The 70,521-nt window shown below is 44.4% G+C and overlaps 1 protein-coding gene across 1 annotated transcript; it reads left to right on the top strand.

Moving 5' to 3' along the window:
• The first annotated feature begins 19,372 nt into the window (after nt 1-19,372).
• On the top strand, nt 19,373-52,949 carry LOC139383586 (transmembrane protein 260). The gene is given in 22 exon segments (XM_071128158.1): nt 19,373-19,463; nt 26,514-26,545; nt 28,288-28,320; nt 28,322-28,418; nt 28,421-28,445; nt 43,679-43,716; nt 43,719-43,849; nt 44,504-44,767; nt 44,884-44,893; nt 44,896-44,917; nt 46,059-46,145; nt 47,735-47,820; nt 47,930-48,082; nt 48,085-48,130; nt 49,241-49,366; nt 49,368-49,392; nt 49,540-49,679; nt 50,673-50,843; nt 51,712-51,740; nt 51,743-51,761; nt 52,058-52,625; nt 52,728-52,949. Coding segments are annotated over 22 exon segments (2,415 nt in total).
• Nucleotides 52,950-70,521: the final 17,572 nt, after the last annotated feature.

Below are 70,521 nucleotides of genomic sequence, written 5' to 3'. Positions count from 1 at the left end.
AGTGTAAAGGAAGGGTATCTTACACTAGTATTCCCCCCACGGTGCCCAGTTAGTGCTGACAGTACGCAGATAAAGACCCTGCTCTGGAACAGCTGTAATGTAGCACAAACATTCCTCCCTGAATACTTGGGAGGCATAGCTGTGGGAAGTAAGGGTGCTGAAGGTGCTGTAGCACCCCCTGAAAAATCAGAATGCAACAAAAAACTAACAAAATGTCTCACTAAAGTAGTGCACTGGGCCTTTACCAGTCCTGTGATAGTGGACCGATGTAGCACCTCTCCGAAAGAAATGCAGCACCCCATCCCCAAACATCTTCCTGCTGCAATGGTGGAGGGGTCCTGTTGTTCACTCTACGACCTGTTCAGTGCATTTTGTCTCTGAACTCTAACCAGGTCATAGCCTGCACTGATGCTCCCAAAGCCTATTTTCAAAAATAAAACATTTGTTTAAAACAATGTTGCTTGTCTTTGTTTGGTTTCAGTTCTGTGTAGGATCTCACTACACTTTAGTCTTTCTGTTCTCCAGGGGAGAGCTCAGACACAGTCTAGTCTGGCTGACACCAAACTCCAAAACTTCCTTTGCTGTGTACCACGTGAGTTGCATCAGCCAAACTAGACGCAAGCAGTCCCCAACTACCACAAATTATGCAGTCGCGATTCCCACATTTGGGAAATTCGCAGGGGGGGCTGCATTGTAGGAAGGCAATGGCCGAGCTTCATTGGATCTCCCCTGCCAGGTAAGTATACATTAGTATTCCTACAACAGTATGAGCCAACTGATAATCATGTGTAAAGGTTATTGGATGCCCATTGCCTATATCTATGATCAAAATCACTTCAATTGTAAAAGGTAAGGCTCACATTTAGGCTACTAAAGCCTTTTTGAAAGATAATACTCAGGAACACATGTAAGTTAAGACAGGCTTTGCAGAATGGTGACCATGTTAAAACACTGTGGGAAGAAGATTCCAGTCCTGGTTGACAGCAGTCCCAAGCAGGCTGGGATTCTCTGGCTCCCCCACAGGATAACAGGCATTACTGCATCTCACGGAGGCTTTCTTCATAGTTGCTGACATGTTGCATCATTCCCAATCTTCATACAAGCATATGTAAATAAAGTTGGCTCTATAAAAGTTACAATTTTAGATAAGATGGAGAAAAGATTGCAGCTTTCTTTGTACATGTCATATCTCATCAGCGACAGCCCACTCTTTATTTTACCATACAGAACACATCAGCAACATTTCTTGATACTATCGTTGTTTCAAAATGGTTATAGCAAGTTAGTGTAGGCCTGAATAATAGGAACATTTCCTGACCCTTTGTTTCCTCTGTTTGTGCAGGTCACCTTACCAACCACTAGAGGGCACTGTTCCCTCAACTATGGACATGGCGCTACCCAGTGTCATGTAAGGAGCGAATGATGTCCAAGGGAACTATTGGACCCACAACTCATTGCAGCAGTGGATGACACAGATAAAAGAGAAGAAATACATTACAACAAATTATAAATAATATTTATGACAGACGGCACATCAAGATTGTATATAGATGTCATCCTTTTTCCTAAATTGACGATATTAATATGTGAAAAGTACAGTCACATGGGCGGGGAAGATAATGTATAATTCCTTGGCATTCCTCATGTTGCAATTTATAGAAGCTAGCTATACCAGTGCAAATCATGGATCCAAGTCATGTCATTGAGTTTTCTTGACATTGTAGAATAATTGTATTCATGTAGAAACATTGTACAATGACGGTGACATTTTCCCTCAAACACATTTAACTTGCTCCCTCTCTAAACTAAGGGCGCATGAAAGGATTTAAATACATAACATGTCATTTAGTCAGTTTGAGGAGGAGGATAGAGCAGTGGGATGCCATGCCTCCTAATTAACATTACTCCTGTGGATGTGAGGGGGTTCGTGTGTTTGCACCCTCGCCTGTTTTTCTGAATGACAGAGGAGACACTGAAGGTGACAGAATGCTAATTTGGGAGATCACTGGTTGGCTTTCCTGCTTTAAGCGGGGCAGGGTTATGCAAATGAACGAGACTTAAACAGTGACAGTTTCTAAATGTGAATGAGCTGTTTTATATAGACTTTATTACACATTTGCTATTGGTAAAATTTTATCAGCCCTTGACATAGGAAAGAAAATATGTCGAAAACGAGCAGTGAATTAGAACTGCCCTTAATTCATATAGTCCATTTTAACAATAACTTCATGAATTCAAGTGCATATTAACATTATAGATTAAAGCAGCACATTGAAGGGATCAGGCATGACTAAAGCATGAAATTAGCTTCCAGTTTTTTTGCCATTTGCCAAGGAAGTATTCCTTTTTTGTGTACACTAAATGTCTCTACCATGTATCCACCTAAACAGTATTGCTTTAGTCTTAAGCTAGTAACACAGCAGAAGTTTGGGTGGGAGTGATGATACAATGTTGAAGCATTAACTATCAAGATGGACATAACCCATTAGTAGACTGACAGCCGCTTTGGTCTCTGGAAGTGTGGAGCTTAGTGCCTCTGTGCTGTAGAGGCTTCGCAGTTTGTGTGGTGTTGCTGAGCGGTACGTCAAGAGTACACCACAAACAGAAAGCTAGACCAATACAATGTGTGTGATTATTTCAGCCCACTGACAGACTCAGTCAGGATGCCTGTCTTCACAAGAGGCCCGTACCTGCAGGATCAAAGACGGAGGCAGGATATGTCACATCCTATCAGCCAGAGATTCAGGCGCCCACAAAAGGAGAGATGCAGGCACCCAAGGAAGCAGATTGAAACCAGAACAGACAACCGAGTCTGTGTCCTCTCCCTTCTGATAACCTTGACTACATCACTCCTCCCTTTCATGTTGTACTAAAGCATCTTTTGAAGTGATCAGGTGAACAGTGTTTGATGAGTAGGGATACATGTGTGTTTTAACAGCTGTTAGACAGGTGCTTAGATGGGAAGCTGGCAGTGGGTGAGGATGGTGGGGCAGTTTTAAGAGGAGATCAGAAGATGTCAACCTCTGAATGGTGGATAAATTATATTGGGAAGACAGCCTGGTCTTATGGACTAAACGTAACATTAGTAAATGTAAATCCGAGACACTCAAATTTGCAGGATATGTTACGTTTGGTATGGTTACATTAGACAGAAGGTTACTAAAGGCAAAAATGAAAGTAGGGTGGGTGGTCGGGGTGGAGGTGTTGGCGTATAACGTGAACGTGGAACGTCTAGCATAACCAAAGGTTGCTGGTTCAAATCTCATCACGGACAACTTTGCAACTACTTACTACTTTTTAGCTACCTTGCTACTACTTAGCATGTTAGCTACATGTATGCCTAAACTTAACCTCTAGCCTAGCTAATGTTAGCCACTTAGCTAACGTTGGTGTTAGCTACCTAGCAACCTAGCTAACGTTAGACACAACCAATTGGAATCCATAACAGACGGTACAATTCAAAGGTTTGGACACATACATTGTAGAATAATAGTGAAGACATCAAAACTATGAAATTACACATATGGATTCATGTAGTAACCAAAAAAGTGTTAAACAAATCAAAATATATTTTATATTTGAGTTTCTTCAAAGTAGCCACCCTTTGCCTTGATGACAGCTTGTACACTCTTGGCATTATGTCAACCAGCTTCATGAATGCATTTCAATTAACAGGTGTGCCTGGTTAAAAGTAAATTTGTGGAATTACTTTCCTTCTTAATGTGTTTGACTCAATCAGTTGTTGTGACAAGTTAGGTGTGTTATACAGAAGATAGCCCTATTTGGTAAATACCAAGTCTATATTATGGCAAGAATAGCTCAAATAAGCAAAGAGAAACAACAGTCCAACAACTTAAGACATGAAGGTCAGTCAATCCGGAACATTTGAAGAACTTTGAAAGTTTCTTCAAGTGCCGTCGCAAAAACTATCAAGCACTATGATGAAACTGTCTCTCATGAGGACCGCCACAAGAAAGGAAGACCCAGAGTTACCTCTGCTGCAGAGGATAAGTTCATTAAAGTGAACTGCATCTCAGAGCGCAGCCCAAAAAAATGCTTCACATAGTTCAAGTAACAGACACATCTCAACATCAACTGTTCAGAGGAGACTACGTGAATCAGGCCTTCATGGTCGAATTGCTGCAAAGAAACCACTACTAAAGGACACCAATAATAAGAAGAGACTTGATTGGGCCAAGAAACATGAGCAATGGACATTAGACCGGTGGAAATCTGTCCTTTGGTCTGATGAGTCCAAATTGAATGAGTAGGTTTGTCCAAACTTTTGACTGGTACTGTATATGTTTTGCAAATTCGTAACATGTTGTACAAATTGCAAGTCGTAACATACTATTCAAACTGTAATTTGTAACGTATAATAAATGGATGATGGACAGTCACAAATGAATACACACCATATCAAACTTAAATTATCACACTAATTGGGAGTGTCCTGGATTTACATTTACTATGTTACATCTACCCCTGAGTCCAGGTTGGGGAAGAGAGTGGGGATATCATGAATTATAATTTGCAGTCCATTACAAAACCACAAAAATTAAATCATTATACATCTTACAGAAAGTGTGAGTCTAAATAAAATGTCTGTTGATGCCACATAGGCCTACATATTTAGATAAGTAAAAAATATAAAAGAATAAGATGATAATGGTGGATAATAATCAAATAGTAGGGGAGAGTGTTATAAATGCTAGGCCTTAGTCTACTTGAAAACGGTTTAGATTAGATGGCCATGGGGTATGTATGGTGAGCAGCAGAGTATAATGCAATGTCGCCATGCAGCTATGTTGTCTTGTAAACCTTATTATCCTTGCTGGAGACGCCATCTCACTTGCTGTGTCTGAATGGTGTAACCACCCTCATGTCTCTTTGTCTCCTGATCTATTTTCTGTCCAAGACCCGGTGAACTGGCATGCGAAATGCCACAGGTGGCTAGAGGCTGCACGCCAAGCTATCAATAGGACACCTTAGCCAGCGAGTTGGAGGCTGTGATATTTACCTCTCCCAGCATGCTGCCGAGGCAAATGATATGCAGATCATCGTCTGTAAATAAGAGATAGGGTTCTCCCCCCTCGCTTAAAAAAAATGAAGTAACAACACACGCACACCAACTCACGCACAAACACAACAAGACGAACGTTTGTTTCCCTGCTTTTTAATTGAGTAAATTTGGCAGTCGTTTTAATCTCCTGGCAAATTGAACCGGTAGGGGATCGTGGCAAGCGTTGGATGAATGCTATTAATTCTTCGCTATATCCGTGTTGCGCAATTAGTCACTGTTTGCTGCGGAAAACGTCTCATTAATTATCATCACCCGGTATTCAACCAAAGTTATATTTACCTCGAAATACGCACCAGTCAGCAGCCAGTCAGCCCAGCAGCCGTCCACGCTTCCCGGGGCCCCTTGGTTGAGCACCTCTGCAAATAAGAGAGGGGTAGAATTAAATTCCTGAACTCCCAACCTCTATTTTCCTTGATATATGTAACAGTAGGATCCCAGCGTCTCAAAAAAATATGCATAGCCTACTCTAGGTCTAGTTTGAATATTACATATGACATTATTGCTCTAGGATTGTAGTGTTTTTTAATAAACTATATGTTTTTAAAACACTATATGTGACCCGTTACTGGGTGATTTTTACTTCAGTCATTTTCTATTAAGGTATCTTTACTCAAGTATGAAAATTTAGTACTTTTTCCAACACTGGATGTGGATGGGGGTTACAGCATTTCTTTCACATAGTGGTCATCAATTTAGACAAGTGTGTCTGGGTAAGAGTCATCTAATATTTATAACATATTTTTATCTGGACACTTTCTGTTTACCTGGAATTTTTCCTTATTGTAAGCTACTACCACTTTTAGTCTTAATCGATACTACATTACTCACTGTTTAGCACATGACCTCACATGTGAATCCTTAAAGAGATGGGTGGGGCTGGCTTAAGAGGGTGTGAACAATGCTGAATGGGTGTAGACAAAGGAGAGCTCTCCAGTGGCTACCAAAACATTCAAAGGCCCTTTTCTCAAAATTAAGTTTACAAGCTGATCAACTTTCAAAGCAGAATTACTTTCCCATTTTTCCTCAAATGCAGTGCATGGTATACCATTTTGTAGCTCTGAGTATCAACCTTCTACCAATTAAAAAAAAAAAAAATCTAATTGTCCTACATAAGACCGAATCCAGGTGGGGAGTCACATATATAAAAAAGTATGTGGACACCCCTTGATATTAGTGGATTCGGCTATTTCAGCCACACCCATGCTGACAGGCATATAAATCGAGCACACAGCCATGCAATCTCCATAGACACACATTGGCAGTAGAATGGGGCTTTACTAAAGAGTTCAGTGACTTTCAACGTGGCACTGTCAATAGGATGCCACCTTTCCAACAACTCCATTCATCAAATGTCTGCCCTGCTAGAGCTGCGCTGGTCAACTGTAAGTGCTGGTATTGTGAAGTGACAACGTCTAAGAGCAACAACGGCTCAGCCACTAAGTGGTAGGCCACACAAGCACAAAGAACGAGACTGCTGAGTGCTGAAGCGTGTAGCGCGTAAAAATCATCTGTCCTCTGTTGGGGCTGTTTTTCATGGTTCGGGCTAGGCCCCTTAGTTCCAGTGAAGAGACATCTTAACACTAGAGCATACAATGTTGGAAGCACAGAATCATATAGAATGTCTATATGATTCTGTGCTTCCAACTTTGTGGCAATAGTTTGGGTAAGGCCCTTTCCTGTTTCAGCATGACAATGCCCCTGTGCACAAAGCAAGGTCCATACAGAAATGGTTTGTTGAGATCAATGTGTAAGAACTTGACTGTCCTGCGCAGAGCCCTGACCTCAACCCCCTCGAAGACATTTGGGATGAATTGGAACACCGACTGCGAGCCAGGTCTAATCGGCCAACATCAGTGCCCAACCTCACTAATGCTCTTGTGGCTGAATGGAAGCAAGTCCCCACAGCAATGCTCCAACATCTAGTGGAAAGCCTGAAGAGTGGAGGCTATTATAGCAAAGGGTGGACCAATTCTGTATTAATGCCCATGATTTTGGAATGAGATGTTTTGGTCATGTAGTGTAGGGCTCCCGAGTGGCACAGCTGTCTAAGGCATTGCATCTCAGTGCTAGGGGTGTCACTACAGACACCCTGGTTTGATTCCAGGCTGTATCACAACCGTCCGTGATTGGGAGTCCCATAGGGCGGCGCACAATTGGTGTCGTCCGGGTTTGGCCGGTGTTGTAAATAATAATTTGTTCTCAACTGACTTGCCTCGTTAAATAAATAACATTTGTCATTAAAATTGTCCCCACTCTCCCCTATACAGCATATGCCTATTGGAAGGCAAAACAGACCCAACCTCATTAAAAAGACCTTGACTATGACTGTAACGGCGGTTTGAAGAAGAGGACCAAAGTCAAATCAAATCAAATTTATTTGTCACATACACATGGTTAGCAGATGTTAATGCGAGTGTAGCGAAATGCTTGTGCTTCTAGTTCCGACAATGCAGTAATAACCAATGAGTAATCTAACCTAACAATTCCAAAACTACTACCTTATACACACAAGTGTAAAGGGATAAAGAATATGTACATAAATATATGAATGAGTGATGGTACAGAACTAAAATTATATTAAGTAGTATTGTATAAAGGGACTAGTGATATATTTTACATCAATTCCCATTATTAAAGTGGCTGGAGTTGAGTCAGTGTGTTGGCAGCAGCCACTCAATGTTAGTGGTGGCTGTTTAACAGTCTGATGGCCTTGAGATAGAAGCTGTTTTTCAGTCTCTCGGTCCCTGCTTTGATGCACCTGTACTGACCTCGCCTTCTGGATGATAGCGGGGTGAACAGGCTGTGGCTCGGGTGGTTGTTGTCCTTGATGATCTTTATGGCCTTCCTGTGACATCGGGTGGTGTAGGTGTCCTGGAGGGCAGGTAGTTTGCTCCCGGTGATGCGTTGTGCAGACCTCACTACCCTCTGGAGAGCCTTACGGTTGTGGGCGGAGCAGTTGCCGTACCAGGCTGTGATACAGCCCGACAGGATGCTCTCGATTGTACATCTGTAGAAGTTTGTGAATGCTTTTGGTGACAAACCAAATTTCTTCAGCCTCCAGAGGTTGAAGAGGCGCTGCTGCGCCTTCTTCACGATGCTGTCTGTGTGGGTGGACCAATTCAGTTTGTCCGTGATGTGTACGCCGAGGAACTTAAAACTTGCTACCCTCTCCACTACTGTCCCATCGATGTGGATATGGGGGTGTTCCCTCTGCTGTTTCCTGAAGTCCACAATCATCTCCTTTGTTTTGTTGACGTTGAGTGTGAGGTTATTTTCCTGACACCACACTCCAAGGGCCCTCACCTCCTCCCTGTAGGCCGTCTCGTCGCTGTTGGTAATCAAGCCTACCACTGTAGTGTCGTCCGCAAACTTGATGATTGAGTTGGAGGCGTGCGTGGCCACGCAGTCGTGAGTGAACAGGGAGTACAGGAGAGGGCTCAGAACGCACCCTTGTGGGGCCCCAGTGTTGAGGATCAGCGGGGTGGAGATGTTGTTACCTACCCTCACCACCTGGGGGCGGCCCGTCAGGAAGTCCAGTACCCAGTTGCACAGGGCGGGGTCGAGACCCAGGGTCTCGAGCTTGATGACAAGTTTGGAGGGTACTATGGTGTTAAATGCTGAGCTGTAGTCGATGAACAGCATTCTCACATAGCTATTCCTCTTGTCCAGATGGGTTAGGGCAGTGTGCAGCGTGGTAAGTGTTAATGATTTATTAATAGAACACTGAATAACAAAGAGAACGAACAAAACCAAAAAAGTTCTGTCTGGTGCAGACACAAAAACAGAAAACTACCCACAAAACACATGTGGGAAAAGGCTACCTAAGTATGGTTCTCAATCAGAGACAACGATAGACAGCTGCCTCAGATTGAGAACCACACCCGGCAAAACACACAGAAATAGAAAACACAAAACACAGAATGCCCACCCCAACTCACGCCCTGACCAAACCAAAATAGACATAAAAAGGATCTCTAAGGTCAGGGCATGACATTACATCCCCCCTCCCCCCCAAAGGTGCGGACTCCGGCCGCAAAACCTAAACCTATAGGGAAGGGTCTGGGTGTGCATCTATCCGCGGTGTCGGCTCTGGTGCGGGACGTGGACCCCGCTCCACCTTAGGCTTGGCCCACTTAGGTGGCGCCTCTGGAGCGGGGACCCTCGCTGCCGACCCCGGACTGGGGACCCTCGCAGCGGGCCCCAGAAAGGAGGGAGACTCTGGCAGCTCCGGACAGGAGGGAGACTCTGGCAGCTCCGGACAGGCACAGGACTCACCAGGCTGGGGAGACATTCAGACGGCCTCCTCCTTGGCCGAGGCACCGGACACACTGGGCCGTGGAGGCACACTGGCGGTCTCAAGCGCAGAGCCGGCCCCACCCGTTCTGGCTGGATGCCAGCTTCCACCCGGCAAATGCGGGACGCTGGCACCGAGCACACCGGCCTGTGAATGCTCGGCCGAGACAGTGCGCATTACGCCATAGCACGGGGTCTGACCAGTCACATGTTCGCCCCGGTAAGCACAGGGAGTAGGCTCAGGTCTCCAACCTGACTCCGCCACACTCCCCGTGTCCCCCCCCCCAAAAAAATTGTTTTTGGGGCTGCCTCTCTGGCTTCCTTGTCAGCCGTGTTCCCTCATACCGCTGGTTCCTTTCTCCTGGCTGCCTCCACCTGTTCCCATGGGAGGCGATCCCTTCCAGCCAGGATCTCCTCCCATGTGTAGGATCTCTTGCCGTCCAGAATGTCCTCCCATGTCCAGTCCTCTCTTCCACGCTGCTTGGTCCTTTGGTTGTGGGTAGTTCTGTAACGGCTGTTTGAAGAAGTGGACCAAAGCGCCGCGTGGTAAGTGTTCATGATTTATTAATAGAACTGAACACTGAATAACAAAGAGAACGAACAAAAAACGAAACAGTTCTGTCTGGTGCAGACACAAAAACAGAAAACAACTACCCACAAAACACCGGTGGGAAAAGGCTACCTAAGTATGGTTCCCAATCAGAGACAACGATAGACAGCTGCCTCAGATTGAGAACCACACCCGGCCAAACACACAGAAATAGAAAACATAGAACACAAAACATAGAATGCCCACCCCAACTCACACCCTGACCAAACCAAAATAGACATAAACATAAAAACATAAAAAGGATCTCTAAGGTCAGGGCGTGACAATTACCTTTTCGCTGTTATTTTGCATAGGCCTACTCTGAATGTGCATCTTTGTCATCAACTCAATTTGTTTGGGGGCAGATGGCCTTTATTCTTCTGATTTTACCCCCCCACACCCCCCACCCCCACCCTTCTTTCTTTTCTCTGTCACTCCCACCTTCTTCAATTTCCTATTTTGTGGCAGCTGTGGCACATAGTCTACTCATCCCAACAAGGAGACAAATTACTTTAATTACATAGCAATTGCAGAGTTGTGTGTTAATTAAATCTTTATCAGTTTAAGTAAGTGGATTGCTCCCACATGGAAGTCATGCTGTGACGTTCAGTCTCTCTCTCCCTCCTGTTATTTCTAAATTCTCCACACCACAGTCCTAGACTATCTTATTTCCTTTATTCTCATACTCTCAGCCCTGTTCTCTCTCTCTCTCTCTCTCCTCACCCTTCTCTCCCTCTCCCTGTCTAAATGCATTGTGTAGTAGGATTAGTGCCATTTTGGAGGGGTAGTTTGGACCAACTCTGTCAGTAGCCAGCTGCTTTTCTGAAATGCCACAACAAACATGATAGAAACCAAAGTAAGGGAGTGGCCTTCACTGCAAACTGAGATACAAGATTTATCTTCAGGTTCCTGTTGTTTTGCAAAATTGAATCCTCACATTTTAATTGGTCCCCATTAAGTGTACTGCTTTGGGCGATTGGAACAAGGGCTCACTTTGTTGTCCTCTGTTCTCCCAACCCCATTGTGTTCTATTGTGCAAAATGATGATTATCATTTGTCTTATCCTTTCCATCTTGCGGTCTAGTCTTGCGGTCTAGTTTAGAAACATTTTGTAAACCACATGGTGCAAAGGTAAAACAGCTAGCTTTAGTTTACAACATCCTTGTCATTCAGTTGATACACAAGTATGTTGGGACGTATGTTGGGACCCGTGTGTATTTGTGACCCCTGTCAACAGACTTAGATTGAGAGTGGTACCTAATTTGCTTTTTGGAATCACAACAGGATCTGTGAGAATACTTACATCTGAAATGGCTTTGCCACCTGCAGTGTTTAGACCACCTACCAGAACGCACAAAGAAAGACTCAGTATACAGTAGACCTGGGCCTAACTATCACCTCTGGACATAGAAGATGAGTTTCTCTATTGTAGCGATACATCCCTGTGTAGCTTTTGTATGAGGCCGACTTTCTGCTTGTTTGCATTTGATCTCCATGGATAAACACAGTGTCTGAATCCTGGCAGTATATGAATCTCTGGATCTATATGGATAAACATCGTGTCTGAATCCTGGCAGTATATGAATCTCTGGATCTATATGGATAAACACCGTGTCTGAATCCTGGCAGTATATGAATCTCTGGATCTCTATGGATATACACCGTGTCTGAATCCTGGCAGTATATGAATCTCTGGATCTATATGGATATACACTGTGTCTGAATCCTGGCAGCATATGGATCTCTATGGATAAACACCGTGTCTGAATCCTGGCAGTATATGAATCTCTGGATCTATATGGATATACACTGTGTCTGAATCCTGGCAGCATATGGATCTCTATGGATATACACCGTGTCTGAATCCTGGCAGTATAGGAATCTCTGGATCTCTATGGATATACACTGTGACTGAATCCTGGTAGCATATGAATCTCTGGATCTCTATGGATATACACTGTGTCTGAATCCTGGCAGTAGGCGAGTACTTGTAGACAGTATCACTTAGTCTGTGTGTGCAACTGTTTGGTGGGAGGATGAACAATTTTATTAGGACTGTGAAGCATATTTCACAGAGGCTTTAGTGGATTACACAGGGTTTGCAGGATGCTTAAGGTAAGATTAAAACAGATGTATAGTAAATCACAGTAAGAGGAGGGAAGTCTGATCAAATAGATCTCTTTGAGTAGCCATTTGTCTGCATTGGTGTGTAGTATATAAGCTCTGTATGGGTATTTGACAATGTAAGACATATACACTACCGTTCAAAAGTTTGGGGTCACTTAGAAATGTCCTTGGTTTTAAAAGAAAAGCTTTTTTGGTCCATTAAAATAACATAAAATTGATCATAAATGCAGTGTAGTGTCACGATCATCTGAATGAATGGACCAATAAATATGAAACTCACCAAAAACAATACAGAAGAAAACGAAACGTGACGTTCTGGGCTGCTCACAGGCAGCTACACAAAAACAAGATCACAGTGGGAAAAGGCTGCCTAAATATGATCCCCAATCAGAGACAACGATAGACAGCTGCCTCTGATTGGGAACCATACCAGGCCAACATATAAATTGAAAAAACTAGACTACCCACCCTAGTCACACCCTGACCTAACCAAAATAGAGAATTAAAAAGGATCTCTAAGGTCAGGGCGTGACATGTAGACATTGTAAATGTTGTAAATGACTGTTGTAGCTGGAAACGGCATATATTTTATGGAATATCTACATAGGCGTACAGAGGCCCATTATCAGCAACCATCACTCCTGTGTTCCAATGGCACGTTGTGTTTAGCTAATCCAAGTTTATCATTTTAAAGGCTAATTTGATCATTAGAAAACCCTTTGCAATTATGTTAGCACAGCTGAAAACTGTGCCTTCTTTAGACTAGTTTAGTATCTGGAGCATCAGCATTGGTGGGTTCGATTATAGGCTCAAAATGGCCGGAAACAAAGAACTCTCTTTTGAAACTTGTCAGTCTATTCTTGTTCTGGGAAATTAAGGCTATTCCATGCGAGAAATTTCCAAGAAACTGAAGATCTCGTACAATGCTGTGTACTACTCCCTTCACAGAACAGCAGAAACGGTCCCTAACCAGAATAGAAAGAGGAGTGGGAGGCCCCGTTGCACAACTGGGCAAGAGGACAAGTACATGGGAGTGTCTAACTTGAGAAACAGACTCCTCAAGTCCTCAACTGGCAGCTTCATTAAATAGTACCTGCAAAACACCAGTCTCAATGTCAACAGTGAAGAGGCGACTCCGGGATGCTGGCCCTCTAGGCAGAGTTGCAAAGAAAAAACCATATCTCAGACTGGCCAATAAAAAGAAAAGACTAAGATGGGCAAAAGAACACAGACACTGGACAGAGGAACTCTGCCTAGAAGACCACCATCCCGGAGTCGCCTCTTCACTGTTGACGTTGAGACTGGTGTTTTGCGGGTACTATTTAATGAAGCTGCCTTTTGAGGACTTGTGAGGCGTCTGTTTCTCAAACAAGACACTCTAATGTACTTTTCTTTCAAAAACAAGGACATTTCTAAGTGACCCCAAACTTTTGAACAGTAGTGTACATTGTGGATATTAATGATGGGCTGCACTCTGACAAGGGCGGGGAGAGCACCAGTGTCATCAGATTGTCCTGAATGCATACCTTTGCATAGAAAATATTCCTCCAAGAATTGGAAAAACAACATGACCAAGTACTCATGCAATACTATCAAGAGTGCTCTTTCCCATTTTCAACATATGGGTCTTTGTCACATAGAGGTCATTGATTATTCCTTCCTAGTGAGACTTTAGCGCAGCTTACAATGTGCCCAATGAACATACTGTACAGGAGAATAGTGCTATAACAAGTTAGACAAAAAAAATCTGAATTATAGTTCAGATGCCAGGCAAATGCATTGCATTTTCAGCAAGTGTTGGGGATGCTGGGGATGAGTTCTCTATGTCACTAATGTGGCCTGCCAGCCTGCCACATACTGTACAGACATGCCTCTGTACTTTGTACACGCAGTCGAATTTGTAGCTACACTAACAGCCTAGCATGGTCTGTATACAAAATATAAATGCAACATGAGACAAATAGAGGTGAATAGTTGTGGTGTGGTGGGCAAATTTGGATTTCCTAGCCAAGAGAGACATTTCAAATAACGAATGAAACATGTTTCAAGCTAGAAAATGGGAAAATACAGAGTAGCAGCAGTTCTGTATTGTCCAACGATCCCCTTGGAGAATTCCTCTGTTGACAACCCTGTTGTTTGGAAGATCACTGGAATCTGTGTGTATTTTAATTACACCACCATTCATCTGTGCATCTATACAGTCTGCCGTAAATCCCCCTTTTCTATGTGCTGGGATTTGTGAGGGTAATGGAACGGGGAGTTTAGAAGGAATGCTTCCTGGTGTGCCTGAACGAAGCCCCCCCCCACCCTCTCTCATATCCCTCTGCCAGCGCTGCAGCCCAGCGGATAACCAAGCGTGGATTAAGAGTGACATCACATTGAAGAGATAGCTGAGCTGAGAGTGAAGAAGTGTGTGTGTGTGTGTGTGTGTGTGTGTGTGTGTGTGTGTGTGTGTGTGTGTGTGTGTGTGTGTGTGTGTGTGTGTGTGTGTGTGTGTGTGTGTGTGTGTGTGTGTTTAAGACTGATTAGACAGAACCATCTCTGAGTTCTTTAGGTGCTGACACCACTCCACCTCGCCAAGGGCTCAATTTACTGAGGGATCAGACTCATTTATGATAGTCATGGGATTATTAGCAGTTCAATAGGGCAATTTATTTATTAGGGTAACCCTTCAGCTTTGGAAGGCGGACACTTGTGAGACATTTAAGGATGCATGGACACCTAATTTCAGAATCATTGAAACGTACAGTATATTATTGCGCAGTAGCCCACATTTGAACCTATACATAGAGGTAGCTGGACATATAGAACAAGGGATCTAGCTATAAAATATTGGGAAAGTACAGTATGTAATTTACTCCCTAGAATTATGTGGCTACACTTCCCTCACAACCATGTTTTAATGCCATTAAATACTTGACTATTTTAGTCAATTTTATGAACAGATTTGTAGAACTGTTCAAATGAATCTGCACCATCTACATTCTACACAAATGAACATATGATTAGATCTGAGAAGATGCTGACCAATTATCATTGGCTGTATGTTACACTGTGCATATATTAGTGGAGATGCTAATCTCTTCTCTCTCCGCCTTTTTCAGCTTGATTGACTGTATCAACAACCCCGTTAGGGAAACCAAGACAAATAAAGCTTAGTTCAGTCATTCTTTAAACACCTCACCAGGTTTAAAGGGGGCTCGGATGACCGTGGCGTATAGCTTCTTTCAAAAGGCTCTAAATCCGATAAGGCGGTCGGCTATGTTTGACTTTAGGTTTACCTGGTTTGTCAACATTCTTAAGCTGGCCCGGTGTATGGGCTCCCTTGTAATGCATTGTGCTTCCTCCTCTAACTTGCACAGAGTAGTCCATCATTGATTACAAGCTCAAAATCAGGTTAGAAGATACAAAAAAAGACAGGGAGTAATGGTCCCCAATCTCAGCATGTTGAGCAAACTACAGGACAACCTCGTCTTGCTCTACCCTTTCTAACTCAATTTCCCTAAACACCTCTGTTATAAACATCTTCCATCTTCACATTTTATGGATCCTTATGATTATCACAAGGAAAATGACTTTGACCACACAGAAAGAACATACCTAAATGTAGGTTAAAATAACTTTTTACCATCAGTCATACATGGTAACCAAAGTGGCTTTATCCAAATATGATAGCCACTAATCACTCTGCAGGGACTGATAAGGGTGGTGGTGGGTGATTGGTGTCTGTATTTTTAGTAAAGAGTATCTATGCTATAAATGGATGTGGTTTGGTGGATATGGTTTGTTTGTTTCACATAAAGACAATAAATAAATGTTTTGCTCTAGGCTACTTTTGGTTTGTTTCCTATGATCAATAAAATGTTGATTCCACATGAGGCTTGCCTGGACTCGATCATCAACAGGTGACGACGACCAACTGACTGACTGTATGTGGTTTCCTTAACGGTGGCAAATTACGATCATCAACAGCTGATTGTGCGTAACGACAGAGACAAAGACGCGATAGAAATCTGCTTCGACGTTTGATGAAGCGCTAACAGACTGACATGCCTGTCTAATTAGCCAGTTTATCCTATTGATGCTTTTAAAGGTTGGGCCTTTACACATGTAGATCAGCAACGGCAACAGCCAAAAACAACACCCCTGCACTCGAGGCTAGTGGTCAGTCAATGAAACTTCTCTTTTGCCCAAATATACGGTTGAATTCGGATGTTTACATACACCTTAGCCAAATACATTTAAACTCAGTTTCTCACAATTTCTAAAATGTAATCCTCGTAAAAATTCCCTGTCTTAGGTCAGTTAGGATCACCACTTTATTTTAAGAATGTGAAATGTCAGAATAATAGTAGAGAGAATGATTTATTTATTTCAGCTTTTATTTCTTTCATCACATTCCCAGTGGGTCAGAAGTTTACATACACTCAATTAGTACATACTTTTCCTCCCTCATGATGTCATTTATTTAATGAAGTCCCTCCTGCAGCAAAGCACCCCCACAACATGATGCTGCCATCCCGTGCTTCACGGTTGGGATGGTGTTCTTCAGCTTGCAAGCATCCCCCTTTCCCTCCAAACATAACAATGGTCATTATGGCCAAACTGTTTTATTTTTGTTTCATCAGATCAGAGGACATTTCTCCAAAAAGTACAATCTTTGTCCCCATGTGCAGCTGCAAACCGTAGTCTAGCTTTTTTTTATGGCGGTTTTGGAGCAGTGGCTTCTTCCTTGCTGAGCGGCCTTTCAGGTTATGTCGGTACAGGACTCGTTTTTACTGTGGATATAGATACTTTTGTACCTGTTTCCTCCAGCATCTTCACAAGGTCCTTTGCTGTTGTTCTGGGATTGATTTTCACTTTTTGCACCAAAGTACGTTCATCTCTAGGAGACAGAACGCGTCTCCTCCCTGAGCGGTATGATGGCTGCATGGTTCCATGGTGTTTATACTTGCATACTATTATTTGTACAGATGAACGTGGTACCTTCAGGCATTTTGAAATTGCTCACAAGGATGAACCAGACTTGTGGAGGTCTTGGCTGATTTCTTTTGATTTTCCCATGATGTCAAGCAAAGAGGCACTGAGTTTGAAGGTAGGCCTTGAAATACATCCACACGTACACCTCCAATTGACTCAAATTATGTCAATTAGCCTATCAGAAGCTTCTAAAGCCATGACATCATTTTCTGGAATTTTTCAAGCTGTTTACAGGCACAGTCAACTTAGTGTATGTAAACTTCTGACCCACTGGAATTGTGATACAGTGAAATAATCTGTTTGGAAACAATTGTTGGAAAAATGACTTGCGTCATGCACAAAGTAGATGTCCTAACCGACTTGCCAAAACTATATATTGTTAAGAAGAAATGTGTGGAGTGGTTGTAAAACAAGTTTTATTGACTCCAGCCTAAGTGTATGTAAACTTCCGACTTCCAACTGTAAATATAATTTGTTACCTCAGGTAAATGGGGCAATGGGCTCCCATCTGTGTGACTTAGTTCGGTGATTCAATAGGCGATAGGCCTCATTGATGTATCAGGTAGGCCTATCCCAGAGATGGGAAACTTTGATGGTGGTGGGGGTCACAAAAAATCTGAACTCCTCATGAGGGGCAGCAGTTATGAGCAGATCTGCACACACAAATCCATACCCACACCTAGCCTTTTGGGGGCCCTAACTGAAATGATGTTGCTTACCTTGTGAGCAAAACATTCTAACGGCCACCCTCTTGACAGCAGAGATTTTTTGTTGTTTTAAGGTTAATTTCCTGCAATTTTTCCATGGGGCGTAGAGGAAATGTTGCAGTTTCAAAGCAGGTTTGATGCAATTCTACACATTTTGCCAAGGGCGGACTGAAGATTTGGGGATTTTATAGCTTATTTCATGCAATTCTACTAATTTAGCCATAGTGTGGGGAGAAATGTTTGACGTTTTGAATATGTTATCTGAATGATAGTGACTAACGAAATCAGTGTTGGCCACCCGGCAGTGATGTAAAGTACTTAAGTAGTACTTTAAAGAATTTTTACTTACAGTGCATTCGGAAAGATTTCAGACCCCTTGACTTTTTCCACATTTTGTTACCTTACAGCCTTATTTTAAAATGGATGAAATCGTTTTTTCCCCTCATCAATCTACACACTGTACTCCATAATGACAAAGAAAAAAACGTTTTTTAGACATTTTTGCAAATGTATCAGTTATTTCAGTTTTTTATTTTTAATACATTTGCAAAACATTTCTAAAACCCTGGTTTTGCTTTGTCATTATGGGGTAGTTTAAAAAAAATATATATGTGCATTTTAGAATAAGGCTGTAACGTAACAACATTTGGAAAAAGTCAAGGGGTCTGAATTCTTTCCGAATGCACTGTAAATAATGTTTTGGAGGTATCTGTACGTTACTTTATTATTTATTATTTTTGACAACTTTTACTTAACTATATAACTGAAGAAAATAATATAGTTTTTACTCCATCCATTTTCCCTGACACCCAAAAGGACTCATTACATTTTGAATGCTAAACAGGAAAGAAAATGGTCCAATTCACGTACGCACTTATCAAGAGAACATCCCTGGGCCTCTGTCACATCCAAGAGGAAATAGAGTGCTTGTTTTAGCAGAGACTGCTACAACTCAGCAATGTTTGTGTGTGCTCGCCAAATGTTTACATTTTAGCCGGAGTGCCGAGTTGCAGCAGTCTCTGGAAACACGTTAGTGATCACGCAAGCACTCTTATCTCCTCTTGGATGTGACATAGGCTAACCCTGACCCACTTTTTATCCCAAAATCTCTATCCGTCAAACTGCAGTGCTACTCCAATTTCCTCTGGTTGTCCCAATGTCCATTGGAGAATGCTGCTGATAGGGCAGACCAGGAAGGGAAATCAGCAGTGTGACTATTATGAGGAATAACCTGTTGTGGACCATGCAAGTACTTTTTGGAAGCTATCTGTTTATGTTTTTCTTACAGTAAGACATTTGATCAAAAATACTTAATAAGCACGCGTAGGTCTGGGGTACAGGTATGTCAATGAATAGGCTAGCTAGCTCACATAGTTGGCTGGTAAACGTTAGCTAGGCTGTGTTTTAAAGATTAAACTAGCTACTTTGGCAACAAAAAATATATATTTGTAAATAGAGTTCTGGGTGTTAGCATTGACCTAAAGCTAGCTAGCGATCTACTAATTGTTTCAGTGATAGCCAGCTAGCTTAGCTTTCCGGTTAATTGTGCAAGCTAGTTAACAATTCGTGTTTGTTTTCGCTATCTGACTAGCCATGGTGGTGGAGCGGAGAACCTGGCGCCTGTGTCGCGGCTCTTTACTTTACCTGCCCTGCAAGCAAAAGGCTGTCCCCGGAAGAGACTCAGGTTAAGCTTATGCAGCCATGGTTTATCAAATCAAATTTTATTGGTCACATACACATGGTTAGCAGATGTTATTACGAGTGTAGCGAAATGCTTATGCTTCTATATCTGACAGTGCAGCAGTATCTAACAATTCCACAACAAACCTAATGTCTAACAAATTCCCCAACAAAACTTAATACACACAATCTAGTAAAGGAAAACCTAATATCTAATAAATTCCTCAACAGAACCTAATACACACAATCTAGTAAAGGAATGGGATGAGAATATATAAGTATAAAATATATGGATGAGCAGTGACCGATAGCAATAGATAGTGATGGATACAGTATATACATATGAGATGAGTAATTCGAGATATGTAAACGTTCTTAAAGTGGCATTATTAAAGTGACTAGTGTTCCATTTATTAAAGTGGCCAATGATATCAAGTCTGTAGGTAGGCAGTTGCCTCTCTGTGCTAGTGGTGGCTGTTTAACAATCTGATGGCCTTGAGATAGAAGCTGCTTTTTAAATTTCTCTGTCCCAGCGCCGATGCACATGCACTGACCTCGCCCTCTGGATGGAAGTGGGGTGAACAGGTAGTGGCTCGGGTGGTTATTGTCCTTCTTGATGATCCGTTTTGCCTTCCTTATCAGTGACTGGTGGTGAGCTATCATCTACTCGTGATCTGACAAATTCTACAGGTACATTAGTACTGCCATGGTTAAGGATAACGCCATGGACATTAAAGGGATAATAAGTATTCATGGTGTGTGAGCGAATAACTTTTGCATCAACTTTTTCAGTGTGCCTGCAGAAGTATTGTACAGTAGCTAATGTGAGTTGAGTTCCCTACTCTTTGCATTCAAATGTTCTCCACGTATCTATATAGGCTACTCTGATACATCCAGAAAGTTTTATATTATATTAAGTGTACACCTTTTTGGTGGTGACATCCCAGTGCGTTGAATCTTCTCTTGATATGAGCTGCCTGCGTGCAGCGCTGTTCAGTGGTCGTGGTGCTGAATTGGCGATCAAGTCCTTTGGTGCTATACTGTCCATGGTGCTGAATTTTTTTCATGCGTCCATGCAAACATACTGTAAACATCTATGCCGTTTTATAGGCCTACTTGATCAAATGTGCAAGTGAAATTCAATGCAATTTACTACTTTTACCAAATCTGCTATTTATGGTCTCTTGGGCTCCCTCTGTCTCTTTAGGTGCTTACTTTAAAAACGTTCCTATCAGAGGGGATTATTTTAGCATAAAGTGAAGGTTGGCAGTGCATATTAATTTGGTGATAAAGTATATTTTTCATTCTAATTATGACAATGAAGCGACAAGGAGCTGTGTCTAAAGTTGTTCAGTAATGTATTCCGCAAGCAGAGGTGTCTCTCTGCTTGCCTGCTGGCTGAGACAGGGAATTACTTCAGTGTCAGGATTACTGACGCATAGATGATCATGGATGGGGGACTGTGACATCTATTATTCTACCACAGTATTTTTGTCAGGCTTTAGTGTCAAAAGCCTCCTCTCTTCCACCATTTGCATTGTTAATAACATAGTGAGGGTCTATTTCCTTAGAGAAACTGCAAGATCCAAACATTTCTCTCTGTAAGAAAAATGGTTTTGTGTTGTCTTACGTTCAGAAGTTTAACATTTAAACTTGATGTACAGTAGCTACTAAAATGCCTAATTATATGCACTGTTACAGAGAGAAATCAATGGTTATTTAGTGTAGGTAGACTGTATATATATGTATATATTATATGTTGTTGCAGGGATAATTGCAGGTACTCTTGATGCATGGTAACAAATGTCAATACTAAATCCTCTTTTGATTATGATTTCATGCCCAGTGTAAGTATGCTCCAGACTGTACAAGTAGGCTCCAGACTGTACAAGTAGGCTCCAGACTGTACAAGTAGGCTACAGACTGTGCTCAGAAAGAACATACCTGTAGGTTCAGAGACAGTGAAAGTGGACTTGGGGACATGAATGCTTTGCTCAGTAGGTTTGTGTAGTCCTGGAATACATTTTGCAAAGGGGAAGTACATTGAAACTGCATTTTGCAAGATGGAACCATTTTGAAAAGCCTGGGCCAGATATGGGGGGCAGGGGTGAGCGCATGAGAAAAACCCTGATTAGCCCTGCTGGTCGTGCTGCTGCCGAGCGGCCCGGGCCTTAGAAAAAATGTCCAGCCCCTTCACAGCATTTAGGGATGGTGCAGGATGCCCGCTCTGATAGTGCCAGCTGGACACCCTTCCCAATTCTCCAGGTCTCCGTGTCCTAATCTCTTTAGGTGTGATGCGCCCCAGAGAGGCTTGAGCGCAGCCCCGCAGGAATGCTGTTGTCTAGGAATGTGGAGTGTGGAAATGACCGGGATTATGGGAAGACTGGTGTGGGTGCCCATGCTCTGCTATCACAAAGACTCTTGGCGTCCATGCTGCTACCCTGTCGACTGATATATTTTCCCATTTTAGTAATGGGGCCGTAGCAGTGACTCTCTGTGCATCTGCCACTCTGATGTTCTGCCCTTATATTTGTTAGAATTTGATTTTGGTTTGTAAAAGTGTACAATATGGAATATGTCGTTTTGTGTGAAATTGATGGAGGATGAGAGAGTGATGAATAATTTGGGCAGGAAGTTCTCATGCCAGGTGAAATGGACCAATGGAAATATTTGAGCTGTGCAGTTGAATAGGGTTGTGGTTTCATGGCCTATTAAACTGATAAGACTTCATGCTCCAGAAACTCAAATGTGATGATGCAGTGTATCACAGAGGTTAAATGCAAATTAAATTATACTGCAATGTTCTGTAATTTTGGTATTGCATCAAAACCCCAGTTCTTGCAATTCAATAATTTCTGGTAAATATAGCATAGAACTGGAATAACTGACTATTTACAACTACAGTGCCTTGCGAAAGTATTCGGCCCCCTTGAACTTTGCGACCTTTTGCCACATTTCAGGCTTCAAACATAAAGATATAAAACTGTATTTTTTTGTGAAGAATCAACAACAAGTGGGACACAATCATGAAGTGGAACAACATTTATTGGATATTTCAAACTTTTTTAACAAATCAAAAACTGAAAAATTGGGCGTGCAAAATTATTCAGCCCCCTTAAGTTAATACTTTGTAGCGCCACCTTTTGCTGCGATTACAGCTGTAAGTCGCTTGGGGTATGTCTCTATCAGTTTTGCACATCGAGAGACTGAAATGTTTTCCCATTCCTCCTTGCAAAACAGCTCGAGCTCAGTGAGGTTGGATGGAGAGCATTTGTGAACAGCAGTTTTCAGTTCTTTCCACAGATTATCGATTGGATTCAGGTCTGGACTTTGACTTGGCCATTCTAACACCTGGATATGTTTATTTTTGAACCATTCCATTGTAGATTTTGCTTTATGTTTTGGATCATTGTCTTGTTGGAAGACAAATCTCCGTCCCAGTCTCAGGTCTTTTGCAGACTCCATCAGGTTTTCTTCCAGAATGGTCCTGTATTTGGCTCCATACATCTTCCCATCAATTTGAACCATCTTCCCTGTCCCTACTGAAGAAAAGCAGGCCCAAACCATGATGCTGCCACCACCATGTTTGACAGTGGGGATGGTGTGTTCAGCTGTGTTGCTTTTACGCCAAACATAACGTTTTGCATTGTTGCCAAAAAGTTCAATTTTGGTTTCATCTGACCAGAGCACCTTCTTCCACATGTTTGGTGTGTCTCCCAGGTGGCTTGTGGCAAACTTTAAACGGCACTTTTTATGGATATCTTTAAGAAATGGCTTTCTTCTTGCCACTCTTCCATAAAGGCCAGATTTGTGCAATATACGACTGATTGTTGTCCTATGGACAGAGTCTCCCACCTCAGCTGTAGATCTCTGCAGTTCATCCAGAGTGATCATGGGCCTCTTGGCTGCATCTCTGATCAGTCTTCTCCTTGTATGAGCTGAAAGTTTAGAGGGACGGCCAGGTCTTGGTAGATTTGCAGTGGTCTGATACTCCTTCCATTTCAATATTATCGCTTGCACAGTGCTCCTTGGGATGTTTAAAGCTTGGGAAATCTTTTTGTATCCAAATCCGGCTTTAAACTTCTTCACAACAGTATCTCGGATCTGCCTGGTGTGTTCCTTGTTCTTCATGATGCTCTCTGCGCTTTTAACGGACCTCTGAGACTATCACAGTGCAGGTGCATTTATACGGAGACTAGATTACACACAGGTGGATTGTATTTATCATCATTAGTCATTTAGGTCAACATTGGATAATTCAGAGATCCTCACTGAACTTCTGGAGAGAGTTTGCTGCACTGAAAGTAAAGGGGCTGAATAATTTTGCATGCCCAATTTTTCAGTTTTTGATTTGTTAAAAAAGTTTGAAATATCCAATAAATGTCGTTCCACTTCATGATTGTGTCCCACTTGTTGTTGATTCTTCACAAAAAAATACAGTTTTATATCTTTATGTTTGAAGCCTGAAATGTGGCAAAAGGTCGCAAAGTTCAAGGGGGCCGAATACTTTCGCAAGGCACTGTATATAGCCTACAGGTTTTTATTGCAAATTGACCACATTCAATACCATCAATACAATTACATATAGACATTTTCAACAATATTTGGAAAGAATCTTATCCACAGTAATGCATTGGTCAAGTTATATTTCATGCAAAACCGTAATGCAAAAATGACAATTCTCATTTTTTAAATATAGGAAAATTTGACTTTAGCCCCCCCCAAAAAGAAAACATAATATGTATAGATACAGTGCATTCGGAAAGTATTCAGACCCCTTGACTTTTTCTACATTTTGTTGCGTTACAGTCTTATTCTAAAATGGATTAAATAGTTATTGCCCCCTCATCAATATAAGCACAATACCCCATAATGACAAGGCAAAAACAGGTTTAAATGTATAAAAAATAAAACCCTGAAATATCACATTTACGTAAGTATTCAGACCCTTTACTCAGTACTTTGGCAGTGATTGCAGCCTAGAGTCTTCTTGGGTATGACACTACAAGCTTGGCACACCTGTTTTTGTGCTATTTCTCCCATTCTTCTCTGCAGATCCTTTCAAGCTCTGTCAGGTTGGATGGGGAGCATCGCTGCACAGCTATTTTCAGGTCTCTCCAGAGATGCTTGATCGGGTTCAAGTCCAGCTTCTGGCTGGGCTCTCAAGAACATTCAGAGAAGCCACTCCTGCATTGTCTTGGCTGTGTGCTTAGGGTCATTGTCCTGTTGGAAGGTGAACCTTCGCCCCAGTCTGAGGTCCTGAGTTCTCTGGAGCAGGTTTTCATCAAGGATCTCTCTGTACTTTGCTCCTTTCATCTTTCCCTCGATCCTGACTAGTCTCCCAGTCATTGCCGCTGAAAAACATTTCCACAGCATGATGCTGCCACCACCATGCTTCACCGTTGGGATGGTGCCAGGTTTCCTCCAGACGTGGCGCTTGGCATTCAGGCCAAAGAGTTCAATCTTGGTTTCGTCAGAGAGTCTTGTTTCTCATGATCTGAGAGTCCTTTAGGTGCCTTATGGCGAACTCCAAGTGGGCTGTCGTGCCTTTTACCAATGAGTGGCTTCTGTCTGATCACTCTACCATAAAGGCCTGATCGGTGGAGCGCTGCAGAGATGGTTGTCCTTCTGGAAGGTTTTCCCAGCTCCACAGATTAACTCTGGAGCACCTCCCTGACCAAGGCCTTTCTCCCTCGATTTCTCAGTTTGGCCGGGCGGCCAGCTCTAGGAAGAGTCTTGGTAGTTCCAAACTTCTTCTATTTAAGAATGATCGAGGCCACTGTGTTCTTGGGGACCTTCAATGCTGCAGAAATGTTTTTGTACCCTTCCCCAGATCTGTGCCTTTGACATAATCCTGTCTCAGAGCTCTACGGACAATTCCTTTGATCTCATGGCTTGGTTTTTTCTCTGACATGCACTGTCAGCTGTGGGACCTTATATAAACAGGTGTGTGCCTTTCCAAATCATGTCCAATCAATTGCATTTACCACAGATCGACTCAATCAAGTTATAGAAACATCTCAAATATGATCAATGGAAACAGGATGCACCTGGGCTCAGTTTCGAGTGTCATAAGCAAAGGGTCTGAATACTTATGTAAATAAAGTATCTGTTTTTTATTTGCAATAAAAGTTTTTAAAAAAATGTAAAAACCTGTTTTTGCATTGTCATTATGGGATATTGTGTGTAGATTGATGATATTATAATATATTTTTTTCAAGAGGTCTGAATGCTTTCCCGAATGCACTCTATGTATTTGTATATGTGTGTGTGTGTATATATCTATGTGTATATATATATTATATATTGCACCAGCAGAGGGTGCTATGTAAGACACATTTATCAATTTAATCTGAATAGAATTTCAGTTTTCATGAGTGGGAGATGCAAACATTGGGTGAAAAATCTGTTTAATTGAATGCGCTTTGGGTGTATTCTGACACGTGGGTTTGTGCCCCAAATGATCTGAGGCATCCTTAAATAGCGTTGTGTTGTATGCAGTTTCCGCTGCACCCCACACAGAGGTAGAGACAGTTAGAAACTTTGCAACCAGCTCTTGTGTCCTTAAGCTTACCTCATCATGCTTTCATTGTCACCAATACTGTCTCTGTTTCTGTGTCCTCTCTGGACCAAAGGAGAGGCTGGGAGTGTGGGAACAGAGAGAAAGAGAAAGGAATAGAAAAAAGAGGAAGAGAAGGGACCTGGTGCATGGGGAGGACTGGGAGCAATACTCTCAGATCAGCCTACTTGTATGCCTGTGTGGCGGAGCATTGGGGAGGGAGTGTTATGGTGCGTGTAAGTGTGTGTGGCGGAGAAGGGAGTAGTGGTGTGTGTGTGTGAGTGAGGGGGGAGTCAGGGGAGAAGCAAGAGATGAAGAGAATGAGCATGCCGCTTAGGAAATGTCACACTGGGAAGATTTGCAGGTTTTGATCCAGGCAAATTAATGCAAAACCCCAGTGCAAGTATTTGATTTGGGAAAAACTTTGGAGCAGACTCGTCTCTTAATAATAATGATTGGGTTTACATTCATTTCCTCCCCTATTCACTTCCACAGGAGAGCTGATCACCGCTGCTTGTGAGCTGGGGGTAAGAATTAGCCTTATTGTTTAATCAATTCACTCATTAACTCTTATAAGCATTAAGGGAGTTTAATTAAGCATGGGCAGAAAGCAGATTAATTTACTTTAAGTCCACATTTTTTCCCATTCTTTTCAATACACTTATTTTACCAAGTTAGAAGTGGAGAATGCTATAATTTGCATCCCGTTTTTTAAATCCAATTAAAGTCAATGGTAAGGCGATGGCTTTTGTAGGCTTTGCCTTATGTAGGGTATAAGGCTTATTATATCCACCCCTCTTTTTGTGTGTGTATGTGTGTGTAAGCCGCGAAGAATGAACTAAATCGGGTTAACAGTTATAATAAGTTGTATTATTTAATAAAGTTTATTACGCTGCTGTGATCCTTTTAGGGAGGCTGTGTCAGTGTCACTATGCCAGTAATCCTGTCGTTAGTGCCGCAGTCCGTGTGGCCTTCCCGTCTGTCTCAGGTCTCCCCAGGGTTCGGAGGGCCGCCGGCCCTTCCCTCCGATCCCCAGAGCTCTGGAGCTCTCTCTGCCCACAGCTTCCCGTGGCCTTGGTGCCCCTCCGCTGTCCTTTCATTCTTTAACTATGAGCCTGTCCGTCTAAATCTGCTCCAACATCCCCTCTTTCCTACCTCCACCTCATGTTCACCTGCCTGCCTGTCTGATACAACCATCTGTTTACCAAACTGGGATTTTTGAATGTCTTCCCTTATTTTCTTTCTTTCTTTGCTGTCTGTCCACTTTCCTCTCTCGTTGCTCGCTCTCGGGCTCCTCGCCTTTCACTCTTCCTTTTTACCACCCACTCATCCTCTCCTTGTCTCTTTCCCTTTGACCATTCATTTACCTCCCTAGCTTTAAAAGCTCCTCCAGTCTCTCCTCAGACCTGCCTGGTTGTTGTGGACCTGGCCAGGTGTCATTGAGCCTCGGCAGTGTCTTTGATGATTGGTGGGGTAATCACACTCTCACCTCTCAGTGGCGGCTCCATTTGAAGGGCTGCCCCTGCTCTTCGGCTGGCCCAGCCTTATCAGTGCCAGGGAATGAGTCTGTGTTTAATGACTGAGCCCTTATCGGCCTGGAGGAGACTTAGCGGCTAATTGCAGTGATTTCCGGGATCCCCAGGGCGGGAGTGGCTGCGGCACCGAGGTAGTTTGGGTCCAGGGCTGGCGAGCACTACGTGCTGCAGCACTGACTCCAGAGAGGTGCCTTGTCCTTGGGAAGTGATGAGGGGAGGAAGAGGAGGAGGAATGGGTTGTGTAGAGAGAAAGAAGAAAGAGGGTTGGGAGGCCCTCTCATTGCGGAGTCAGTCAGCGGTCAGGTCACACAGTAACACTATGGCTCTCTAGGCCAGGCCTGCCACTCCATCCATCACCTCTACCACCGCTCCCCCAGTGTCACACACTCACTGCAGACAAAGATGCAGCTCATGTACAGCACTGGTGGCAGTGGGGCTCATTAAAATGACAGGCTTTCATTACCCTTCTACCCTCTCTCCCTTTCATCCTGCCTCAGCCCCATGCCCCCTCCCCTTCCCTCACTGTATTCTTCCACCACACTTCATTTTGCACTCCTCAAACTCTTTAGCCTGATATCCAGGGCCAAGAGTATTTCCTACATTGACCAGGAAAAACATCTACCTATACTCCGATGTTCTCAGTCTGGGACGGATAGCTGGCTTTCTCCGGTCTCTCTCTTCATAATCCCTCCCCTGGTTACTGACGTGTCCTCTCTCTGTGTTGGTCGGGGCAGGTGCCTCACCCCCCGGGCTACCCACTACCCAGTCTTCAGCCTGCTGGCCCTCCTTGCTCTGTCCCTGCTGCCCTGCCTCTCCATGTCTCCGGCCCACAGTGTCAACCTACTGAGCAGCCTGCCGGGGCCAGCCGGGCCCTCTGCTTCACTGTCTGCAGGTAGGACTACAACTTAACGCCAAGGTCAGGAGTTCTCCTGGTCAGGCCACCTAGTCAGTGAAAACTCCTGGTCCTTCTCATCTACTCATTATAGTCAACATGATTAGTCTGCTGCATCCAATAGTGCTGTAACTCTGCAGTTACACGTCTGTTAATGGACCGCCGCGACAACAGTAGGCTTGAAGCTCAATGTTACATTCAAATCTCTAAGCCATTATGATGCCAATGTCGATGAAAATTCGCAAATCACCTTGTTTGGAGGTACACAATAAACTCCCTCCTCTCGTCATGAGTTGTCAGGCCGTTACCGAGAACCACATACCGGATTTTTAACAGGGTCGTTAACATTAGGAATAAGGCAATTTTTTGCCCCATCTTAGCGCAATATCTAGGCCTCGGATAAGAAGGAGACTACAGCATCCACAAAGTGACCATTAGACCGGCCACCTTTCAGACTGAATAAGTTTGTAGGGGCAACAGTTTTGATTTAAATGGATCATTTATCGCTCTCACCTGCCAATAGAAAACCAGCTATGTGCTACCTTTTTTGTAGCATTTCTGACAAAGCTCATATCTTTTTCAGCCAAAGCTCAGAGTTCTAACACCAGGTCAAGCAACTCGGTTGCTCGGAAACTCACAGGTGCTGCTTCACCAGGCTGCCAATCATAAGAAGTGTATGATAACAAACCTAGGCTACTGTAGATAGCTAGCTATATGGTGGTTTTTAAGCTGAGGTTTATCAATAAATGCAAACAGATCATTTGATTAGCTAGGTAGCTATCTAGCTAATGTTAGTGAGTGCAGCAGCTAGGCTCTGTAGCTAGCTAACACCAGTCAGCTGAAAGCTAATTAACTAGAAAGGCAAAGAAAGGTAGCTAGCTATATTTGGTTATTTAAGGTTTTTACACAAATTCCTTCAGCCATTAGCTAGCTAGCTAGCTAGCTAGCTAGAGCCAGACAACAACAGCTGACCTCAACACAGGTTAGCTCACATCCAAATTCCAGTGCTATATTTTTCCACAAAACATAGCTAGCTAGTCTGCCTAGCTAGTCTGCCTGACACATTTCACTGTCAGAAAGGACACAACTCAAACTGAGAATTGCTAGCTAACTCCACATGTAAACAGTGCCTTAGCTGTAGACTACTGCAGTGTGCAAATGCATGCTTTTTAGCATCAGAAAAACTCACCAGTTTCTAGCATCCATAATAAATTCCAGTACGCTCCTTCACTTGTCTTCTGGAAATGTTTTATCCAAATATGTGCCAAACTAGCAACTCTGCCATGTGTTGGATCTTTGTCAACAACTCTGCCGTGCACAGCTCTAGGGGAGGGGACTTTGATTATATAAATGTATAGGATGCATAACTGCAACGCAGTAGGCTAGAAACAAGCTGTAAAAGGCACAAGAAAGACACACCTCTAGTGTAAATGGAGGTATTTTTGTTTAGTCTCTATAGCTGAGTTATATGACTTTCAAAAGTGAATGACTTAAAACAGTTTTCTTTCTTTTTACTTGAGCGATCACCTTCTGAAAACTGCAGACAATTACTTTTGACTATCAATGGTAAATTCTACACATACTTTAATAGTTAGTTCAACTTTTATTTTAGATATTAGAGGGCAACAGCCAGCAGACCAGGGTTTAAACCAGCAACCCTTGCAGTTATGCAAGTACACCACCTGTTTGTGCCATTAAGGTCCAGACCTTTTGTCCGATGCCGCATTACAGGTTACAATAGCACTGCCAATGACAGCCTTTTGGTTGCTTAAAAAAATCAGGCTTTGCATTTGGAAATGTTTTATAATGCTCCTTTAAAAGAAAATCACCCTCCGGTGTAAAAAACATGGAAATAAAAAACAAACCTTGTTTTGAATAGATAATGTACGTTTAGGTTGGCCTAATAACTAACCTGGACAATTACTAAATGAGCCAACAAATGGGATTTTATCACAACATTTCAACTCCCGAAGAGCAGTTCTTCATAGCATAATTCTGTAATCCCTGAACATTTTCCAACTGACGTTTGCATCTTGCTGCTTAGAGAAGGGGTTGGTGATATTTGTGGGTTGTCTCTTTCAGCTAGTAGTGTTTCTGATCCCCTGTTCTGTATTCAGAACAGAGTCCCACCACACTCCTCACCCACAAACACACCCAGCCTGTTTACCCATTGCCCTCCCATTGTCACTGTGTGTGTGTGTGTTTGTGTGTGACACAGTCACGCCCCCTCCAAGTGCCTGACCCCCCTCTCATCACCCAGCATGCTCCCAATCCTGACATGGCATGATTTCTAATCTCTCCCCTTCTGCCCTCCTGTGTCTAAGACGGACAGGATCACCACTCCTCCCTCGCTATCACTACTCCTCCCTCGCTGTCCCTCCCTCCCTCAATCATAAGCTCAGAATGTGTTATGTTACTGTGTCTCTGCACATTCCCATGCCAACCCGCCTGTGGTGGTCCTCCTACAGCTCAGCCTGCCTGCTGACCCCATCATGAAAGGAATCTTTTCCACTCTCCCTCTTTGTGTGCGTTTATCTCACACTGTCGGCTGGCATACCTTGCATAACGGTTTTCTGATTGAGGTAGTTTCCTACTTGTGTGCGCTGTGCACCATTGGTGGCAGTTTACTGTTAGAATGTTTTCCCTTTGACATAGTTTTACGTTTTACAAGGCCCATTTATGCATGCAGTGCTGTATTAAATGTATATCATACGCTGTGTTTGATTTACCGTTCCCACCTATTAGTTGTGGCATATGTTAAAAACTGTTTTAGCACAGATACAGTACCTATCAGCAAGCTGTTTTGGGCCAGAGAAAGCAGGTGATACAGGGCTGTGAGTGTCACTGCTCCCATGTGCGCTGCAGTGGGCTGGGTCCATTTCCTGTGTGCTTGGCCGGTGGTGGGCTAGGTGGCAGGTGTGCTGGAGGGGTCAGGGTATAGGGTTAGCCCTGCTGGAGGCTGGAGCAGGACAGGGGCTGAGGAGGAAGTGCTCTCCCCATGTGGACTTTCCCTCAGCCCGGACTGACTGACTGCAGCCTTAGCCCCTGCCCTGCCTCTCCCTTTCCTTTCCACTCTTACTCACTGCTCTGGAGCTGTTCTGTTGTGGTTTGTGCTCTGTGGATCTCTGAGTCTCTGTCTCTCTGATATGGACTCAACTCCATTTTGGAATTTGTTTCATAAACGATCAATAGCACCATTTCACTAAGCTCTGGCTAGCCACTTCCATACTGTGATTTCTGGAGCCAGCAGCTATGCATGCTGTCTGAAGATATTTGGACCACAGCACATGCAAAGTGCAGCCCTGTTTGTAATCTCTAAGGATTTAGATCCAATTTTGGATTATAGTTAGACTAAGTGAAAAGTCATTATGTAGACCCCCCCACCCCCCCACTGGGCTGATGGGCACTGAGGACTTCAGCCAGAGCACCAACCCACACTCTGTAAGCTCTTAAGTATGTATAATCTAGCTTTTCAATTTGAAAAATAGGCATAAAAGGTTTTAGTCATTATCTGTTTGGGGCTTGGTTTGGGTTTAGCCCGTGGCTGGAGTTCAGCTGGCAGACTTGGTGTGGTACTGGTAGGGTTTGAGGGGGCAAGGGGGTAGGTGGTTTCCGGAATGGTTGTCTGGGGGCCTTGGGTGCTTTGCCCGTGCCCGGTAGGGTGGCAGAGATGGCATGCTACGCCCCTGTGGGAGTCCCTCCGGCCAGACCGGTCCTTCAGACTATATGCCAAACCTGACCAGTCTGCACTTCCTACCTGCCTAGCCCTCTCAGGGACATTTAGGTTAAGCTCTATAAGTGGAATTCTAGTAATACCTATAAATGGCTGTGATTGGCATTTCCCCTGGTCTGTATCCAATTTGCGTAAGTTTTGTTTGTACCCCAGCAGAATTTTGAGAGTGGTTATGGAAGTGGGTGCACCAGAGGAATAGTCACAGTTTTAAATGCATAGGGACTTAGTATCAATTGTCTGCAGACCTATTGCATTGAAGTTATTACATGTTATGCACTTTTATTTTTTTTTGACTTGAAATGTTAGTTTCTCACGAACAGTAAATTGCAAGACCTTGAAATTTTTCTGGAATATTGCCAACATAGCAAGCCTTTGATGTATCAATTTAAATTAGTTGGACAGATTGCTGTGTTTAATGTGGTGGAATGTAAGTTGATAGGCTTGGAAGCCATTTCTCCCTAAACTGCCAGTTGCGTAAGTTTAAAATGTAGCACTTAGCTTCCCTTTGATTTGTCAATTACAGCACACTTGGCTTGATCACATGGTTTGATGGCCAAATTGCACATCTCGTTATGTTTTCACACCAGGACTTGATAGGCCTTTGAAGATGGTGGCCATAATGATAATAATTAGTATCGATTGCACTTGAAACTTCATAGGAATAATGTGGCCCTATCAGACTTAGATGACAATCCAGAGAGCTCAGTATTTGGTGCTCCCTCATTTCACAGTTTATCTGCTAAAGCTCCTCTGAAACTGTGCTACCTGGGAGGAATCTCTCTCACTTCAGAGAGAGACAGAGCACACAGACACAACCAGAGGAGCGCTAAAACAACAACAACATTGTCTGTTACAACCACTAACATCCAACAATCAGCACTTTTGAGACGTTGGGTAATAGTAAGATTACAAAACAACAGGATTTGTGAGGCTCACCAAATGGGCCCCATACCCCTCCCTTGTCCCAAAGGTACACCTGCGAGACACTCAACTGCCAAGAGCAGGCCTCTGTGGACCAGCTGATAACTCAGTGGACTGGCAGGGGCAGGCGGTGTGCCAGACCCCTTAAACGGGCCTCCACCACATGGTCCTGATGGTGCACCCCCTTCCTCGTTGCTGCTCCCTCAGATGGGTTGTTTTTCCACAGGGCTGGGGCTGCTGGAGGGACGTGTGTGGCGGGGTCATCACTGAATCAGTCTGTGTATGTGTCTTTTTGTCCGGAGTTCTATAGGGGTTAACAGCTGAACATCCCCCTCTATCCCCATCCGCTACCCCCCCTTTCACATCAGACCCTCCCTTTCACATCTGTTGTGGTCAGGCGCTCAGTGTTCAAGGCGCTCAGTGTTCAGAGCCATAGCTTCTCTCAACCATAATTGAAGAGGGTAGTTGTATGGTTTGATAACCTATTTAAAAGCTATGTTTGGACCTTTGCCCTGTCTGTATGATATCCTACTGTCTCTTAAGACATGAGGCCTCCTGCTCCTCTCACCCCCATCCTCAGCATGACCAATGGTTCCCCCCAGGACTCATTCTGTAATGCAGTTAAACAGATGTTTAATGAAGATGTTATTTCCTCATTACTGGCAGTGGGATGGGGTAGGAGGGGGGTAGAGTGGGGTAGATAGACAGCATAACAAAGTACCAGTTTTAATATTCCTCTCGCCCGTGGGCCTGAGATTGTGTCGGCCTCGGACGTCAATATTACATCCCTCACCCATCACAGGCAGTCTTAATAAGGCACCAGGCTAAGAGATGGATCAGACTCGGCAATTACAATTCTTCCAGAATTAGTTAATGGAATCTGTAGAGCAACATTTATATATCAGTGGTGGCTGCCTAATGACTTTGTTAAAATAGCTGCAGCAGCTGTATAAAAATGGCTTTCTATGAATTGCATAAACATAGGATTTCTGTAATTTGTTTTTTTCTGTTTTATGTAATTTTTGTGTGTTGGTCTGGAGATTAAGATGGCATTCTGGGACAAATTGTCATATCATAGGCTGCATTGTTTGAGCAGGATTGTGGTGATTCATTTTGCACGCGCGTTCGGGCGGGCACTCTCCTGGAGGAGGGGTGTCTGAGCCTCATTCCGCTCTCAGGTCCTTTTTACCTCTCTCCTCTTCTCCTCTCTTTGCTGCTGTTGCTGCCTCTGCTTGATTGGAGAGTTTAAACAGAAATGGGTGCACATTGAGGAAGGTTAGTTTACTAGCTGTTGGAAGGCGCATACTAGGCATTATGAATACATTTATTATGTTTTAATAATTATATACAGTACCAGTCAAAAGTTTGGACACCTACTCATTCTAGGGTATTTCTTTATTTTTACTTTTTTCTACATTGTAGAAAAGTAGTGAAGACATCAACACTATGAAATTACACCAATGGAATCATGTAGTAACCAAACAAATGTTAAACAAATCAAAATATATTTTATATTTCAGATTCTTCAAAGTAGCCACCATTTGCTTTGATAACAGCTTTGCTCACTCTTGGCATTCTCTCAACCAGCTTCATGATGTAGTCACCTGGAATGGTTTTCAATTAACAGGTGTGCCTTGTTAAAAGTTAATTTGTGGAATTTCTTTCCTCAATGCGTTTGATCCAATCAGTTGTGTTGTGACAAAGTAGTGGTGGTATATAGAAGACAGCCCTATTATGGCAATAACAGCTCAAATAAACAAAGAGAAACCACAGTCCGTCATTACTTTAAATCCGCTCAATCCGGATAATGTCAAGAACTTTTTTGCAGTCGCAAAAACCATCAAATACTTTGAAAGGGAAAGGGGTTGAGACCTCGTCAGTTGTACAACTGAAGGCCTTCAACTGAAATGTGTCTTCCGCATTTAACCCAAAGAAACCCTCTGAATCAGAAAGGTGTGGGGGGCTGCCTTAATCGACATCCGTGTCTTCAACCAAACTGGCTCTCATGAGGACTGCCACAGGAAAGAAAGATCCAGAGTTACCTCTGCTGCAGAGGATAAGTTCATTAGAGTTACCAGCCTTAGATTGCAGCCCAAATAAATACTACAGAGTTCAAGGAACACACATCTCAACAGCAACTGTTCAGATGAGACTGTGTGAATCAGGCCTTCACGGTCAAATAGTTGCAATGAAACCACCACTAAAGGACACCAATAAGAACAAGAGACTTGCTTGGGCCAAGAAAATTTGATTAGTGGAAATCCGTCCTTTGGTCTGATGAGTCCAAATGTGAGATTATAGCTTCCAACCGTTGTGTCCTTATGCAGAGTAGGTGAACGGATGATCTTCGCTTCGCATGTGTCGTTCCCATCGTGAAGCATGGAGGCAGTTTGGGGGTGCTTTGCTGGTGACACTGTCAGTGATTTATTTAGAATTCAAGGCACACTTAACCAGCATGGCTACCACAGCATTCTGCAACAATACGCCATCCCATCTGGTTTGCGCTTAGTGGGACTATTATTTGTTTTTCAACAGGACAATGACCCAACACACCTTCAGCGTGTGTAAGGACTATTTGACCAAGAGAGTGATGGTGCTGCATCAGGTGACCTGGCCTCCACAATCACCCGACCTCAACCCAATTGAGATGGTTTGGGATGAGTTGGACCGCAGAGTCAAGGAAAGTCAGCCAACAAGTGCTCAGCATATGTGGGAACTCCTTCAAGACTGTTGGGAAAGCATTCCTCATGAAGCTGGATGAGAGAATGCCAAGAAGGCCAAGGCAGAGGGTGAATACTTTGAAGGATCTAAAATATATTTGATTTGTTTTAACACTTTTTTTGGTTACTACATGGTTCCATGTGTTATTTCATAGTTTTGATGTCTTCACTATTATTCTATAATGTAGAAAATAATAAAAATAAAGAAAAACCCTGGAATGAGTAGGTGTTTCCAAAAATTTGACTGGTCCTGTATGTAGCAGCCATACAATCATGTTCATGACATGATTACATGTGTAATGTACTTTATCCCTTTACACTTGTGTGTGTATGAGGTAGTAGTTGTGGAATTGTTAGGTTAGATTACTCGTTGGTTATTACTGCATTGTCGGAACTAGAAGCACAAGCATTTCGCTACACTCGCATTAACATCTGCTAACCATGTGTATGTGACAAATACAATTTATTTGATTTTGGTTTGCTTTATATGACATAGTTTTGTTACCCCTATTTTTCCTAGCTTGGCCCAAAAACAGGGTTGCGTGTCTGTTTTCCAAATGTGATACAACAGAGCACTAAGCCACAAACACTGTCATATTATCTAAAGATCCTCAGTGTTCAGCCCACTGTCCTGTCCTGGCCACAGCTAAGCCCTGGGGTGTCAGTGTTACTGAGCCAAGGCCAGATGGAACCCTCTGTCACACCAGACCAGGCCGGGACACCACTTCATGGGCTTCATCCTAGCCTCTTCAGGAATGTGTGATTCTTTTCCAGCTATGTCTCTCTCAAAGCGCCACTCTCTGGGTGAGGGAACAGTGGTGGGCCGATCTGCGATGACACAGCTGTGGCATTGTGTGGTCCCTGGGGTGTTGTGTGACAGTCCATCCCCTGGTCTGGCTCTTTGTGTTGTCTCATTCACTACACATTCACTACAGACGGCTGCTTCCGCTGGTGGTGGCGCTTTGTGTGGTATTATTGTGGCCAGCCCAGGCAGGCATTTGGTGCTGGGCTGCAGTGTAGTGCTGGCAAGCCTCTGGCCCATGTTTAGGAACTGAGGGGGTAAATGAGGCATTTTCTGCTTTGACTCTTCAACGTGACAGTGGCAAGCTATTAGTGTCCTACTGTCTGTCCTTGTGGAAGACACTGGTAACTACAGTGCATTCAGAAAGTATTCAGACCCATTTAGTTTTTCCACATTTTGTTACCTTACAGCCTTATTCTAAAATTGATGAAACTATAATATTTTTCTTTTCTCATCAATACCCCATAACGACAAAGTGAAAACGTGTTTTTAGACATTTTTGCAATTGTATTAAACATAAAAAACAGAAATACCTTATTTACATAAGTATTCAGATTTTTTGCTATGAGATTCAAAAATTGGGCTCAGGTGCATCCTGTTTCCATTGATCATCCTTGAGATGTTTCTACAACTTGATTGGGGGACTGTGGTAAATTCAATTGATTGGACATGATTTGGAAAGGCACACACCTGTCTATATATATATACAGTGCCTTGCGAAAGTATTCGGCCCCCTTGAACTTTGCGACCTTTTGCCACATTTCAGGCTTCAAACATAAAGATATAAAACTGTATTGTTTTGTAAAGAATCAACAACAAGTGGGACAAGTGGAAGTGGAACGACATTTATTGGATATTTCAAACTTTTTTAACAAATCAAAAACTGAAAAATTGGGCGTGCAAAATTATTCAGCCCCTTTACTTTCAGTGCAGCAAACTCTCTCCAGAAGTTCAGTGAGGATCTCTGAATGATCCAATGTTGACCTAAATGACTAATGATGATAAATACAATCCACCTGTGTGTAATCAAGTCTCCGTATAAATGCACCTGCACTGTGATAGTCTCAGAGGTCCGTTAAAAGCGCAGAGAGCATCATGAAGAACAAGGAACACACCAGGCAGGTCCGAGATACTGTTGTGAAGAAGTTTAAAGCCGGATTTGGATACAAAAAGATTTCCCAAGCTTTAAACATCCCAAGGAGCACTGTGCAAGCGATAATATTGAAATGGAAGGAGTATCAGACCACTGCAAATCTACCAAGACCTGGCCGTCCCTCTAAACTTTCAGCTCATACAAGGAGAAGACTGATCAGAGATGCAGCCAAGAGGCCCATGATCACTCTGGATGAACTGCAGAGATCTACAGCTGAGGTGGGAGACTCTGTCCATAGGACAACAATCAGTCGTATATTGCACAAATCTGGCCTTTATGGAAGAGTGGCAAGAAGAAAGCCATTTCTTAAAGATATCCATAAAAAGTGCCGTTTAAAGTTTGCCACAAGCCACCTGGGAGACACACCAAACATGTGGACGAAGGTGCTCTGGTCAGATGAAACCAAAATTGAACTTTTTGGCAACAATGCAAAACGTTATGTTTGGCGTAAAAGCAACACACCATCCCCACTGTCAAACATGGTGGTGGCAGCATCATGGTTTGGGCCTGCTTTTCTTCAGCAGGGACAGGGAAGATGGTTAAAATGGATGGGAAGATGGATGGAGCCAAATACAGGACCATTCTGGAAGAAAACCTGATGGAGTCTGCAAAAGACCTGAGACTGGGACGGAGATTTGTCTTCCAACAAGACAATGATCCAAAACATAAAGCAAAATCTACAATGGAATGGTTCAAAAATAAACATATCCAGGTGTAAGAATGGCCAAGTCAAAGTCCAGACCTGAATCCAATCGAGAATCTGTGGAAAGAACTGAAAACTGCTGTTCACAAATGCTCTCCATCCAACCTCACTGAGCTCGAGCTGTTTTGCAAGGAGGAATGGGAAAAAAATTCAGTCTCTCGATGTGCAAAACTGATAGAGACATACCCCAAGCGACTTACAGCTGTAATCGCAGCAAAAGGTGGCGCTACAAAGTATTAACTTAAGGGGGCTGAATAATTTTGCACGCCCAATTTTTCAGTTTTTGATTTGTTAAAAAAGTTTGAAATATCCAATAAATGTCGTTCCACTTCATGATTGTGTTCCACTTGTTGTTGATTCTTCACAAAAAAATACAGTTTTATATCTTTATGTTTGAAGCCTGAAATGTGGCAAAAGGTCGCAAAGTTCAAGGGGGCTGAATACTTTCGCAAGGCACTGTATATATATATATTTTTTAAATTTAACCAGGCAAGTCAGTTAAGAACAAATTCTTATTTTCAATGACGGCCTAGGAACAGTGGGTGAACTGCGTGTTCAGGGGCAGAACGACAGATTTGTACCTTGTCAGCTCGGGGGTTTGAACTTGCAACCTTCCGGTTACTAGTCCAACACTCCCTGCCGCCCACAGTTGTCAGTGCATGACAGAGCAAAAACCAAGCCATGAGGTCGAAGGAATTGTCCGTAGAGCTCCGAGACAGGATTGTCTCGGAGCTCTAATCTGGGGAAGGGTACCAAAATATTTCTGCAGCATTGAAGGTCCAAGAACACAGTGGCCTCCATCATTCTTAAATGGAAGAAGTTTGGAACCACCAAGACTCTTCCTAGAGCTGGCTGCCCGGCCAAACTGAGCAAATGGAGGAGAAGGGCCTTGGTAAGGAAGGTGACCAAGAACCTGATGGTCACTCTGACAGAGCTCCAGAGTTCCTCTGTGGATATGAGAGAACCTTCCAGAAGGACAACCATCTCTGCAGCACTCCACCAATCAGGCCTTTATGGTAGAGTGACCAGACGGAAGGCTCTCCTCAGTAAAAGGCACATGATAGCCCACTTGGAGTTTGCCAAAAGGCACCTAAAGGACTCTCAGACCATGAGAAACAAGACTCTGGTCTGATAAAACCAAGATTTAACTCTCATTCAAGGGTTTTTCTTTATTTTTTACTATTTTCTACATTGCAGAATAATAGTGAAGACATCAAAACTATGAAATAATGCATGCAATCATGTAGTAACCAAAAAAGTGTTAATCAAATATATGATATATTTGAGAATCTTCAAAGTAGCCACCCTTTGCCTTGATGACAGCTTTGCCCACTCTTTGCATTGTCTCAACCAGTTCATGATGTAGTCACCTGGAATGCATTTCAATTATCAGGTGTATCAGGCCTTGCTAAAAGCCTTGTTAAATAAAGGTTACATAAAAATAAAATAAAAGGTTTATTTGGGGATTTTCTTTCCTTCTTAATGTGTTTTGAGACAATCAGTTGTGTTGTGACATGATAGGGGTGGTATACAGAAGGTAGCCCTATTTGGTAAAAGACCATGTCCATATTATGGCAAGAACAGCTCAAATAAGCAAAGAGAAACGACAGTACATCATTACTTTAAGATATGACGGTCAGTCAATAAGTACAATTTCAAGAACTTTGAACGTTTCTTCAAGTGCAGTCGCAAAATCCATCAAGCGCTACGATGCAACTGGCTCTCTCGAGGACTGCCACAGGAAAGGAAGACCCAAAGTTACCTCTGCTGCAGAGGATAAGTTCATCAGAGTTAACTGCACTTCAGATTGCAGCCCAAATAAATGCTTCACAGAGTTCAAGTAAACAACACTCAGTAAACGATCTCAACATCAACTGTTCAGAGGAGACTGCGTGAATCAGGCCTTCATGGTCGAATTGCTATAAAGAAACCACTACTAAAGGACACCAATAAGAAGAGACTTGCTTGGGCCAAGAAACATGAGAAATGGACATTAGACCAGTGGAAATCTGTCCTTTGGTCTGATGAGTCCAAATTTGCTTTGTGAGATGCAGAGTAAGTGAACGGATGATCTCCGCATGTGTGGTTCCCAACTTGAAGCATGGAGGAGGAGGTGTGATGGTGTGTGGGCTTGCTTTGCTGGTGACACTGTCGATGATTGATTGATTGATTGATTGATTGATTGATTTAGAATTCAAGGCACACAACCAGCATGGCTACCACCGCATTTTGCAGCGATACGCCATCCCATCTAAGTTGAGGTTGGTGAGACTATTTGTTTTTCAACAGACAATGACCCAACACACCTCCAGCGTGTGTAAGGCTATTTGACCAAGAAGGAGAGTGATAGAATGCTGCATCTGATGACCTGGCCTCCACAATCACCCTACCTCAACCCAACTGAGATGGTTTGAGATGAGTTGGACCGCAGAGTGAAGGAAAAGCATCCAACAAGTGCTCAGCATATGTGAGAACTCCTTTAAGACTGTTGGAAAACATTCCTTAAGAAGCTGGTTGAAAGAATTCCAAGAGTGGGCAAAGCTGTCATCAAGGCAAAGGGTGGCTACTTTGAAGAATCTCAAATATAAAATATATTTTGATTTGTTTTAACACTTTTTGGTTACTACATGATTCCATATGTGTTATTTCATAGTTTTGATGTCTTCACTATTATTCTACAATGTAGAAAATAGTAACAAATAAAGAAAAACCCTAGAATGAGTAGGTGTGTGCTTTGTCATTTTGGGAAATGCTTTGTCATTTTGGGAAATGCTTTGTCATTTTGGGAATTTGTGTGTAGATTGATGAGGAGAAAAATATTTTATACATTTTAGATTAAGGCTGTAACGTAACAAAATGTGAATGGGTCTGAATACTTTCCGAATGCACTGCATATCTGTTGGTTTGAGGACAATGTCTACAGGGTTTGTGGTTTATGGGTATTTGTGTTTCCTTGAAGGTATTTGTTCTTGTTCTGGTTATATACTTTCTTTTAGGATATTTTATTTTACAAAGTGAATTATTATATGATTTCGGTAGATTTATTTTACTTCAATAAGAGCTTGATGATTATGGTTCAAATTCCCAGGATTTAAAAAAATATTTTAATGAAATTAATTTCCATTATTTATGTTTTTTTTAGCAGAGCTAAGATCTCCCAATTCATGAAATACAATTTATTTACAGAATTTCTGTATAGAATTCCTTTGTTATCCAGTTAGTTACCCCAGTGATGAGACTGAGACTTTCTGGCAAGCTGGATCAGTTCAGGGTAAAATACCCATATATTATTATCCTGCCATGTCTTAACATTACAGCTATTGTCACTGAGCCACAACATTACAGAACAGCAGCACCCTGCACCACATTGAGCTTTGATAACAGGAAACATGGCCGCAATGGTGTCATATTCTCTCCCTCTTCATCTCCCTACCATGGGAGTAGCTAGCCCCATCCCCAGCCCAGAGAATGAGCCATGGAGACGCTGACTGGGACCCAGGTGGTCCTCTGCAGACAGACAGGTAATTTAAACCTAAGTGTACACACATCACTGGGTTTTGACACACTGACAGGCCCTGAGAGAGAGAGATGTCAGCCTCTCAGAAAGAGAGGACAGGAGTGTGTGTGTGTCTGTCTCGACAGGCATGTCCGTAGAAGCCATAGCGAGCCTGGTGTAATAGCCACATTATTTCCAAGGACCCCCACTACTGCTCAGCACCCTGCTTTACCCCAAAACCAGCACCCCTGCTAAGTGTGTGGGCGGGGTGTTAATTGCCACACAGGGGGGTAGAATTGAGGGCGAGGGGCGTCCCTGCACCTCAAGTCCCCATCCGCCCCCCACCCCCTTCTCCTACCGTTCAAGTTGCAGCTAATTCCTGGAGCGATGCAGTGTGAAAGAGGCTGCTATCTCTTACTAAGACTGACACCCCCCCCCCCCCCCCCCCCCCCACTCCCACCACTAGACACCCCCCCCACCCCCGTCCTGCATCACATAGAACACAGAGCAAAAAGACTGGCAGAAAGGAGAGGGAAAAATGAAGGAAAAAAAGTCATCAGCAAGCAATACTTTTTTTACTCTCCTCCCTCTCCTTTTTTTTCTGATTTACGGCGCTTTCCTCAGAAAGCTCCATTGTTCCCCTAGCCTAAGTCTCATCAGGCCTTTTGTGGCTGACTATCACAGCGGCAGGCAGAGAGCTGGAAATGTATAAATGGTATCATGCCTTGTGATTAATGGCGGTACTTATGAGTCAGGTCTGATAACGGGCCTGCTCTCTACTCAATTTCAGATACCGTTAATGGAATCTGTCTTCTGCGATTGTAATGTGAGAGCGCCTAATTTGCTATGGAGCTTGAAGCTGTCACCGGCAAGGGATTGTGGGGTCATAAGGGACCTGGCAGCCGTTTGGCCTGCAGCTTGTATCTGCCGTGCTGAATAGAGCAGCTCTCTGCCTGTCAGTTAGCTGATAGGCTGATGAGGACTCTAAGCCACTCTACACAATGGCGGAAACGGCCATACTGCCTGACTTCCTTAATTGTGGAGCCCGCTCATATTTCAGAGCCAGCGTGCCGGGGACTGGGCGGATTTTTTTCTTCCTCTTTCCCCCCCCTCTCTCCTCCTCAACTTTTTTTTTCTCTGTTTTCTTCATTTCATCCTCACGTACTCTGACCCCCCCCCCCCCACTCACACATCTCTGTACTATTTGAGTTGTCTTCCCCTTCTCCTCCTCATCATTTGACGTCCCTCTCCCTCTGTGTCTCTTTTTAGTAAGTGGTGGGTCTTGCATATGACAGATTTATCCCAAGTTTGCTTCAGTTACCACTAAAGAGATGGAAGAGAAGAAGAAGGGGGGGGGGGGGGGTAGGACTTTTGAAGTAAAGGAGTACATCTCCCATATTGGTTATCTATGTCAGGCTGGCGGATGAATTTGCTTCTGGAGAGAGAGGCCTGAAGGATGTGGTATGGGAATGGTCAGAGCTTTAGATAGTTCCTATGGCTACGAAAATAGAATTGTTTCAATGACCGGTACTTGGACATTTTCAAAAATATGTCAATGATTTTGTTTTGCAGTCGTGGTCAACCATATCCGTCTATCATCATTATGACTTTTCTCACTTTGGATAGCCACGAACCATACGCCTACCCATACCTGGGGTTGGACATGTGGTCACCCCTGTACCTGACCCCTCTGCCACTCCTCCAGACTGGCAGACCCGGGGCCAGGTGCGGTGCTGGCTGGGGGGTGTTTGCTGTGTCCAGGCCCAGCTGGCAGTGGTCGGTGGTGGCCGAGGTCTTCTCCCTCAACCTCTTTGTTGGGCTCTTCTCCCTAACTGCCAGCTTCCACTGTGCAAATAGTGCCCCCCAGAGGAGTCAGGTAACTACACCATCCTTCTATACCGTCCACCCTCACACAGGACAAGACATGCATATCAGCCACCTGAAACCAGATAGACCGTTCCATTGTGATATCACAACTGTGTGCCCGAGGAAACTATATGGTACAATATATAGAAATATGGTATGTTAATATACAGACTGTTTATTTTTTCAATGATAAATGCCATATGTTGATACATTTAAAGAGTTGTTCACGATTTTACAACTTGATGTTTGATGGTTACCCTGAAAGTAGTCTATCGGCCAAGAGAAACTAATCCAGGTTTCACTTTTCTTTAAACAGCCACTACAAACGTCTGCTAACCTTAGCCACCATAAGCTAACAATCAATGGATGTGATGGGGGCATGTGAGCATGTTTTTACAAAAATGATGTCCATATCACCTGAAATCCAATCAACTCCATATTTGATTTGCTGTTACTTAAAATGTTTATGGCCAATTCACCTTTATTAACATGCTCACATCACTTCCATTAATTGTTAGCTTGTGGTGGCCAAAGTTAACTGAAGTTTGTACTGGCTGTTTAAAGAGAACTGAACCATGGGTTACAGTTAATACTGGCCCATAGACTACTTTCAGGGTGAGGAACCATCTAACTACTCCTTTAAGTCTCGTCTTGTTGTTGTCAGGTTGCCCATTGGGGGGCGCTGTGCTGTGGCCCGGGCCCGTGTAACCAGCACACTCTGGTGTTGTATGTGGTGGTCATCATTCCCAGGGTCCTGCTCCACCTCTGCTCTCACAAAGTAAGTTTAACGACACACCGCTCTTTTCCACCTGAGTGGCCATAGAGACGTAGGCAGAAAAACTGGCCTATCTGTTGCTGGGGAGACCAGACTTCCCTCTCAGGCCTCCTCACTCACCTACAGAGGACTGAGTACGGCACCTTTAGCCTGGTACACACTTATATACATTTACATATACTGTACCAACATACATTACAGTATATTGGAGCTGTGGGAGGTATGGTAGTGAGTGTTGATGTGTTTCTTTCTTTAATAATTGACCCTAGGCCAAGACAGAGGGAACCTCACCATGATGCTAAAGTGAGTATTATTCACTTTATTTTACAGATGAAGTCATTGCTATAGCATGAATCTTAATTCAACAGTTTGTTTACACATTGTTTCCATTTATTTGAGCTTTTAGGGTATTTTATTTCGAAATAGTTTTCTGGAATATTACATTAAATGTTGAATATTGAAGGTTATTTATTGGATCATGTGATCTGTAGAAGTGAAAGAGTTGTTTTCTAATGCTTTTGACTCTAGACAGACCGGTTTAAACATCAGACAAAAACCCATCAGTTCTGTTCTGAAGGAGGGAAAGCATCCATCGCCAGTACTGGAGCCCGTCTCTCCCTCTTTCTCCTCTCTCCCCAGCTTTTGTTCTTCCCGCTCCCCTCTCTACCATCAAAGCAGAACTGAACCTGCTTAGAGGACCACATCTCTGTGTTCTGTTTCTCCAGCAGTTTGAAATGATCACTCAGCTCTGGTGTTTAAGCATGACAAGCTGTGATGACAGACACTGCAATATAGCTGGAGAGATTGTGTTTTCCTCCAACAACCCCCTCTATCCCCCCCTGTCATCCAACTTCTGGTATTTTTCTACGGCTGACGCTTCTTAAGACCCCCCACCACCAACCCCCTCAGCCCGGCCCCACCCACTTCCATCACCCCCGCTGGTTGATGGACAAACATACCTTCAAGATGAGGGAGAGAGGCAAACATGACAAGCATGTCACATTGGGGACGTAAACCTCCCTAGAGAAGCTGACACAGTCTTACACACATATGCACATAACACACACACACATCGTCCTACACTCAATGATATGGGGACTCAATACGCTGTCAAAAAGAGATGGTATTAAAGAAGAGGCAGGGAGCTATCTCTGCTCCGGGGAAGTGTCTGTGACTGACAGGCTCTCTGACAGGGGTTGGGTGGAGGCCACATTCATTGGTGTCTGTCAATCGGATGGAAGGGTGCATACAGTCATTAAAGTTAGTCTGTTTGATTGGGGAGGGGTCAGTTATTTGTGTCTTCCAGTCACAAGAAAGGGAAGTGGGAGGTTATTCAATAATTGCTGTTCTTCAGTTTGATGAAGGTTAGAGGGATGCAGTCATGGAGACATTGGTGTCTGCTAATCAGAGGTTTTGTGTGTGTGTGTGTGTGTGTGTGTGTCAGGGCTCAGCTGACCCACTGTATGGCTGACCTGTCCCTCCCTGTGCTGATCCTGGCTGGACTGGGCTTGTTCTTCTCCTCCTGGGACAGGTAAGGAAACACACCAGACAGACAGAAATCACTCTCTCAGACAGGCACAATCCAAGTCCATATACACTCACTTCATTCCTTAATGAGAAATTAAACCATTGCCAAGTGCTTTTAACATGAAAATAAACTATTCGACCTGTCGTGCTGCCATGGCACTGTACAATTAAAAGAAGAAAGGGAGATTTTGATGTGTGTTTGTCTACTAGTTGTAATGATGTGAATGCATGTATCTGTATGTAGCAGTGCTCTCTGATGCAGTAATTCATTACAGTAGTGCCTATGCTGAGGTCGGTTGGGTGCCACTGATAAGGCAGAGCAGAGCCAGGCAGTCCCCAGGGCACAGCCAACCCCCTGCCTCCCCCTGCCTTCCCTGGGGGGCACCCAGACACACTTGGCTTTACAGACACACAAGCATGAACGTGCGCAAACATACATGGGTCATTCCATTGAAATTCCATGAAAATGTCAGCAAAGTTTTCTGAAATACAGCACAAATAAATATGTACTTTTATTTCCACTTTTTGTTTTCAATTTCCATATGTGTTTAGATTACCACTAGGGGATAGTGTTTTGTCGTTCTTTTATATAACCATTTACAACTGTCCTCTGCGTTGTAATGGTGATGTGAGGCAGAGTGGTAGGCCCCGTCACACAGTGACTCACACTCTGTCATCTAGACCCAGCATTAGGAAAGCAATCATGCTGTGGGCTACAGAACGTGTTAGCTGTGATAGTGTGTCTGTCTATGGGTGGAGTGACGTTATCTCTCCTGTACCTCGATACATTTAGGAGGGAATTGCACTGCAAGTACTGTATTTTCATGTACTTATTAGGAGATTGAAAATAAATGTGATTTGTAAAATGAACAGGTACCCTTGCACATGTATTGTTGTTTTGGTTCTGTACTCCAGCACTTCAGATTTGAAATGAGACAATGACTGAGATTGAAGTGCAGACTCTCAGCTTTCATTTCAAGGTATTTTTGATCCAAATCGTGTGAACCGTTTTGAAATTACTGCACTTTTTATACATAGTCCCTTCATTTTATGGGACCAAAAGTAATGGTACAAATTCACTTATTTGATTACCTCAAGCCTGTGACTCTGCAAGCTTTTTGGATGCATTTCCTGTTTGTATTGGTTGTGTTTCAGGAATGAATGGTAAATAATGTATTTTATCAAAACAAACAGCAAATGCATCCAACAAGTTTGTAGAGTCACAAGCTTGATGTAATCATTGTGTGCTAAGAATATGGGACCAAATACTACACTTTTGACTAATTTAATACACATATAAGTGAATTAGTCCATATACTTTGAGGGGACTATGTACAAAATTGCTGTAATTTCTATACGTTTCACCCGATATGGATGAAATTACCCTAAAATTAAAGCTGACAGTCTGCACTTTAATCTCAATCATTGTATCATTTCAAATCCAAAGTTCTGGAGGTAAAAGAGAGGTAAAACAAAAATGTTACTGTCCCAATAATTACGCAAAGAACTGTATATGGTATTTCTGTCTATATACAGTAACTATGTGTAAGGTCAGTGGTCTTACGGTGATGAATGCCTGTCTTTTCCCTTCAGGACGCAGGGTGTTGTTCCCTGGCTTCTGACGGCCATGCTGCTACTCTACTCCCTGTTCTTCATCTGGAGATTCAACCTGGACACCAGCAGACAGCGCACCCCTACTGCTGGGAGTGGTGAGCGATGGGGCTTAGTTAGGGCAGGGAGATGACTGGATGGGCCTGAGTTGGGCTGCCACAGTCTCCTCGGCCCCAGGTAAAGGCTGTGTTGTGTGTTTAGTCTCTCTGGTGGAGTAGTTCTGGCTTCAGAGTGATGCTGTGGTGTGTGTGCTGGCTGGGCTGGGCCTGAGTTGGACACACACAGGCCTGGGGAGGAGGCTAGGACATGGGGGTCTGTGGAGGGCCGGAGGCTCTTCACTATAGGTCTCCTGGTACACATGGTGCACTCCAACCATCGGTAAACATCATATCCAGTAAAATCAACTGACTTTGGCTTGATGGCACCATCCTGTGTGTGGTGTTATAACACTGTAGAATCTTTACCTGCACCAACTGATTTCAGGATGACCGACAAACTGGAAAATAAATGTTGTCTTGTAGCTAAAGCTCGTGTCAAACTCAATAATATTTATTTTTGCGGGAAATAACGATCTCGGGGGACATTGAAATTACTTAAACTAAATCAAAACTGTGTAGAAATGATATTGACTTACATTTATAGTCTCCTCACTCTGTCCAGCTCACTAACAGTCATCAAACGGAGGCTTGGCCGTCAGGGAGCATCGAACCATTTTAAAGCGATGGATAGAGGACAATTATTTTGCCGATTTAGACGGCAAGGAAATATAATCCATTTTAAGTGCGGTCCTCTGGACCTCGATGGAAACAGTTTGCCCCTCGGGCTGCATTCTGAGTTTGATACCCCTGGGCTAGAGGGTCACACACAAAACATCTTGAGAATTTTACTGACAAAAATCTCTGCACTTGTTTCATCTGAGCTAACCCAATCATTTTCTCTGTAGCTCAAACTGGGGCCCTGCACTCCACATGCCAGGTATTTTATTCTCCCGTCTCTCATCCCACGGTGGGGGCTAAAGAGAGGCACGGTTAGCACATAGATTCCACTGTGAATGCTGAGTGTGAGATGTTAGCCGTGAGAGGTAGCAGATTACACCAGTGTGGTGCTGCGCTCTGCCAGGCAGACTGAGGGAGCATCACACAGCTGCTTTGATCAGGGGGAGGGCATACGCTGTCAGACCCATCACACCTGTCTACCCGCGATTAGATAGACAGAGCTGGGGTGGGGGCACTGACAACTTACCACAGAGGCACTTGAAAGCATACATAGAGCACACACACACACACACACACACACACACACACACACACACACACACACACACACACACACACACACACACACACACACACACACACACGGAGACCATCCTCAGTAGTGGAGATGGACAAACAGAACTCCACTCAAAAAAAAGTACACAGACACACAGTTGTAAGAGAATATATAACTCATGTTGACTTGTAGAGGTTTGTGTTGCGTCCCTCCCAGGGAGTGTGATCAGAGCAGTAACAGTGTGGTGGAGCAGTTTGGGCGGGAGCTTCTGGTCTCTGTCCCTCCAGACTCTATCATCCTGACCCGGGGAGACCTCCCAGGTAACTCCCTGCGCTACTGCCAGAGACGTACACCTCGTTGGCCAGGAGGTTACTTCTTTGCCACTTAATGTAATTTGCATTGGTTTTAAGTCCAGGTCAGGACTTCCATTAATTCAGTGTCATGATAACAGCATTGTTAGAAGCATTTTGGTAGAAGATCCTAGTAAGACTCTGTTGACCTCTCTGCTCCTCCAGATGATGACGTATAGCTGGTACGTGGCCAAGCTGGGCCAGCATCACCCTGGGGTTCACTTCCCAGGGTGCTGGTGGGACCCGGTCCACACGGAGGAGAAAGACACCTTCAGTCTGGAGCAGTTCCTCTCTCACAACACACAGTGAGTCACTGGGAGAGAAGGGAGGGAGAGAATACCATAGAGATACATACAGTGTCTTTCTTTATTGAGAATGTATGGACTGACTGAATGGACAAGTGAGAAATAGAGAGAGTGAATGAAGAGGACAATAATGGACTGAGTAGAAAGTGAGTGTAACCGATGTGAAATGGCTAGCTAGTTAGCGGGGTGCGCGCTAATAGCGATTCAATCTGTGACATCACTCGCTCTGAGACCTTGAAGTAGTTGTTCACCTTGCTCTGCAAGGGCCGCGGCTTATGTGGATCGATGTGTAGCGATGCTTCAAGGGTGACTGTTGTCTATGTGTGCAGAGGGTCCCTGGTTCGAGCCCAGGTAGGGGTGAGGAGAGGGACGGAAGCTATACTGTTACATGAGGAATGGTGAGATTGTTGGAGAGCACTGAGTGGTTGAAACAATAAGGAGGAGATGAAACATAGAACCTACAGCATTAAGGACTATAACACCAGGCTACTGCCCCGTGAGGAGTCACAATACCATGTCTGAAAGACTGCAGAGAACGACTGAACAAATATATTCAGTGTATTTATGTTTTATCCATCTGACTGTAGTACTCGAAGGATACAGAGAACAAATGGGTTGGACAGGACTCCTGTAAATCCCCAGCCCACCAGGGGGCAGTGTTTGCTTGGCCAACAGGGGGGCAACACTGACCAGTGGGATCAACCCTCTGGGTACAGCACTGGAGAGGAGAGTGGATCAGTAGGAATGGGAGAGAGCTGAATGGTGGGTGTGTGTGCATGCTTGTGCTTGTTGGGTATGAGGTGGATGCATATGTGCTTCCCATGTATGCCTACTCAGTTCTATCAGAAGTCACCTGGGGTGAGAGTGAGTAGTGTTTGAGGGGAGATAGATAGCTGAGGGTAGTTCCCTTTAGGGGCTCCAACACTGTGGTTCTGCTCTGTCCACCTCAGCAGCATGGTCACGGTGCCTGCCTGGTTGTGTGTGTGTCTGCAGGGGGGCTGTGCTGGCCTGCATCGGGCTGCCTGACCGGGACCCCAGCTGGGAGAGGAGCTTTTCTCACTGGCTTCTGGGTGTGTGTAACCACCTGGTGCCTGCCCAGGAGCCCTTCCACCCGGTGGAGTGGACCCACCACACCCTCTACATCTGGACCGAGCCACACAACAGGTACACAGTATACATACAGCCCAGAGGGCCCTCTGGAGAGGTGGGGGGCCTGCTCAGCAGGAGAGGCCTACAGTTCATGGGGAGTCTATGGTGTTCTGCTAGCTGCCATGGAAATGGTCATACTGTATGTCACAGCATGACGAACATGCTAGGCCTGTTAGTTAGGAATCCTGTGATCATACATTTCTATAGCAGAGTAAGAATCTTCTGTTCAGTGATACTCTTTGGTGTTGACTATTTCTTCTCTGTGGTCTTTCACAATACCGGCAGAGACTTAACGGATGTTCCTACAGCAAGGTTTCCTCTGTTCTCCGTGCTCTGATCCAGCAGCTATACGCGTTATACCAAAGCAAGACATTAGGCCTCCAGCCATTTGAAATGAGGCTAAAGATGAAACATAATTAGTTTCTTATTGCGTTTTGTCAATAAGTGTGTCAAAAGTGGAATTAGTCAAAGCTCCATTTTCTGTTGCCGTTGCCAGCCGTCCCTCATTCACTGCGATAATCATGGCTGAATACTGTGACATCATTTTCTTTGCCATCACTACAAGCGTGTCCGTCGATGCCCACAAGCCAAATATTAGCTCGGAACCGTGCTAAAATATTATTTTGAAGAAGAGGTCAAGTGTTTATACGCAACAACATGAAAAAGGATATGTGGTTCCTTCCATGTCTAATGTGCTGGTAATGTTGCTCTGCAGTACTGTACTGTATATTCACATTGGGTTTGTGAAAACCTAAACCAGCACACTTTGAACAATGTGTATTAACATCCATAGTGATACATGAATGAATATGATTGTGTGGAAGGAATGATGCATGAGAAAAGCCCAGGAGGTGTTGAGATGTAGAGCTGTGTCTTGTTCCATTTACCACCCAGGGTCCTGGGCAAGGGGGTCTAGGAGATGTGGCCGGCCAGGTAAAGTAAAGAGTAAACACTGAAGACACTGACTCTCTTTTCTCTTGCAGTCACTGTATATTTGTATAGTTTACAGATAGAGTCTCTCTGACAGATCAGCCTAGTCTGCCAGCTAAAACATCTACGTAACCCACTCTGGTGTGGTAGAGCACCAGCTATTCTACATGAAATGCTGTTGTGTAGCTAGCATCTGCATAAATCACTATATTCTCCTAGTGCATCTCTGCGGATAAATCTCCACGGTTCATCCATCCAGAACTTAGCTCTGAGCCTGTGATATGTTCTCTTTGTTTCAGGATGAAGACTGCTTTCTTTCTGTTTGACCTGGCTGAGAGGATCCAGGGAGAGGAGAAAGCTGGCCTGTTTGAGCTGGCTGAGAGGATCCAGGGAGAGGAGAAAGCTGGCCTGTTTGACCTGGCTGAGAGGATCCAGGGAGAGGAGAAAGCTGGCCTGTTTGACCTGGCTGAGAGGATCCAGGGAGAGGAGAAAGCTGGCCTGTTTGACCTGGCTGAGAGGATCCAGGGAGAGGAGAAAGCTGGCCTGTTTGACCTGGCTGAGAGGATCCAGGGAGAGGAGAAAGCTGGCCTGTTTGACCTGGCTGAGAGGATCCAGGGAGAGGAGAAAGCTGGCCTGTTTGACCTGGCTGAGAGGATCCAGGGAGAGGAGAAAGCTGGCCTGTTTGACCTGGCTGAGAGGATCCAGGGAGAGGAGAAAGCTGGCCTGTTTGACCTGGCTGAGAGGATCCAGGGAGAGGAGAAAGCTGGCCTGTTTGACCTGGCTGAGAGGATCCAGGGAGAGGAGAAAGCTCGCCTGTTTGAGCTCTCCTACACAGAGAGTCAGTCCTCCCATAGCAAACAAATAGGAGTATGAGCATTAACCATAATCACATACAGTATATGGTCAAGATTTGTACAGTGGTGCTTGTTATGGTCATTGTATACAAGTTGTGTTCTTTGTGATTGACAGCTATGTAAGGAAATCGTGGAGAGGCACACAGGCTACCCTCCCAACTGGGATAAGAACCTGTCCCTGGCCAGCGAGAGGCTCCTGCAGCATCCAGCACTTCAGCCTGTACCTGGACAAGGAGCCCACGGACTCCCAGGCCCCCGGGGTGGTGTTGTCCAGACAAACAGGACCCTGACTGCACCTCACACTGCGGGAATGTTTTCCACTGGGGACGTTACATGACTTTTGCAACCTGGACTGAACCCAATCAAGCTGTTCATCTCTCACACACACTCTTTTATTTACTATTTCCCTGTCTCTCTCTGTATCTCTTTCTCTGCCTCTCTCGCGGCTTTTAACGTTGTGATTATGTGGCCTCCAGCTTTAGTTCTTTAGTTCTCCCATTAGGACGGTCAGGCTGAGATTGAGGGAAACCCAATTTGTGCGCAGAAATGGAGGATTAGAGCAGGCTCTTAATCTAGGACAGACTTGTGCCGTGCTACGCTTTCCTCTGGACTCTTAGCATGACCCAGGCTCCAAATCACCACCGCTGCCCACCGACTATCCATCCGGCTGAGATGGTCCTTTAAAAAACAAATGGATTCAAGGAGCTTTTTTTTCTCCTTTTGACACCAGAGCTATAATCCCTCACGGATTTAAATGACATATTAAATGTTACAATGCCAGGGACGCATTTAGAGGTGTGTGCTCCTCCTGTGATACACAGACACGAGGACAGAAACACACCACACACACACACACACACACACACACACACACACTGAACAGTGGAGCACTTTCATCTCCGCAGAGACATTTTGTTGCGCAGACATTGACAGTCACAACTACGCTAACACAGACAGAGACATTGCACACAGACATGCAAGGGTCCTCAGCAGGGACTCATTCCTCTGTTCTAGGAGAGACCTACCTCGCTCACCTTCCATTCCCTCGTTCCTCTGTTCTCAGAGAGACCTACCTCGCTCACCTTCCATTCCCTCGTTCCTCTGTTCTCAGAGAGACCTTCTACCTCGCCCACCTTCCATTCCCTCGTTCCTCTGTTCTCGGAGAGACCTTCTACCTCGCTCACCTTCCATTCCCTCGTTCCTCTGTTCTCAGAGAAACCTTCTACCTCGCTCACCTTCCATTCCATCGTTCCTCTGTTCTCAGAGAGACCTTCTACCTCGCTCACCTTCCATTCCCTCGTTCCTCTGTTCTCAGAGAGACCTTCTACCTCTCTCACTTTCCATTCCCTCGTTCCTCTGTTCTCGGAGAGACCTTCTACCTCGCTCACCTTCCATTCCCTCGTTCCTCTGTTCTCGGAGAGACCTTCTACCTCGCTCACCTTCCATTCCCTCGTTCCTCTGTTCTCAGAGAGACCTTCTACCTCGCTCACCTTCCATTCCCTCGTTCCTCTGTCCTCGGAGAGACCTTCTACCTCACTCACCTTCCATTCCCTCGTTCCTGTGTTCTCAGAGAGACCTTCTACCTCGCTCACCTTCCATTCCCTCTTTCCTCTGTCCTCGGAGAGACCTTCTACCTCGCTCACCTTCCATTCCCTCGTTCCTCTGTCCTCGGAGAGACCTTCTACCTCACTCACCTTCCATTCCCTCGTTCCTGTGTTCTCGGAGAGACCTTCTACCTCGCTCACTTTCCACATTCTGACTGTGAACATGCTATTTTTTCTGCTGTCCACAGATTAAAATACTCTAACAAAGATTCATTTTTCCACTTAAAATGTTCTCAGAGCTATACTTTTTTTCTGCTGTGTTTATTTTTTCTATGAGACATTTTATTTCTGGTGTAAGTATTTATTGATGTATACAAATATGACAAATTAGTATTAGAAGGAGATGCAAAAAAATCTATGAATCTATAGTACAATGTACAGCTGTTTAATATATTTTGTGTTTTTTGCTCTGTCACTTTACTTTATCATTGACCTTTTCTTGTGTCCTCTCTTCTGCTTGAATCTCCCTCTATCTGTCTCCCTCTCCTGTCTCCCTCACTCTCTCTCATCCCTCTCTTATGTCCCTCTCTTCCACTGTCTCCCCCCCCGCCCCCTGTCTCTGAGAGTCGGTTGCCCACCCCAAATCAGCAAGCTGCTGAAGGATTGTAGGAACCCATGGAATCGCCGTGACCACGGATGCAGGCAGGCAGCCACGGCAACGCTGGAATGTGGGGCGTCTGAGGAGATAAGAGCTGTGAGCCCAGCCAGGGAGAGAGGGAGAGGGAAGGGATGGAGGGAGAGGGGGAAAGAGACAGAGAGAGGGTGAGAGAGAGGCAAGCCTGTGAATGGGAGACAGAGAGACAACACTATAAACAGCTGGAAGAAGAGAATAGCGACAGAGCAGAAAAGAGAGGGGGGGGGGGGGGACATGGAGGCACACACTGGAGATGGGAAGCCAGTCTTATTCCTATTTGCATTTCATTTACATCCCTGGCCGTATCGACCATCCGGATTGGGAGCAAAGCCCAGGGCTTAGGAGCGGAATAAAAAGACAAAATGCCTTTGCTGCTCTCATCCCTCCCTGATAATACCCCTTCTGTTTTTCTTTTCTCTTTTTCTCCATCTATAAGTAGATACTGTCCGAAATGCCAGCGGAAAAGCGACACCTCCGCTTGCTGTGCATCTCAGATAGACCGAACGGGAGTAGGGGCTGAAAAGACGGCTTTAGAGGCTGGGCCTATCTCCTCTCTGGCTGGATGGAGAAGGTTAGGTTGTGGTAGGGGGTGGAATAGGCATAAAGTACTGAGCTGGCCACAGATTTTGCATCATCTTACACTCTGGAAAAACTTCCCTGCAGATCAGTTTCCTAAGCAGGGAAACCTGTTTCAAGGGTGTTTAATCTACGCCACCCATTTCTGTGATCATGGCCAATGGCCGCGACTGAACTTGACATATTTTTAGCACAGGATTGTTCTTGTTATTCATCCATACTTGTAGGTTTGTCTAATGCAGCGGCTGTTGATGGTTGGTTTTGCACCGTAGGTCTTATAGCTGGGCTCCCGAGTGGCACAGCGGTCTAAGGCACTGCATGTCAGTGCAAGACGTGTTCCTACAGTCCATGGTTCAAATCCAGGCTGTATCACATCAGGCCGTGATTGGGAGTCCAGGTTTGGCCGGGGTAGGCCATCATTGTAAATAAGAATGTCTTCTTAACTGACTTGCCTAGTTAAATAACGTTTTTTTTTTTTAATTACAAAATATAGATGACAGTGTGGAGTGTCCCCATTGTAGTGCTGGGGCTCCGAAGTGCCTCAGCACCAGCAGACTAGCTGGGACATCCAAGGTGTTTTTCTAGTGTATGCTCAACAAGCCAAAAGTCTAACAGAACATGTATGGGACCAAAGCGTTCCTTTGTGTTATGCGCTGTAGGTTATTTTCCTCTTGGAGAATGACTTTGTTCACATGTTGTAATGTGTGAATTGGCATGCTTGCAGGTTGAGTTGGTTATTGCCTTAATGAGTGTGTGTCTCAGTGTGTGACAGCCATTGTGTAAAGACCCTGCAGGTACCGTGTGTTTGTGGCTTTACAGAGAGTCTGTTTGTACAGGTGCTAGCAGCTCTCTCCATTGTCTTTACTGTATATGTCTTTATGTTGGTTTGTTTGTCTCCTGTTGTGCAGAAAGTCTAAATGTGTATTCTCCGCCTGTAAGTGTCCCTGCCTGTTTTAAAATGGACCAAGTCATTGTGTTGATGACAACATTGTGTAGGAATACTATGTATATAGTGCTGTCATAGGACCTTGTGTTGCTGCTGCTGAGCTTATTGAAAGTGCTTGTTGTTGAACAGATCCACAACAGGGACCTAAAACAAAGCCTGTAGACAGTGTTAGGAAGAGCGTGTTACCTGCCTCCACCAGACGCCTGGGGGTGATGGTCACCTCACAACCCCCTACCACACATCCACAGCATCCTCCTCATCGTCTCTTTAATAAAGCCCTCAACAATAGGTACAGCCATAGGAGGGGTTGGGGGATTTGGCCATCTACATTTTCAGGATCAATCTTGAACCCTTGCTAATATCTGTCCCCGGCCCCCACATACCTCCAATGGGTTGCCTGGCCCTAGCCTGGGAGATGCCTGGCCCTGCCTGGCTGTGTTGCTCCTTTAGCAGGACATGGAGGGCTGGTGGTGCCTGGCTGATAGGAAAGGAGCCATGTTCCTCTGTCCAGGTTGGAGAGGTAGTTGAGGGATAAGGGCTTTACCCAGGCAGACAGGTGCATGGAGGACCACAGGGGATGTCTGGACAAAGGGTTTTTAACGCTGTCTCCATAGTACACCGCCGCCCTACATCTCAACTGACAGCTTTGTGTCTGTTTTTTTTTTCAATATGTATTTTAGTATTACGGTATAGTAAATGTGAAATAACCTCTTGGAGTTATACTTGGCTAACTGAATTCCCATTGTTATTTCCCTAAATTCCCATTGTTATCTTGTGTACATACATTTGTTTATTTGATATAGCACCACTGCACTTTCGTATATCAAAGACAGCAGTGCAGAGCATAATTGAAGATAGCTACTGTGGAGAAAGGTCTCTCTCCGCATTACTACGGAAAGGCAGAAAAAGCCCCTTTCTCCGTTCCCTTCTTAGACCTATTTAAATAATTGAGGAGTAAACTGACAAATTAGGCACCTTTATGGACGCCCCTGGACTCTCTCAGGGGTCTCTCCGTTTCCCCTATACAACAGAGCGCCACTGGCCATGAGATAATATCTCTGTTTGCTTTGAGAGGGGCTGAGGAAGGGGGGTTGGCGGGGAGTTGGAGGGGCTGAGGGAGGGGAGTTGGAGGGGCTGAGGGAGGGGGGTTGGAGGGGAGTTGGAGGGGCTGAGGGAGGGGGGTTGGAGGGGGGTTGGCCAGAACGAGAAGCAGGCCACACTTCCTCCCCCAGGTTCTAATTTTGTGCGACATTAAAGAGCTTGGCCTCCATTTAGGACACAGAGGCTTTTTCATAATTTGCAGCGTCTCAGCTCGCTTGGGGTGCCTCTCTCTCTTTCTCTCTTTCTCTTTCTCTCTCTCTCTCTCTCTCTGTCTCTGTCTCTGTCTCTGTCTCTGTCTCTGTCTCTCTGTCTCTCTGTCTCTCTGTCTCTCTGTCTCACTCCGTATCTGAATGAGAGGCCTGGGGATGAAGAGTGATTCACACCCTTGGTTTCTGTCGGCTGACTATGTTCCTGCGTAAGGCAGTTGGTAGTAGGTGAGGATACAGTAAAAGTATAAAACGATCTCTGTTTAGACCTGAATTACCTGTTTGCCTGGTAAAGTTTATTTTGTATATTTTTTGCTCGACACCACCACTCGTTCATGCACAGCACCAGCATGCGTAAGCATTTATTCACGGGATTGGTCACCTCATTCACTGTCTCATTGGGGCATTTCACAGCTGACATACAGACAAGCTAATCTAAAATCACCCAATTTACAAATGGAAATCCCATCATCCAATTGAGCTAATAGAGGGACTTGAATGGGGTAATAAGATGTGGCGTAATACTGTGTAAAAAGCCTGTAATGTTGTGTTGGTGTTTGAGACTGCGTGACTGGGTGTTTGACTGTGTACAGTGATTAACGAGGCCTGTGGGGCTGACGGCAGCTCCGTGGCTGGGAAAGGGTGTCCCTCTCTGGGCTAGCAGACATGCCTGTCTACCCCTAGTGGTGGAGCCCTCGGTACCAGGACCAGAGGTGCAGGAGTGAAAGTACTCCCTGTGCGCTCAGTTCTTTCTTTCTCTCTCACTCTGTTTCTCTCTCTCTTCCTCTCTCTCTCAATGCTGCTGCAGTGCTTGCAGATGTGCACAAACAAGGGAGGATTAAAGCAAAACGAATCTAAACAGACAAATGGAATTAGAGTGATGGGTGTCGGTGGGCTGGTTTTGGAGTGATAAACATAATGATTGTGTGTGTGTGTGTGTGTGTGTGTGTGTGTGTGTGTGTTCCAGTGTCAAGGGGATTATCTGTGGTTAGGTGTGTTTGGCTTTGTGACTGCTTCTGGGTGTCTTTGTGTATTTGCCTCTCCGTCTGTTTTTGTAATTATGTGTGTATATATTTACTCAGTCTTTACTTGTGTATGTGACAAATGTGTTACTACAACTTGCCTCTCAAATATCAGTCTGTGTCCTCTGCTTGTGACGATGTGTATGTCTCTCCTCTTCCTGTCGGCGTTTGTTGCGATCATATTTGATTTTTGTTTATCACATTACGTCTGTGTACAGCTGTTAATCCCAGACAGACAGGACTGGTTTAGTCTACTTGATATACCCTGTTTGTTCCAATCTTTAAGAACACCTGCTCTTTCCGTGACATAGACCGACCAGGTGAATCCAGGTGAAAGCTATGATCCCTTATTGATGTCACTTGTTAAATCCACTTCAATCCGTGTAGATGAAGGGGAGGAGACAGGTTAAAGAAGGATTTTTAAGCCTTGAGACATGTATTCTGTGTGTGTGTGCCATTCAGAGGGTAAATGGGCAAGACAAAAATACTTAAGTGCCTTTGAACGGGGTATGGTAGTAGTAGCCAAGCGCAGCGGTTTGTGTGTGTCAAGAACTGCAACGCTACCGGGTTTTTCACACTCAACAGTTTCCCGTGTGTATCAAGAATGGTCCAACGCCCAAAGGACATGCAGCAAACCTGACACAACTGTGGGAAGCATTGGAGTGAACATGGGCCAGCATCCCTGTGGAATGCTTTTGACACCTTGTAGAATCCAAGCCCCAACGAATTGAGGCTGTTCTGAGGGCAAAAGGGGGTGCAACTCAATGTTTTGCACACTCAGTGTATTATGTGTGTCGGCTAAGATGAAGTTTCCTGTGTCAATAAAAATATTAACAGTGTACAATATCAATTGTAATGTCTCTGATGTGTGTGATGTTGTCAATGTCCAGCAGTTGAGACTTCTTGTTTTTCTCTGGTTTCTACAGCAGGCTATGTGTCTGCTGAGGAGTAGGAGAGGAATGAATAGGGACCAATGGGGGGTTCTGATCAGCAGCCTGGGGCTCCCCTGCCTAGGAGCTCTGGGATTAGGGCTAAATCCTGCCAGATGGGCACCAGCACCACATCAATGCCACCCACCACCACCAACCTTAGACCTCAGGGCCAGGCCTTGCTCCCCCTGGCCTGCACTGGGCTCTGTGAACCGGACAATAGGGAGATGGAACCCCTTCGTGAGCTCAGAGGGTATGGTTCTCCTCAACACATGGAGGTAATGTTGATAATAAATTATTGTGTTAATTATGATTAAATAACATTTCAAATATGTATTTTCCCTCAATAACTGTTTCCTTAAGCCCTGGAACTGTCCTACACTGCTAGCTTACAATACTCCTACTGTACTTGCAAATAACTTTGGATGGAAATCTGTTAAGTTTGTGTGTGTTGTTTGAACAGTCTGGCTGAGGTGTCGAGTGCCCTCTGCACCTGCTTGGAAGTAGCAAAATAAATAATGTATTATTAAACTGGTGTTAAATAAGACTAATTGGAAGTATTATTAAGGTACAATAGGAAACATTAAGACTTCAAAGTCATCCCTGACAAGCAGACAGCTCTAAAATATCTACACTGTAGTATTTCCCTACCTGGATCAGTTATCCACAGCCTCTCCAGCAGCATCACTTACAAAATATTCTCTGAATTACTAGAAAGCAAATTACATGAAAGAAGTGTACAAACAAATAAAAGATTACAGGCTGTGAACATGTTCAGTCTAATGCCCTTTCAACAAGTAATGCACCACACAATGCCTTTCTCTCCCCAAGCTAAATGTGGATTTCTCCCTAAATACTATCCCCTGCTGGTCAGCCATGTTCTCCTCCAGGAGCTGTGAACAGTGAATCAGCGGCACCCAGGTAATGACAGTGTTCCATGCCACTGCCCTGTCTCCTTAACTGGTATTAGGTAGGCTTTGGAGTTCAAGTGGCTACAGGGTTTAGATGCAGATTTTCAAAAAGGGAAGAAAGAGAGTCTGGCTGTTGTTCTTGAAAAGCTGTGTTTATCCAGGATTAGAGACAGCAACATGTTAATAATTGTTTCTCACAGAACTGCAAAGAAGTACTTTCCTGTAATCCCCTAATCAGGCATTACACCTCTGAGCGAAGCCACAACGCAGGCGCATGCTGGCTGTGACGCAGCACACCCGCACTGTGTAAAACACCACATCACACCCGCACTGTGTAAAACACCACATCACACCCGCACTGTGTAAAACACCACATCACACCCGCACTGTGTAAAACACCACATCACACCCGCACTGTGTAAAACACCACATCACACCCGCACTGTGTAAAACACCACAACACACCCGCACTGTGTAAAACACCACATCACACCCGCACTGTGTAAAACACCACATCACACCCGCACTGTGTAAAACACCACATCACACCCGCACTGTATTAAACACCACATCACACCCGCACTGTATTAAACACCACATCACACCCGCACTGTGTAAAACACCACATCACACCCGCACTGTGTAAAACACCACATCACACCCGCACTGTGTAAAACACCACATCACACCCGCACTGTATTAAACACCACATCACACCCGCACTGTATTAAACACCACATCACACCCGCACTGTGTAAAACACCACATCACACCCGCACTGTGTAAAACACCACAACACACCCGCACTGTGTAAAACACCACATCACACCCGCACTGTGTAAAACACCACATCACACCCGCACTGTGTAAAACACCACATCACACCCGCACTGTGTAAAACACCACATCACACCCGCACTGTGTAAAACACCACATCACACCCGCACTGTATAAAACACCACAACACACCCGCACTGTATAAAACACCACAACACACCCGCACTGTATAAAACACCACAACACACCCGCACTGTATAAAACAACACATCACACCCGCACTGTATAAAACACCACATCACACCCGCACTGTATAAAACACCACATCACACCCGCACTGTGTAAAACACCACATCACACCCGCACTGTGTAAAACACCACATCACACCCGCACTGTATAAAACACCACATCACACCCGCACTGTATAAAACACCACAACACACCCGCACTGTATAAAACACCAAATGTTCTCTAACTCATCACATCCACAGAAAACAGGAAGTTGCCATGGAAGCCAAGAGGCGGGGATCACGTCCTGACCATAGAGAGACTTTATTTTCTATGGTGGAGTTGGTCAGGGTGTGACTGGGGGGTTAGTCTAGTTTATATTTTCTATGTGGGGTTCAGGCGACAGTCCCCAGTCCAGAGCTTCCGGGCGACGGTCCCCAGTCCAGAGCTTCCGGGCGACGGTCCCCAGTCCAGAGCTTCCGGGCGACGGTCCCCAGTCCAGAGCTTCCGGCGACGGTCCCCAGTCCAGAGCTTCCGGCGACGGTCCCCAGTCCAGAGCTTCCGGCGACGGTCCCCAGTCCAGAGCTTCCGGCGACGGTCCCCAGTCCCGGAACCTCCAGCTCCATGGCCGGAGCCTTCCCCTGCGCCGATGCCCAGTCTGAGCACGGTGTCCAGTCCCGCTCCTTGGCAGGAGCCTTCCTCTGCGCCGATGTCCAGTCCAGGCACGGCATCCAGTCCTGCTCCAAGGCCGGAGTCTTCCTCTGCACAGGTGCCCAGTCCAGGCACGGCGTCCAGTCCAGCTACATGGCCGGAGCCTTCCCCTGCGCCGATGCCCAGTCCGAGCACAGCGTCCAGTCCAACTCCATGGCAGGTGCCCTTCTCTGCCCCGATGCCCAGTCTAGACACGGTGTCTAGTCCCGTTCCATGGCAGGAGTCTTCTTCTGCACCTAGGTCCAGTCCAGGCACAGTGTTCAGCCTGGGTCCATGGCTGGATCTGCGGGATGAGTGGGTTCTTCGTCCCGCACCAGAGCCGCCCCCGATGCTGGCGGAACCGCGGGATGAGCGGGTACTTCGCCCCGCACCAGAGCCGACACTAGACACCCCCCCTAACCCTCCCTTTTGGTTTCGGGGGGGGGGGGGGGGGGGGGTTACTGTCAGGTCCTCACCATAGAGAGCCTTTATTTTCTATGGTAGAGTAGGTCAGGGCGTGACTGGGTGATTAGTCTAGTTTATATTCTCTATGAGGGGTTCTAGGTTGTTTTTTCTATGTTGGGGTTTTGGTATGATTCCCAATTAGAGGCAGCTTGCTATCGTTGTCTCTAATTGGGGATCATACTTAAGTAGCATTTTTTCCACCTGTGAGTTATGGGATATTGTTTTTGTTTGGACTTAGTGCACATAGCACCTCAGTAGTCACGGTTTGTTCATTTATTGTTTTGTTTTGTTAAGTTTCACTAATAATAAAGTATGTGGAACTCAAATCGCGCTGAGTCTTGGTCCGACCATTATTACAAAAATCGTGACCGTGTGTGTGTCACCCATTCATTTATGGGTTATTTTTGACCGGGAACACCACAGATGTACACAAATTAAATAAAACACCCAAAATATTATGAATATCATCCAAATGTATTTTGTGTGTTCAGATGCCCTGTGTGGATAAAGTCATGGATCCTTATGACAATCAGATTAAATTAACTACATTTTTCAGAGAGAAAACTTGTAAATCGGTCCAATTCGACTGGAACACAGCAGGAGGGTAAAACAGTACAACATGTGAATTTAATCTTAAGTACAATATACTGAAAATAGGATTTTGTGCATTTTGATGGGTGTGGTGAAGGTGATAGACTCACTGAGTACTCATTCCATCGCCCTGCTGCCCCACTATTGGTCACAGGAGTAAGACGGGTCTACAGGACGTCCCGTAGACATGCTGACATGAAGAGGCCAGAGCGGGGTGGTCTGTCTGTAGACTGGCTGTTCTGACAGCCCAGCTCCTGGTCGTCAGAGGGTGGTCTACAGTAAGTAACCACAGAGGTCAGGCCCTCTGCTCTGTGACTGGAGATTATTGCTGTGATTGACTGACACTTGATAGTTTGGTCCTTAACAAATCAAATCAAATGTTATTTGTCACATGCCCCGAATACAACAGGTGTAGTAGACCTTACAGTGAAATGCTTACTTACAAGCCCTTAACCAACAATGCTTTAAGAAGTTAAGAAAAAAATATAAATAAGTGTTAAGTAAAAAAATGGATAAGTAGAAAACAGAAAATTACCATAACCATTCATTAAACAGCAGCAGCAAAATAACAAGCGAGGCTATATACAGGAGGTACCAATACAGAGTCAATGTGCAGGGACACCTTTTAGTCGAGGTGATTGAGGTAATATGTACATGTAGGTAGAGTTAAAGTGACTATGCATAGATTATAAACAGAGTAGCAGCAGCGTAAAAGAGGGGTCTGGGTAGCCCTTTGATTAGCTGTTCAGGAGTCTTATGACTTGTGGGTAGAAGCTGTTAAGAAACCCCTGAGGGGCCCCTGTGTTGAGGATCAGCGTGGCGGATGTGTTGTTACCTACCCTTATCACCTGGGGCTGGTCCAGGATCCAGTTGCAGAGGGGGGTGTTTAGTCCCAGGGTCCTTAGCTTATTGATGAGCTTTGAGGGCACTGTGGTGTTGAACGATGAGCTGTAGTCAATGAATAGCATTCTCACATATGTGTTCCTTATGTCCAGGTGTGAAAGGGCAGTGTTGAGTACAAAAGAGATCGCATCATCTGTGAATCTGTTGGGGCGGTATTAAAAATGGAGTGGGTCTAGGGTTTCTGGGATAATAGTGTTGATGTGCCCTCAGACTCTGGTTAATAAAACACAATTGTGTCCGTTGTTAATTGTGCTATGATCTTATATGATAGCCACCATATTCAGCGTCCGTGGAATAGATGTCACCACCCAGCCCAAATCTACCCCCCCTCCCCTCAATAGCTTAGTTGGCCTCCACCCAGTACCCTGCCCTGAACTTAATCACGGTCACTAGCCGGCTACCACCCAGTTACTCAACCCTGCACCTTACAGGCTGCTGCCCTATGTACACTACTGTTCAAAAGTTTGGGGTCACTTAGAAGTGTCCTTGTTTTTCAAAGAAAAGCAAAAAATGTTGTCCATTAAAATAATGTCAAATTGATCAGAAATACAGTGGACATTGTTAATGTTGTAAATTACTATTGTAGCTGGAAACGGTGATTAAAAAAAAGGAATATCTACGTAGGTGTACAGAGGCCCATTATCAGCAACCATCAGTCCTGTGTTCCAATAGCACGTTGTGTTCGCTAATCCAAGTTTATAATTTTAAAAGGCTAATTGATCATTAGAAAACGCTTTTGCAATTATGTTAGCACAGCTGAAAACTGTTGTTCTGTTTTAAAGAAGCAATAAAACTGGCCTTCTTTAGACTAGTTGAGTATCTGGAGCACATCTGGATTACAGGCTCAAAATGGCTAGAAACAAAGAACTTTCTTCTGAAACTCGTCAGTCTATTCTTATTCTGAGAAATGAAGGCTATTCCATGCGAGAAATTGCCAGGAAACTGCAGATCTCGTACAACGCTGTGTACTACTCCCTTCACAGAACAGTGCAGAATGGCTCTAACCAGAATAGAAAGAGGAATGGGAGGCCCCGGGCAACAACTGAGCAAGAGGACTAGTACATTAGAGTGTCTAATGATCAATTAGCCTAAAATGATAAACTTGGATTAGCTAACACAACGTGCTATTGGACCACAGGAGTGATGGTTGCTGATAATGGGCCTCTGTACGCCTATGTAGATATTCCATTAAAATGTTGTTTCCAGCTACAATAGTAATTCACAACATTAACAATGTCTACACTGTATTTCTGGTAAATTTGATGTTATTTTAATGGAAAGAAAATGTGCTTTTCTTTAAAAAACAAGGACATTTCTAAGTGACCTCAAACTTGTGAACGGTAGTGTACATGGAACACTGGTCACGTCTAATAATGGAACACTGGTCACTTCTAATAATGGAACACTGGTCACTTCTAATAATGGAACACTGGTCACTTCTTAATAATGTTTACATATTGTTTTAGCCATTTCATATGTGTATATACTGTATTCTAGTGAAGGCCATCCTATATCCTAACTATTGCTGTACATGTACTGTTCTATCCTACGTATACTTCAGATATACTAATCTCAGCAAAAAAAGAAACGTCCTCTCACTGTCAACTGAGTTTATTTTCAGCAACCTTAACATGTGTAAATATTTGTATGAACATAACAAGATTCAATAACTGAGACAATAACTAAACCAGTTCCACAGACATGTGACTAACAGAAATTGAATAATGTGTCCATGAACAAAGGGGGGGTCAAAAGTAACAGTCAGTATCTGGTGTGGCCACCAGCTGCATTAAATACTGCAGTGCATCTCCTCCTCATGGACTGCACCAGATTTGCCTGTTCTTGCTGTGAGATATTACCCCACTCTTCGACCAAGGCACCTGCAAGTTCCCGGACATTTCTGGGGGGGAATGGCCCTAGCACTCACCCTCCGATCCAACAGGTCCCAGATGTGCTCAATGGGATTGAGATCTGGGCTCTTCGCTGGCCATGTCAGAACACTGACATTCCTGTCTTGCAGGAAATCATGCACAGAACGAGCAGTATGGCTGGTGGCATTGTCATGCTGAAGGGTCATGTCAGGATGAGCCTGCAGGAAGGGTACCACATGAGGGAGGAGGATGTCTTCCCTGTAACGCACAGCGTTGAGATTGCCTGCAATGACAACAAGCTCAGTCCGATGATGCTGTGACACACTGCCCCAGACCATGACGGACCCTCCACCTCCAAATTGATCCCGCTCCAGAGCACAGGCCTCGGTGTAACGCTCATTCCTTCTACGATAAACGCAAATCCGACCATCACCCCTGGTGAGAAAAAAACGCTACTCGTCAGTGAAGAGCACTTTTTGCCAGTCAGGTCCAACGGTGGGTTTGGGCCCATAGGTGACGTTGTTGCCGGTGTTTTCTGGTGAGGACCTGCCTTACAACAGGCCTACAAGCCCTCAGTCCAGCCTCTCTCAGTCTGAGCACTGATGGAGGGACTGTGTGTTCCTGGTGTAACTCGGGCAGTTGTTGCCATCCTGTACCTGTCCCGCAGGTGTGATGTTCGGATGTACCGATCCTGTGCAGGTGTTGTTACACATGGCTTGCCACTGCGAGGACGATCAGCTGTCTGTCCTGTCTCCCTGTAGCACAGTACGGACATTGCAATTTAATGCCATGGCCACATCTGCAGTCCTCATGCTTCCTTGTAGCATGCCTAAGGCACGTTCACGCAGATGAGCAGGGATCCTGGGCATCTTTCTTTTGGTGTTTTTCAGAGTCAGTAAAAAGGCCTCTTTAGTGTCCTAAGTTTTCATAACTGTGACCTTAATTGCCTACCGTCTGTAACTGTTAGTGTCTTAACGACAGTTCCACAGGTGCGTGTTCATTAATTGTTTATGGTTCATTGAACAAGCATGGGAAACAGTCATTTAAACCCTTTACAATGAAGATCTGTGAAGTTTATTTTGATTTTTACGAATAATCTTTGAAAGACAGGGATCTGAAAAAGGTTTCTTTTTTTGCTTGAGTTTACTTATTCTATACACATACTGTCCATAATGTCTATACATCCCATCCCATCATATATGTATTCAATTTGGGCTGCGACATTGCTCGTCCTAATATTTAAATATTTCTTAATTCCATTAGTTTACTTTTTGGCTTGTGTGTATTGTTTGAATTGTCAGATATTACTGCACTGTTGGAGCTAGGAACACAAGCATTTTGTTACACCCGCAATAACATCTGCTAAATATGTGTATGCAACAGAAGCATTTTATTTTATCATATTTGAAACAAAGATGCTCATTTTACACCTCTCATGAGAGGTGATGGGGTTACCGAAAACACCTTCCTCAGTATGTCTATTCCCCCCTGTGTTGGGAGGCATAGGGTCAGCCCCGAAGCTAGCCCTGAGCCAGGCGCATCTCCCGGCGAACAAACATAATTACCACAACTACAATACTTCTTTCGCCATCTGGCTCGGTCCCTTCGTCGACACGGCGCCCCGCCGTACCACCACAACTGGTCCGCAGACGTAATTCCATCAGCTGTGCCTTCAACCGGTCTTTGCCGGACGACGGAGCAGACGCTTCTACTTACCCCGGACTGCTAACTTTAAACGCTGTGTCTCCTGCGTGCTAGCGTAGTAACGAATACCTAGCGGCTTCCCTGTTTCATCTATTGCTGTACACTGGACCCTATGAACACTTGGCTACATAGATGATGCAGCGCTTTGTTTACCTTTGTTTATCTATCGGCCCTAGCCCCGAACTCAGGCCCTGTGTGTAGTTAACCAACCCTCTCTGCCCATTCATCGCCATTTTATCTGTTGTTGATGACGTAGCTGATTAGCAGGTGTTGTCTTACCTGTTGTTGATTTAGCTAGCTCTCCCAATCTACACCTGTGATTGCTTTATGCCTCGCTTTATATGTCTCTCAAATGTCAATATGCCTAGTATACTGTTGTTTAGGATAATTATCATTGTTTTAGTTTACTGCGGAGCCCCTAGTCCCACTGTACATGCCTTAGATACCTCCTTTGTCCCACACATGCGGTGACCTCACCCAGTATAACCAGCATATCCAGAGATGCAACCTCTCTTGTCATCACTCAGTGCCTGGGCTTACCTCCACTGTACCCGCATCCCACCATACCCCTGTCTGCACATTATGCCCTAAATCTATTCTACCACGCCCAGAAATCTGCTCCTTTTATTCTCTGTCCCCAACGCACTAGAAGACCAGTTTTGCTAGCCTTTAGCCATATCCTACTCCTCCTCTGTTCCTCGGGTGATGTGGAGGCTAACCCAGGCCCTGCGTGTCTAGAGGGCACTCTCATTAGTTGACTTCTGTAATCGAATAGCCTTGGTTTCATGCATGTTAACATCAGAAGCCTCCTCCCTAAGTTTGTTTTACTCACTGCTTTAGCACACTCCGCCAGCCCTGATGTCCTTGCCGTGCCTGAATCCTGGTTTGGGAAGGCCACCAACATTTTTGAGATTTCCATACCCAACTACAACATTTTCCATCAAGATAGAACTGCCAAAGGGGGAGGAGTTGCAATCTACTGCAGAGATGGCTTGCAAAGTTCTGTTATACTTTCCAGGTCTATGCCCAAACAGTTCAAGCTTCTAATTTTAAAAATGAATCTCTCCAGGAATAAGTCTCTCACTGTTGCCGCCTGTTATAGACCTCCCTCAGCTCCCAGCTGTGCCCTGGACACCATATGTGAATTGATTGCCCCCCATCTACCTTCAGAGTTCGTTCTGTTAGGTGACCTAAACTGGGATATGCTTAACACCCCAGCAGTCCTACAATCTAAGCTAGATGCCCTCAATCTCACTCAAATTATCAAGGAAACCACCAGGTACAACCCTAAATCCGTAAACGTGGGCACCCTCATAGATATTATCCTGACTAACTTGCCCTCCAAATACACCTCTGCTGTTTTCAATCAGGAGCTCAGCGATCACTGCCTCATTGCCGCGGTCAAACGACCACCACTCATCACTGTCAAAAGCTCCCTAAAACACTTCTGCGAGCAGGCCTTTCTAATCGACCTGGCCCAGGTATCCTGGAAGGATATTGACCTCATCCCGTCAGTCGAGGATGCCTGGTCGTTCTTTAACCTGTCTGGGATATTCCCTGGCCAAAAGCAGAGTGCCAAATTCAAATAAATTACTATAAAAATCTAACTTTCATTAAATCACACATGCAAATTAAAGCTACACTTGTTGTGAATCCAGCCAACATGTCAGACTTCAAAATGGCTTTTCGGCGAAAGCAAACGATGCTATTATCTGAGGATAGCACCTCCGTAAAACAAAGAGAGAAAAGCATATTTCAACCCTGCAGGCGCAACACAAAACGCAGAAATAGAAATATAATTCATGCCTTACCTTTGACAAGCTTCTTTTGTTGGTACTCCAATATGTCCCATAAACATCACAAATGGTCCTTTTGTTCGATTAATTCCGTCGATATTTATCCAAAATGTCCATTTATTTGGCGCGTTTGATCCAGAAAAACACCGGTTCCAACTTGCGCAACGTGATTACAAAATATCTCAAAAGTTACCTGTAAACTTTGCCAAAACATTTCAAACTACTTTTGTAATACAACTTTAGGTATTTTTTTACGTAAATAATCGATAAAATTGAAGACGGGATGATCTGTGTTCAATACAGGAGGAAAACAAACTGTAGTTAGCTTTCTTGTCACGCGCCTCTATCTAACAGTGCACTTCAAGTGACCCTCGTTCAAGATGGCCGTACTTCTTCATTACACAAAGGAAAAACCTCAACCAATTTCTAAAGACTGTTGACATCCAGTGGAGGCGATAGGAACTGCAAGAAGGTCCCTTAGAAATCTGGATTCCAAATGAAAGCCCATTGAAATGAGAGTGACCTAAAAAACAAATCGGAATGGTTTGTCCTCTGGGTTTCGCCTGCTAAATAAGTTCTGTTATACTCACAGACATGATTCAAACAGTTTTAGAAACTTCAGAGTCCAAATCTACTAATAGTATTCTGGGGATGAGTAGCAGGCAGTTGAATTTGGGCATGCATTTCATCCGGACGTGAAAATACTGCCCCCTGTCACCAAGAAGTTAAAAGTAATTTGCTTACCGTCTTAAATAAGCATGCCCCTTTAAAAAAATGTAGAACTAAGAACATATATAGCCCTTGGTTCACTCCAGGCCTGACTGCCCTTGACCAGCACAAAAACATCCTGTGGCGGACTGCAATAGCATTGAATAGTCCCCGTGATAAGCAACTGTTCAGGGAAGTCAGGAACCAATACACACAGTCAGTCAGGAAAGCATAGGCTAGCTTTTT

This window comes from Oncorhynchus clarkii, chromosome 25, assembly GCF_045791955.1.
Source record: "Oncorhynchus clarkii lewisi isolate Uvic-CL-2024 chromosome 25, UVic_Ocla_1.0, whole genome shotgun sequence".
In the NCBI taxonomy this organism is placed as follows: Eukaryota; Metazoa; Chordata; class Actinopteri; order Salmoniformes; family Salmonidae; genus Oncorhynchus; species Oncorhynchus clarkii.
Note: the sequence above shows the minus strand (reverse complement) of the source record. Positions and strands in the feature narration are given on the sequence as shown.